The 72089-nt window shown below is 33.1% G+C and overlaps 3 protein-coding genes across 3 annotated transcripts; 2 read left to right on the top strand and 1 right to left on the bottom strand.

Moving 5' to 3' along the window:
• Positions 1–29634: 29634 nt before the first annotated feature.
• On the bottom strand, positions 29635–34029 carry LOC121229059 (uncharacterized). Its single transcript, XM_041112206.1, has 2 exons — positions 33057–34029; positions 29635–29755 (listed from the first exon to the last, which is right to left on the bottom strand). Exons 1-2 carry the CDS (start codon positions 34004–34006, stop codon positions 29650–29652), a joined length of 1056 nt encoding a protein of 351 aa, XP_040968140.1. The 5' UTR covers positions 34007–34029; the 3' UTR covers positions 29635–29649.
• Positions 34030–35953: 1924 nt separating this feature from the next.
• LOC107957505 (uncharacterized) lies at positions 35954–41017 on the top strand. Its single transcript, XM_041112205.1, has 3 exons — positions 35954–36291; positions 36373–37485; positions 38411–41017. Exons 2-3 carry the CDS (start codon positions 36384–36386, stop codon positions 40657–40659), a joined length of 3351 nt encoding a protein of 1116 aa, XP_040968139.1. The 5' UTR covers positions 35954–36291; positions 36373–36383; the 3' UTR covers positions 40660–41017.
• Positions 41018–53388: 12371 nt separating this feature from the next.
• On the top strand, positions 53389–54288 carry LOC107957506 (uncharacterized). Its single transcript, XM_016893028.2, has 2 exons — positions 53389–53777; positions 53972–54288. Exons 1-2 carry the CDS (start codon positions 53490–53492, stop codon positions 54062–54064), a joined length of 381 nt encoding a protein of 126 aa, XP_016748517.1. The 5' UTR covers positions 53389–53489; the 3' UTR covers positions 54065–54288.
• Positions 54289–72089: the final 17801 nt, after the last annotated feature.

Here is a 72089-nt window from a genome sequence, read left to right as displayed (position 1 = left end):
AGGTTTTGGTAGTTTCGGGATAGCGTATCCAGAAATCGAACCAGGTGTGTGCTCGATTACACGAAAAATGAAAATCGATAAAAGCTAAAAAATGAATCTGTAGACGTCACACGGGTGTGTGGTAGGCTGTGTGGTGGTACACGAGCATATGATCGACGAGCCAGGCTGTGCGCACAAGACATGAGCATATGACATAGCATTGTGATGGCTGATGAGGCCGTGTGCGAAGCATAGGCTCGACTAATTGGGTCGTGTGGGCCCAAACGGGCGTGTAAAATTCTGGGCCAGGTTGTGTGATCCACACGGCCAAGGCCAATTTGGGCCGTGTGGGCCACACGAGCAGGCGGCATGGGTGTGTGATCCCATTTTTCTGGAATATTTTGTAAGGTTGCACAGGTTGCCCAAGTCGACTATGGACTTACTGTGTAACACCCCCTAACCCCAAACCGTCGCCGGAACAGGGCTACGAGGCATTACCGGATATATCAGATAACTTATGGATATTTTACAATTATTATAATATTCATAGTATAATTGAAGAATTATGTCCCTATAATGGACTTTCGAAGCCCAACACAAGTATTAAAGTGGAATGGAACGGGACTTGTTCAAGTATTCAGAGATTTTTTTTTAATTTTATTTTTTTATTTTTTTATTTTTTATTTTTACAAAAATTTCGACAGCATTTCTTCTTAATTTTTACATAAAACCCCCTGCAAATTCAAACAAAAAACCAACTAATCCAAAACCAATGGCACAATCAAAAACAATTTAAACCTAAATATATCTAAATCACAACCAATTCATTAACATAGTCATTTAATAACTAAACATTCATAATATTAATCCAAATTAACTAATTTCATTCCAACTTATACCAAATTATATAATATAATATTTACCATTTTATCAAACGAATAACAAAATATGGTATACCATTCTTATAACCAACTTTACAAGTATATCTATATAACTTATACAACACCTAGTACATGCCACTTTCAATTAAGAAAGAAAACATCACCCAAAATTTGCTGGAGTCGGGATCGTTCAGATGCTGGACCGGGGTATCAGACTCCTATTAACCTGCGCACGGAAACAACCGCACGCTGAGTATTCCGTACTCAGTGGTATTACCATAATTCAAATTATAATAGCAATAAAGAATTTAATTACCAAACATGTAACTATCTAATTTCACAAATATCAATTCATTCTTAAACTTTCATTAATTAATAATAACGATACAATTTTTTTTATCTATTCTTCAGTTTCCATCACATATTACATGTAACAATTTCAATCACTACATGAACATTAAGTTCATGCCTTTCATTTTCAATCTCAATTTCAATCCACTATTCAACTTTTTCGTTTCTTTCAATATTCAATAATATAATCAATCAATTTATTCTAAATTTCTCATCTTAGATATTCACCCTATTAACAAATCCGGACTTTGACGGATACACGGATTCCAACCCAACACACCATTACGGCACATTGTGCCTAAAACGGTACATAGTAACTGATCAGTATACGATACATAAAGTGCCTAAAACGACACACGAGGTGCCTGATACGACACACGAGGTGCCTGAAATACGACACATAAAGTGCCTAATCAGTAAAGCCGACAAATCCCACACACTTCCATATCCTATGGCATGCCAATTACATCCGACTCAGCCCGACTAGTTAATAGGGTATTTCTATTCTCAATTCACTTTCATTTCCATTCCAAGATTACTTTTCAATTAAAACTTTCATATTCAAATCAATTTACAATTCAATTATACATACACATTCACCATTCAATTCAATTCTCATTCAACTCAAATATCAGTACTTACCTTATAATTCACTTATTAAATATAGAATTGATATAAAACATTTAATAAAAAGTAATTTGAATTATAGTAATACAAACCGTGAATTTCTCGTTTTAATCCTCGATAGCTTTCTCCTTTCCTTTGTGCGCCGATGTCTTGGGTTCTTTGTTAACTACGAAAATAATAATAATTTATAATCATCAATATAACACAATTCAATTTAATCTATGAGCCTAAACATGCAAATTTAACCATTTTTATACACATAATTCCACTCTGTACTTATATGTTCATTCAAAGCTGTCTACTTGAGTCATTGTTACTAAATCATTTATATCTTGAGCTAGGAAACTCCAAATTAAGATCCACTAATTTTCCCTGAAACTAGACTCACATATCTTCATACCATAAAATGTTTAGAATTTTTGGTTAAGCCAATAAGTACAGTTTATTCTTTAAAGTTGCCCCTGTTCTGCTGTCAAATAGTTCCGACCATTCTTCACTAAAAATTAATTATATCACAGTACAGAACTCGGATAATATTCCCATTGATTTCTCCTGAAAATAGACTCATTAAGGATTCTAAACATATAACTTTAAGCCTCTAATTATTTTTCTTCAATTTTTTGTGATTTTCCAAAGTCAGAACAGGGGAACCCGAATTTATTCTGACCTTGTCTCACAAAATTCATTATATCTCTTAATTTACAACTCAATTGCTTATATCGTTTCTTCTATAAGAAACTAGACTCAATAAGATTTAATTCTATATTTTATTCATCCTATAATTTAATTTCTACAATTTTTGGTGATTTTTCAAACTTAGACTACTGCTGCTGTCCAAAACAGTCTTAGTACAAAATGTTGATTTACTTTAATTTCAATTTAATCCTAACTAAATTCACTTACTTTTCTATCTTAATTCATACTTTATTTCTATTCAACTTTTGTCCAAACTCATACTTAACTATTAAATTTTCAGCATATTTTCATAATTTCGAATTTATTTCCATTTAATCCCTAAAACTCAAAACTTATAGCTTAGTTTACGATTCAATCCTTTATTCAATTCCAATCAAAATTTCTATCAAATAAACCCTCAATTCCATCATTTTGTTCATCATGAGCTTTGTTTAAAAACTTAAAAACTTCTAAACTTCTAACTTAATTCTATCAAAACCTTGTTTTAATACTTTTAGAACATCAAAATTAAGAGAAAAGGACATGATTGAACTTACCAATTAAACTCCAAGCTTCAAAAACCCTATTTCCCCTTTTCTCTCTTTTATTTTCTTCTTTCCTTCCCCTGCTCGAATGCTTTCTGTTCTCTTTTCTCTATTCTTTTTGTTTCTTTTCTTTATTCTGTTTCTTTTATTCACTTTAGTTACTAATAATATATAATAATAATTTATTTATTATTTATTTTTTTACCATCCACTTGTCAAAATTATACTATATAACCAAGCAAAAATCTTAGATTTTTACTCCTTTGCCGCCTCATCTTTCCAAATAGGCTTAATTCCCTATTTGGTCCTTATTATTTCCTACTAATTTATAATTAAACTTTTACTCCTTATTCAATTTAGTCATTTTTATTAATTACTCTAAATTAAGCTAAATTCACCTAATTTAAACCTAATTAAACACATCGCTAAACTCATAAATATTTCTAGTAATTATTTCGAACTCGATTTACTAAGACAGAGGCCTGTTAATGTACTTTTCTGATGCCCGTGAATTTTGGGTCATTACATACTGTAGGGTCGAAAAGAATTACTTTGACCCCTAACTACATGATCTAGTTGTGTGATAAATGTGTTTAGCGTGTTACACTTAGCATGTATACCGATTTGAATGTACGATCTGATAAATTGCAAATTAGCATGTCATTTTTGTATGTTGCATTGCATCAGGGTTGGGTTGGTATTATTTTTAGGAAGTATTCTGGAAGGCTCTTAAGCTTGATGTTTGGCAGCTCCGCTGCAATTATTTGATTAGGTGTCGCACTGCGGTACAGTATGGTGTGTAGGGATGGGTGGGTTGATTTTATCCCCCACATGATGTGTAGGGTTGGACGGAGTTGGTATGCAGAGGCTGGCAGGTAGGACTCTATTATTCAGTTCTGTTCTGTATGGTATATCTGAGATGGGCTAAAGCCCTACTTTGTATCTGAGTGGGCTAAGGCTCACACCGACTCTGTAATGGGCTCTGGCCCCAGACTGTAGTCTGATGTATGTTTGTATGCATGTTTTGTCTGTGGGGATTACACACTGAGTTTGCGAAAACTCACCCTTTTTTTGTTTTATTTGTTCAAGTAATCCCCAGCATTAGACAAATCGGAGCAGCGGAGGACTCAGCGGTGGCCACACAATTTTCCACTTGGACTATTTTTTGTTTACTTATGATTTAATATTTATTTAGGGAAAATTTGATGTAATTAAGGTCATTACGGATTTTTGATTAATTTGGGATTTTTGAATGTTTAACGGTTTTTACTACTAGTGGTAGAAAAAATCAGGTTTTCAAAAAGATCAAATTTTTTACTAAACTACCACGTATACGAAAATGGTTTTAAAGCTTTCGCAAAGTATGATGTTTTGGAAAACAGTTAATGGTTTGGAAATAAATGACACGATTTGGAAATTAACATAAGATATTAAAAAGTTGTTTAAATGGAGAAAGGGTTTATTCTTTTAGCTTCATTACGATTTCAAAAGCACTATCATGTGATATCGTCAGATTTGTCCATAACGTCTAGGCTGGGTTTGGGGTGTTACATTTAATGGTATCAGAGCCAAGTTACAAAACTCGGCTGTGGATTGGGTTTTAAATTTGGTTTTAAAGAAATTACTTTCAATGGGTTGAAATATTTTTTACTGAGAATGTGGTACACCGATTGAGTCTCTGGCACCGATCCTGTCAGTGTTCTGAAATTTTGTTTATATTTGTTTAAAAATACTACTAGCATGCTTGAAACAACCAATAGGTAGTATACTGTACTGAAAACACCCTAGGTAATGTAAACTGAAAACCGTAGTGAAACTGATACTCGTGATAACGAACTCTAAACTTCTGATACTGTTTTGCATAAAACATCTGTTAATAAAATATCAGAACTGTTAACTAATGCATAAAAATATTAATACAGATAAAACTCTGAATTTACGATAAGCACACGTAGTACTCGTAGACGGGGTACAAGAGGCCATGGTAGAGGCCGTAGAGGGGCTCGAGCTAAGTCTTCATCATCAGGCAACCTGCCTAATTTGGATACTAATGAGACACATGTTTCACCTATGACTGAGACTGGACCTGGGTTCTATGATCGTGCGACTGAGGATGACACACTGTCCCAAGTCATGTTATGGGCTCTGGAGAAGGTTGTTGAGCCCAATACTAGAGCTGGTCACCGAACGTTGATTACAGAATGACTCTGGTCCAATGGGGCTGAGTTATTCAAGGGTGTTACTAGGGTTGCCCCTAGCGTGACCGAATATTGAATGGAGGCTACGGAGAGGATCATGGATGATCTAGATTTTTCCTCTGAACAGAAACTGAAGGGGGTTGTTTCTCTGCTTCGCGACGAAACATATCAATGGTGGCTGACGGTTAAGGAGGGCACTCAGCCAGAGTAAGTATGTATGTGAGAGTAAGTATGTGACTATTTTAAGACTGTGTTCTAGAGTAAGTATGTGAGAGCCAGCTACATTGATGTTAGGAGATGTGAGTTCCTTAATCTCACCTAGGGAGACTATACAGTGGACGAGTATGAGGCTGAATTTTTTAGATTGAGCCGGTATGCTCGAGGCATGGTGGCAACTGAGTATGAACGTTTTGTATGTTTCGAGAAGGGTCTCAGGGACAGTTTGAGAGTTCTGCTAGCTCCACAGAGGGAGCATGATTTTTTAGCTGTAATTGAGAAGGCGAAGATCATTGTAGAGGTTAAGTGAGTTGAGCTCCAAAATTGAGAGAGGAAAGAATAAAAAGGAATCGAAACCCTCGAGTTCTGGGATGAGGCCTAAGAAAAAGGCCAGATCAATGGGCCAAAGAGAGTCGGGCCTCATATTACACCTACTGGGTGGCGCTTTGTAGGCACTGTGGTAGATGCCATCCGGGCGAGTGTTGGAGGACTATTGGGGCATGTTTAAGATGTAGGTTGACTGAGCACCAAGTTCAGGATTGTCCATTGAGAATCGATCAAATGCAAGCTTCGATTACTGGTACTGCACAGCCGTCGAGGGTAGTCCAGCAACCACCTAGAGGTCGAGGTCAGGCTAGGGGTGGTAACAGCATGGAAAGAGGGCAGAGAGTACCGAGCAAAGGTGTTGGACCGACTGAGGAGAGGCAGCTTGCACTGGATTATGTTCTTGTCACCGTAAGGACTGAGATGCTTTGGACGTCGTCACGGGTACGTTTTTAATATTTGATGTACCTTATCTTGCACTGATAGACATAGGCTCTACACACTCATATGTAGCTAGTACCGTGTCTGAAACTTTGGGGATTCTAGTTGAGAGTACTGATAGTAAGGTAACCGTGTTAAGTCTTTTGGAACAATCCATCCGAGTGAGTAAACTATATAGAAACGTTCTGCTAGAGATACAAAGGACGATATTCTTAGCTGATCTGATGGAGCTTCCATTTAGGGAGTTTGATTTGATTTTGTGCATGGACTGGCTGGTTAAACATCGAGTGAGTCTAGACTGCGCTACAAAAAAAATTATCTTGAGGACCGAGGAGGACAATGAAGTAGTGGTAATTGGGGAACGACATAACTATTTGACTAACGTGATCTCAGCTTTGGTGTTAGAAAAGTTAGTAAGAAAAGGATGTGAGGCATTCTTGGCCTACATTAGTATTTCTGACTCTGGGAACTCTTCGGTTAAGGACATCAGAACTGTAAAGGACTTTCCAGATATTTTTCTGAGGAACTACTAGGTTTGCCTCTGAGCCGAGAGGTGGAGTTTGGGATTGAGTTGATCCCTAGTACAGCTCTGGTATTTATCGCGCCCTATCGAATGGCACCGAAAGAGCTAACAGAGCTTAAGGTTCAAATTCAGGAGCTGTTAAATCGTAGGTTCATTCGTCTCAGTATATCATTGTAGGGAGCACCTGTTTTATTTGTGAAAAAAGAAAGAAGGGACAATGAGGATGTGTATCGACTACCGTCAGCTGAACAAGCTAACGATTAAGAATAAGTACCACTTCCTAGGATAGATGACTTATTCGACCAGTTCAGAGGGGCTTCTGTGTTCTCTAAGATCGATCTGCGTTCGGGATATCACCAGTTGAAAGTTAAGAAGGCTGATGTGTATAAGACGACATTTAGGACTTGTTATAGACATTACGAGTTCTTGGTTATGCCTTTTGGGTTGACCAATGCACCAGCGACATTTATGGATTTGATGAATAGTGTGTTCTAGCCTTATTTGGACCAATTTGTAATGGTATTTATTGATGAAATTTTGGTGTATTCTAAGACTGAGGACGAGCACAATGAGCATCTTAGAGTGGTACTATAGACTCTTTGTGAGAAACAACTGTATGCGAAGTTTAGTAAGTGTGAGTTCTGGCTCTGAGAAGTAACTTTTTTGGGATATGTGGTGTCTGTTGAGGGGATTCGTGTTGATTCTCGTAAGATTGAGGCTGTGTTAGATTGGAAATAGCCGAAGAATTTTTCTGAAATCTGTAGCTTTTTAGAGCTAGCAGGATACTATCGACGTTTCGTAGAAGGGTTCTTCTTGATCGCAGCTTCATTGACTAAGATTCTGCGTAAGAGAGTTCCTTTTGTTTGGACTAATGCACAACAGGAAAGCTTTGATAAGCTCACAATCATTTTAACTCAGGCTCCTATTCTGATATAGCCTGAGCCTAGTAAAGACTTTATGGTATACAGTGATGCATCACATGTGGTTTTGGGTTGTGTTCTGATACAAGACGGAAAGGTGGTTTCTTATGCGTCTCGTTAGCTTAAGACTCATTAGGCTAATTATCCGAAGCACGATTTGGAGTTGGCAGCGGTAGTCTTAGCTCTAAAAATCTAGAGGCACGATTTGTACAGTGAGAAGTGTACTATCTACACTAATCATAAAAGCTTCAAGTATCTCGTCACTCAGAATGAATTAAACCCTAGGCAGCGTAGATGGGTTGAACTGCTTAAGGACTATGACTGCACTATCAAGTACCACCCCGGCAAGGCCAATGTGGTGACTGATGTTTTAAGCAATGTTCGCTTGACTTAGTTTTTTTTACGATGGGAGTCTATTGGTTGAACTTCGGGTTAAACTGACATGGATTGATCAGATCAGGGAGCAACAGACAGGGAATAAGTCTCTTGAGTTGCGTTTCCGTCAGGTTGAGAGTGGGGTTACTATTGATTTTGGGATTAATAATGATGGGATATTGTGTTTCCGCAGTCAGATTTGGGTACCGAATGATGAGGATTTGAGACAATCGATTCTGAAGGAAGCGCATAGTAGCCCTTATGCTATGCATCTTGGCGGGAATAAAATGTACTGAGATCTTCGAGAGTTATACTAGTGGCCAGGGTTGAAGCGTGAGGTTACTGACTTCGTTGCTCGTTGTTTGACTTGTCAGCAGGTTAAAGCTGAGCATCCGTTACCTTCTTGTTTACTGCAGTCAGTTAAGATACCGATATAGAAATATGAGTGAGTAACAATGACTTCATTAGTAGGTTGCCTCTAACGCCCACTAAGAAAGATTCTGTCTGGGTCATCGTGGATGGATTAACCAAGTCTACCCACTTCATCCTGGTTAAGACAGACTTCTCTCTACAGAAATTGGCTAAACTCTACATCTCTGAAATAGTAAAACAACATGGGGCGTCTGTTTCTATCATCTCTAATAGGGATCCTCGTTTCATGTCTCGGTTCTGGAAGAAACTTCATGAGGCTTTGGGTTCAAGATTAGACTTCAATATTACTTTTCATTCTCAGATAGATGGTCAGTCAGAGAGGGTGATTCAGATACTGGAAGACATGTTGAGGAGTGTGTTATTGATTTTCGAGCCAGTTGGGAAGAGTACTTGCCATTTGCAGAGTTTGCCTACAATAATAGCTACCAGACTAGTATACAGATGGCACCTTTCGAGGCACTTTATGGTCGTAAGTGTCTCACTCCCTTATGCTGGACTGAGTTGGGTGAACAACGTATTTTGGGTTTGGAATTGGTTTTTGAGACTAAGGACAAGGTCCGTTTGATTTGAGATCGACTGAAAGCGGCTTCCGATAGGCAGAAATCTTATGCAGATCTGAAATGATGAGAGATAGAGTATTCTGTGAGAGACTTCATTTTTCTCAAAGTCTTGCCATAGAAGAAGGTATTGAGGTTCAGTCGTAAGGGAAAGCTAAGCCCTCGGTTATTGGGCCGTACCGAATTCTGAGGCGAGTTGGACCAGTTACATATAAGTTAGAACTACCTCCGAAGTTAGATTACATTCATGATGTTATCCACGTCTAGATGTTGAGACGCTACCGCTCTAATCCCACACACATTGTTCTTGTGGAGGGGATTGAGGTTAGGCCAGATCTAACATTTGAGGAGGAGACGACTCAGATTTTAGATCTCTATGTTAAGGTTCTACGAAGAAAGTCTATCCCTTTAGTGAAGGTGCTGTGGCGAAATCATAGCATTGAGTAGGCCACTTGGGAGCTAAAGGAATCGATGCGGCAGTAGTATCCTCACATTTTCTAATCAGGTAAAATTTTGAGGATGAAATTTTCTTTTAGAGGGTAGAATTGTATCGCCCCAAAATAACCTAATTCTGGCTTGTGTAAACTCGTAACACAAATTATCTGTATATGTGTTTCAGTAATTATTTGATAGAAATATCTGTCTGCTTCAGTGGTTAAGTGTTCTAGGTATGTGTATGAGGTCCTAAGTTCAAGCCACAACTTGGGTAAATTTTGGCATTTTTATGAATAAAGCCTAAACTGGGTTCAGTAGGCTTATATTTTATTGTTTGTAAAACATATTAGAATGGGCCTGTTGCTCTGGTGATCAAGTGGAGTGTTAGTATGCGAGAGGTCTTGTGTTTGAATCTCTGCTGTGATAGGGGTATTATTTTTGTTAAGAAATTTCGGCTAGAGTTTATGTTTGACCGAAAAACTGAGTAGTAGTGAGTTAGTGGGAGTGAAATTAGGGGATTTTTTAGGGAAAAATCAAAATTGGATTGTATTTTTGTTTTTTGTTTCCAAAATTTGGTTTCCTAAGACTCTATCAGAAAAGAACTGACGTAAATTCTTGGGTTTTTCCCTCTGCCAAAATTCTCTTTCCTCTTCTCTTCTCTTTCGACAATTTGCTCCCCTCCCTTGCCGAAATTTTCTAGAATATTTTTCTTTCCCATCGGTTTCATCTTTTAATTTGCTCAATTTTCTATCCGACGTTAGAATTGGACGCCTGTGGCAAGTTCCGTTTCACTAACTCGAAAATTGCTTTTATTAAGTGTTGAAATGGGGTTTTGGTTGCTGTTTAGGAGTCATTCGGGAGGCTGGTGTTAACGTTTTGTCAGGTTGAACCAGCGTTGTGCTCGTTTCGGTAGCGGTAAGATAGTTCTACGATTTTTGTATTGGTTTTTAAAATCTGTTTTTGGGTTATAAAAAGATGGAATACTCTGATTATAGGTTTTAGTAGTCTCGGGATAACGTATCCAGCGAAATCGAACCAGGTGTGTGCTCGAGTACACAAAAAATAAGAATCGACAAAAGCCTAAAAATGAATCTATTGACGCCACATAAGCGTGTGGTCGCTCGTGTAGTAGGCCGTATGGCGGTACACGGGCGTGTGATCGATGAGCCAGGCCGTGCGCACAAGACACGTATGCATGACACGGCCGTGTGATGGCTGATGAAGACGTGTGTGAGACACGAGCTCGACCAATTGGGCCGTATAGGCCACATGGGTGTGTGAGCCCATTTTTTTATAATATTCTATAAGGTTACATGGGTCGCCCAAGTCGACTGTGGACCTACTGTAGGGTCGGTAAGAATTACTTTGACCCCTAACTACGTGATCTAATTATGTGATAAATGTGTTTAGCATGTTACACTTAGCATGTATACCGATTTGAATGTACGATCTGATAAATGGCATATTAGCATGTCATATTTGTATGTTACATTGCATCGGGTTGGGTTGGTATTATTTGGAGGAAGTATTTTGAAAGGCTCTTAAGCTTGATGTGTGGCAACTCTGCTACAATTATCTGGTTACATGCCGTACTACGATACAGCATGGTGTATAAAGATGAGTGGGTTGATTTTATCCCCCACATGGTGTGTAGAGGCTGATGAGTAGGACTCTGTTATTTTGTTCTATTCTACATGGTATATCTGAGATGACCTAAGGCCCTACTTTGTATCTAATTTTGTATCTGTGTGGGCTAAGGCTCACATCGATTCTGTAATGGTCTCCGGCCCCAGACTATATTCTGATGTATGTTTGTATGCATGTTTTATCTGTGGGGATTACACACTGAATTTGCGAAAACTCACCATTTTCTGTTTTATTTGTTTAGGTAATCCCCAGCATTAGACGGATCGGAGCAGCGGAGGACTCAGCAGTGGCCACACGATTTTCCACTTGGATCGTTTTCTATTTACTTATGATTTAATTTTTATTTGGGGAAAATTTTATGTAATTAAGACCATTACGAATTTTTGATTAATTTTAGATTTTAGAATGTTTAACGGTTTTTACTGCTTGTGGTAGGAAAACTTGGGTTTTCCAAAGGATTGAATGTTTTACTAAACTACCACGTATACGAAAATGGTTTTAAAGCTTCCGCAAGGTATGATTTTTTGGAAAACGGTTAACAGTTTGGAAATAATTGACACGATTTGAAAATTAACATAAGATACTGAAAAGTTGTTTAAACAAAGAAAGGGTTTATTCTTTTAGCTTCATTACGATTTCAAAAGCACTATCACCTGACATCGTTAGATTCAGCCATAACGACTAGGTTGGGTTTGGGCTGTTACAATATGGATTATGACATTTTCTTATACCATCTTGTTTTAAAGGAATACGTTGAATTACCTACTCATTGTGTAATTCATTTTTCGTGAGCAGGATAGGTTCATAGCTACGTTTCAGGTTCCACTTCAGCATCCAGCCGAGACCCTAGACTCCTTAATGTTTGTGCCCCTTTTTTATTTATAATTTAGCATGTACCTAAGGTTGTCATTTTGAAATTTTGGATTGTCAATGTTGGTTTGAATTTGTTAATATGTACTCTAGTGAATAGTTAACATCTAGTTAAGTAAAATATGCATATATTGCAATCGATGTTGTTGTGAGACTTTGGGTTATGTTGAGCATATGTAAAATTGAGTTTGGTAGGAAGATTTGGATGAAATGGTGAATGCTTAATGTTAATAGTATGTTTGACATGGAATTGGTTGAATGCATATACCTTATGAAATGGCATTTGGAATGTTTTGTTTGTGAAGTGCTGCCAATTTGTGGCATATTGGTTAGATTGTTATTAGGATTTGATAAGTGAATGCTACAGTGTATGTTTTGACATGAAAGTTTGATGTATTAATTGATAAAATTTGCATGATTAATTTGGTATGATATGTACATGTATATGTGTTGTATTTGTGGAAATTATTAATTGTGGAATGGTTGAATTATGGCTTTTGGTATGTTTTGAATTGGTTGAATGTAGCTTGGAAGTGTTCCCAAAGAACCAGTGAGTTCTTTTTGGTATGAGCATGAAAAGGTACTAAAATGTTAAAATTTTTAGTCTTTTGGAAAAAATTATTGATACCACATGTAAAGGTATCAGTACTTTACCAAATTACCAAATTATAGAATGTCAATTTAGTATTGATACCATTATAAAGTATCGATACTAATTCCCAAGGATCGATCCTTTATAAAGGTATCGAGTAAAATTAACTTGTGTTCAGATTTTGAAAAATGCTAGAATGTCAAAATGATATCAATACTGAATTTTGTATCAATACTTCTTAACAGGGTTATCGATACCTTATTTCAAGTATCAATACTTGCATATTTTACCTTGATCTTTTTGGAACATCTAAGCTAAAAACGGTATCAGTACTTGCTCGGGTCATTGAAAAGTTTTCAGAATGGTCATTCTTCATGCTCGGGTCAACTTAAGAGATTTCGTAAACTCGATTGAGATTCGATTTTGATTTTCTATCACATTGTGCATGCTTTTATGATATAAATAGAGGTTGAGTAAATCAATTGTTATAAATTTCTTTGGATTGTTCCGGTAATAGTAGTAGCATTCTGTAACTCGGGTTGTGCAATTGGTATCAAGTCTATTACCTTAGAAGACTTGAGCTCTTTAATATTTTTATGATATATTTTGAAAAAAAAATTATATTTTTTGTTAGCACATGACTAAAACTATCAATTCTAAAACTATGAGCTCAAATAGTTTTTCTCAACCTCCTATTTTTGCCAGTGAAAATTGTCACATTTTGGTGGTAAAAATAAAGACATGTTTGCAATCATATGACTTTTGGGAAATAGTGGAAATGGGTAGTGATCCATCACTATTGAGGACTAACCTAACTATAGCTCAAATCAAGCAATATAGTGAGGAGTGTACTAAAAAATATAAGGCAATGTCATGACATCAAAAACTGCATTTTTTGGGAATGACATTGCTTTATATTTTTTAGCACACTCCTCACTATGTTGCTTGATTTGATCCATAGTTAGGTTAGCCCTCAATAGTGGTGGATAGATATAGTAGCATCTTAAAAATTGAGGGTTAGTAGAATCGAGTTTGTGAATTGAGAGAGAGTGGTCATGCCTTAATTTTTTAGATTATCTATGCGTTTTTAGGAATAAATGAGTATTGGTTTGTTGAATAAGTGTTAGTGAAACTTTGCTTGAAACCCAAATTCAAATCCCTTCTCTCTTACCAATTTTTATTATTTTTCTAATTTTGCCTCAAACCCTTGTATGTAACACGCCTTATTTTTAAAATAGATATTGAAAATTATTTCAAAAATAAGGAAATAGCCTAGTGGTTAGTTGATAAGTGCAAAAGCATGAAAATTAAATTAAGGTCCCAAGCTTGAATCTTTTCCCATGCAAAATAACCTTTTTTTATACAAAATCCCTTGTTTTTAATGTGTGTGCCATCCGTACCCTTGTAACCTAGGTATAAATGTTAATTTTACACAAAATAATCAGCCTTTGCTCTATTTTTACTCACCCTAGTCATTCCTCCCCTCTCCTTAACTCCTTGATCTTTTATTTGTTTTCTTTCTTCATCCATTGTTGCCGTCGCCTACACCTAGTTTTACCATCTTTTTCTTTTTCTTTTTGTCTCAAGATTTGTTAACATCTTCTGCCCCATCCTGTTGGTATTTTTTCCTCATTAAAATCAGCCCCAAATTTAAAATCTTTAACTCTAGGATCGATCCTGAACATTGCCAAGAAAGTGTCATTGTTGTTTTCTCTCAACTACCTTGTGTAGGATCTTTTCTTTCTTCAATTTGTTGATTAATCTTATCAATTAAAAACCTAAATTTCCAAATCTGAAATTTATGGGAATTTTAAATATTTTAAAGGTATTTTTTCATATTTTTTGTAACGCTCCAAAATTCTTATTCGGCTTTTATGAAAGTTTGACACAAATCTCTATCTGCTTCAGTCGTTAAGTGTTCTGGGTGTGTGTGAGAAGTCCTAAGTTCAAGCCTTGCATTTGGCAAATTTTGGTATTTTTCTGACTTAAGCCTTTATCTTGCTCAGTGGGCTTATATTAAATTATTTGTAACACCATATTAGAATGAGTTTGCTGGTTTGAGTGGTAAGGGAGTCTCTATGTTGTGTGGAGGTCCTGTGTTCGAATCCCTGCGTGAGCGTAGAACGTTATTTTTGCTCGTTTGACCAAAACTCTTCCGTCAAACAGGAATTCTGAGGAGGTTGGGTAGTGGGTTAGTGAAAGTAAATTGAGGGATTATGCTATCTGCTGGGATTTTATTTTGTTTCAAATTCTATTTTCTTTTTCCCCAAAATTCTGAGGTGAACTTTTCTTTTCCAATTCTCTGTCGTTTTTCCTATCCTCTCTTCTTGTCATCGATTTTGTTTCTTCTTCCTACATCCTATCAATTTGTCCTGCTTCATTATTTAGGTGTTTTGGTGTATTATTGGTAAGAATGGAGAGTACGGTTTGTGTTTTGGCTAATGAATCTTGGATTAATGGAGTTCATTTTGTATTAGGGGAATATTTAGGGGCTGAAAGAGTTCAATCGACGCTCTAATCTTTCGTAAGCACCGTTGTTCTATTGAAGGTAAGGTTTGGTTGCTCAATCTACTGAATAACTCATTTGGGATCAGTGTAGTTATCGTTTTAAGTAGTTAATTAGGAGGCTTTTTGGATTTTTTTAGGTCTTGAAGTACTCGTGGTTGTAGTAGCATCAAAACCTTACTAGGTGTGTACTCGAAAACTTAAAAAATAGGGTTTCTAAGAAAGTCGAAAACCGCATTGTCGACGCCACACGGATGTGTGGTCGCTTGTATGGTAGGTCGTGTGCCATAACACAGGCGTGTGATCGACGAGGCCAAGCTGTGCGCATAAGACACTGTCGTGTGACGGTCAGGTAGGTCGTGTACATCACACGGGCTAGATTGATTTGGTTCGTGTGGGCCACACGGGCGTGTGGGATTTTGGACCAAGGCTAATTTGGACCGTATGGTCACACTGACGTGTGGGCCCATACGGGCAAACCACATGGGCGTGTGAGCCCATTTATCTGAAATGATTCCTAGGGTTGCACGGTTCACCCAAGTCGACTGTGAACCTACTATAGGGTCGGTAAGCATTACCTAGACCCTTAAATGTATTATCTGAATGCATATGATGCATGATAGATTATGCATGACTACTGATAAATATATGTATACGTATGACTAATGGTTGCATAAAAGCATGACATATTGTATGTTTGCATTGCATTGGGTTAGGATGATGATATTTGGAGGAAGTGTACGAAAAGGCTTTAAGCCTATTCTCTAGTAGCTCAGCTGAAATATACTGAATATGTGTCGCATTCGCTACTACTTGGAGTGTAGAGATAGGTGGGTGTTTTAAACTCCACATGGAGTGTAGGGATGGACGGAGATGGTGTGTAGAAGCTAGTGGGTAGGACTCTGTTACTAATTACTATGTGCGTTGTTGATACTGTGATGGGCTAAAGCCCTAATGCATATCTAATACTTGACTGAAATGGGCGAAGGCCCAAACTACTATTGAAAATGTAATAGGCTTAGGCCCCAGACTGCATTTGATTATTTACTGCCAATTACATGTATGCATGTTTTCTATGGGGATTACGCACTGAGTTTACATAAACTCACCCCTTTCAGTTTTATCTGTACAGGAAATCCTAGACTTAACGGATCGGTATGGCGGAGGACTCTACGGTGACCACACGTTTATTGGACTGATTTAATTCTTATTATTTTGGGATTATTTTGTTGTAAATTAGACTTTTGGACTGTTTCTCTTTCATTTTGGTTTATTTTACTATTTTCTTGATCTTTTTAATTGCAACGAAAACTTGTTTTAATAAACACAATGTTTTCTTAAACGCGAAGGATTTTCACTAAATAACACGTTTTCAAAAGCTTCTTCGGAAGCATATGTTTTTAAATGAATTAAACTTAACAAGAAAATGCTTTTGAAATTGTCTATAGATAAATAGAAGCTAATAAACGGAAACGATTTTAATGGGATAAATTCATTTTCAAATTCCATTCCATGTGACATCACCAGATTTGGCCATAACGTCTAGGCCGAGTTTGGGGTGTTACATTTTTAATGGATCTTTAAATCATTTTTAAATTAGCCCCGAATTTGGCCACCACGGGTGGTGGTGCGTACGCCTATGTGCAAGAAAGGGGGTTGTTTTGTTTCTTGGTTCTTGCCCATCTTTTCCCAGCATTAATTTGAGTTCTTGAACCCTTCTAATCATCCTTTAATCAAATGTTAATTAGGGAAAGACGTTCTTGATCAATTAGTTATTCGAATCTCACAATTCGAGAAGTGTAAGTGCGATTAATTGTAAACTAGTTTGTTGTTTCGACAAAGTTGTTGGGAAAAGGTTATGTATTGATTAAATGAGGGATCTCAATCAATATTAGCTATCAATTTTCCTGTATGTAATTTTGTTAGGTGTTGACTGAAACGCCCCAAATCAACCGTAAAGTCGAAAGGCATTCGCACGCACGATTCGCAACAAAATAGTGTAAGAAATCTAACTAGTTTGGATTCGTAAAATAGTAGTAATTTTGACGATTGATTGGAACCCATAAGTGGGTGTTTAAGGGCTGGTTAAGAGATGAATTGATAGAATTTATATTTATTTTTTACTTAGGTTCGTTTTAAGGTTTATTAAAGAAAATTAGAAGATTTGCTAATATGCTATGAGAAAGCAAAAAATAAGGTATGGATCCTAAACTCAAAAACTTAACTAAAAATGATATTTTTTTATATATGTGATGATTTAGCTTGCTGATTGAATTGGCTTAATAGCCAAATAATTAATTTTGTAAATGGTCGAACCAAGTACATTTCAAGCCCTAAAAGATTGATATGTTAGCAAAGTTGCTAGTTTGATAATGTGACTGTGTGAATGGTGTTGTGATGCACGATTGTGTTATTTGGTATGAGATTGATTGTATATATAACATGATTTGCTGAGATATGAGTTTATGCATGATATAATTGCATGGATAGTTTGCTATGTTATATTGGAAAGGTTACTATACATGCACATTGGAAAATCGTAAAAGTAAGTGAAATTGTGTAATGTTGAATGATATCATCTTAATGGTAAGTTGAAAGTTTGGAACACTGTTTCCATTTACTGAAAGTATGTGATTATTGAGGGTTTGTTGAACATGTCAAATAAATGTAAACTGTATTGAGATATGAATATGTATGAGTTTGTGTGACATATTGTATTTGCATTGGGATGAGATATCTTATGGTTGACGAAGGAGTTTTGTGGAGTACCGACGGTATATTAAGTCTGCATTTATATGTAGTCAGTGCACTGCACCTGGAGTACCGAGGGGATTGGCAATTTTATTGCATATTATACGTTATTGGCGATTGTATCATACTATTTGATATCTGTCAAATTTTCTGCATTATTTATTATTCGATGTTTTACCACATTGAGCTATGCTCACATTTGTTGGAGTTTGGCAGATGGGTTCTGGGGAACTCGTGGTGTATAGTATATGGTATGGGTAGAAACCCTTTTGCATTGCATCATTCTCACGGCATATTCGAATGTTATTGATTTATGCTACGCATTATATTCTGTTGTATTGAATGGTATTGAAATTAATGATTGTTACTCGAACGAATGATGATCCATGCTTATACACCGTTTGACATCAATTTGATAATGACTGTGTAATGATATGAAATTCCAATGTTGGTTCCGTGTTCTTCTGTTAAAGCTAATATATTTCACTGTATTCGATATTTATGTTCGTTTAAATATTTGTTCCACTCACACTAAGCTTGCATAAGCTCACCCCCCAATAGTGTTTAACTTTTCAGGTAAACCTCAAAATTAGGACTGAACTCGGCATTCGGAGAATCACCTTGGATCTCAGACTATTCTTAATAAGTATTAAGAATTCTTTATTGTTTTGGCTTGTAATTTTTAATTATTTCTGGTTTGTGGCTTGGTAACTTTTCTTTTAGGGATTTTTGCATGCATGGATTACTCAAGCATAATAACTGAAAAATGCATGAATCAGGCTTAAGTAAAATTTGACATTGTTCCCTAATTTCCACTGTGTTGCAAATGAACCGTTTTTGAAAAACAAATCGATAAGGCAACTAAGTTTCCAAAATAACTTGAAAAATGGTTTTTCTATTGCATTAATTTAACATCGAGTTTTTACAAAGAAAAGTGACAAGCAAACAATTTTTTTTCTTAAACAACATGATAAATAATAAAATGAGTCTTAAGTATAGATTATCTAATAAATGAACTCTTTTAAACTAACTCAAAGTGTAAATACGAATTTTCTCTAAAATGAGTTTATTTAAAGTCTTCAAAAGTAACGTAAGTTAACTTAGCCATTTCAATGGCTAATGTAGCCTTCTCAATCTGCCATAATGTCTAGGCCGGATTAGGGATGTTACAGCTACCCATTTCCACTATTTTTATTTTTAAAGAGTTTTTATGCAATTTTTAATTTTTATGCTTTTTATTTAAAATATGAAAAAAAGTTTAATTATTCATGTACTTTTAACGGGTAATGACCAAATTTTAAAAAAAATTGTAAATATTGAGGACTAAAAAGGTAAATTTACCTCTGACATTATTAACTTTATCATCATAATTAAACAAAGAGATCAATATTTTACAGGGACTTAATATCTCAAAACTAAAGCAAAGAAACTAAATTTTAAATTTTGAAAGAGTATGGGGACTTTTAGCATATTTGAACTATTCCATTATAAGTTTATTCAACTATTTCATTATAACTTGTCAACGATCTCTTAACCAAGTGAGAAGAACAATATTATAGACATAAAAGTTTGAATTAGATTCCAAACAACCTTATTACCCTCCTCAAATAAAAAAATAAAAAACTATTTCATTGTAACTTTATTCTATTCCAACCAACAAAACCTATTATCAGTATTGCTCTACCCCTTTTGCCTTTTGTTGATGGTCGGTGTATAAGGTATATTTGGGTATTGGGCTGTTTGGTTATACAAACGTGGATGGTATGAAAGATATTTATGTTTGGTACTTGGGATTTAAGCCTTAATTTTTTTATAGTAAATATACAATAATTATTTAGTTTCTATATTAAAGACTTGATTGATTTGGTATGGACATCAATTTAATTAAAAGTTAAAAATAAAAATTAATTTAAAAATCATTAAACAAAGATATTTTTGTCTTTTAAATGTAAAACTAACAACTTTAACATTTTAATCAAAATTTTAATTAGTTGTTAGATAATTTTTTAATAAATATTCTTTTACATATTTGTGGCATAGTATATTATATAAACCATAAAATTTGGGTAGGGTTGAACATGGCGGGTGCTTGAAAACTTACTCAAATACAGGCTGGATTGAAGATGAGTTTTTTTTCTTTTAAAGTTAATTATTTTGGTTTAATTTTTATTTAATTTCTTTGTTGGATGAATAACGTGCTTTATGAACAAATTTACTAGATTAAACTTTAAATTTGATATTCAAACTAGTGTTAAGTGTTGGGAAAGTTGTTGCTTGTTCCATGTTTTATTATAATGAAATTGTTGTTGAATACGATGTCCTGAATATAGTATATTCATTTGAAAACTTATAATTTTCTTCAAATAGATTGATTAATAAAACAAATTCATTAATTACATTAATACACTTTGAATGATTATCCTCAAATTATTTTTGCACGGAAAGCAAAATGAAAGCAAATGTTGCTCATTGGTTGTTTAATGTTTAAACTAATACTGAACGGTATTACGTGATCGGATCGTGATACGGAAAGATATCTTGTATTTGTAGACAAACCTAAACATGTCCTTAGTATAATTGGAAATAAACAAACTGATTGAAAGACTAATATGTCGTCTATCAAGTCCAATTGGGGATATGCTTTATCTTGGGCACCGGAGCGGATAACTTTCAGAAGATAGAGACATAGATGTGACTGATTGGACTGATAGCACATTAGGATGGACCTAAGAAAAATAGATCATGAACTTATTTATGGATTTATTCACTTGTGATGTTCATGGTGTGACATACCTAAATCCTGAGTGGATGACAAACTATGTATGCGTGACTCGTCACTTTGATGTAAGTAAAAGCCTAAGTTTGAATAGATAATGAGCCGAAAGCTGATGTGTTGGGTGTATAACTTCTACAGTATGTAGCGTCATTCACAACAGTGGAATTCATAGTCCGAGATATGGGTAAATAGCTTACCAAATTTACGAATTCATCCTAAAACTCCTTCCCTAGACTTGTGTTTCAAAGCATGTACCGGGAATTTTCCAATAAGGTTCTGTTCATTCTTTCTACAACTCTATTCTATTGTGGAGTACTTACAACGGTGTAATGTCTTTCTATCCTTTCACATTTTTAGTAGTCATTAAACTCGGATGAACAAAACTCAAGTCCATTATCTATTCTCAACCACTTCACGAACTTCTCGGTCTATTTTTCTATCAACGTTTTCCACTCTTTGAAGATTTCAAAAACTTCATTTTCTGTTTTAGGAAGTAAACCTAAACTTTTCTAGAATGGTTATCAATAAAAGTTAAGAAATATTTATTACCTTTTTTTGAGATGTCAGGAGTCGAACCCCGACGTAGTCAAGAATCCTTTTTGCTCTGTGTAGTGTTGAAACAAAACTTACTCACATCTGCTTCCCGTAAGTGCAACATTCTTAGAAACTTAACTTATCAATTCCAATGTCTCTAAGAAGACCTTGTTTACGCAATGTTGTCATACCTTTCTCGCTTATATGACCGAGTTGCTTGTGCTAGAGTTTGGTTGAATCATAATCTATAGGGAAATAATCACATCAAATTGTCGCAATGTCGGGTTAGTTTTCATCACCATGATTTTGACTCTTCTTCGGTAACTACAGTCACACCAGTAACTGTTGACCTTTATAGAACGTATAGGCTGCCTCTTTTCTATCCTCTCATTACAACGAGAGCTCTATAAGAAACTTTTAAGTTGACTCAATGGCAATCCTACAACCACTAAAATCCAAAATTCCCAATAAGATAAGATTTCTCTTTAAGTCGGGTACATACTTGACATCTAACAGTGTTCAAATTATTAGGTCGTGCATCCTTATTTGTACTGTTCCTATACCAATTATCTTACATGAAAAATTATTCCCCATCAACACTACTCCACCTTCAACTGAATTGTATGTGGAGAACCAATCCTTTTTGGGACACATGTGATAGGAGTATCCTAAATCTAGAATCTATTCGGAAGTAAGCTTGAATTTTTCACTCGTCAACACTAACAAGAAATCATCACATCTATCTTCGGCTACATTAGCCTCAACAACTTTAACTTTCTGCTTATCTTTCTCTTTGTTTTTGGCATCCCTTTTAATCTTATTTGAAGTTTGTAACATTTCGATTTGATGTGACCCTTCTTCTTGCAATAGCCATATTCCTTGTCTCAATTTCTGGATTTAGATCTCGCCCTACACCTACTTCAATCTGGCTTTCTGGGTTGTTGTCTGCCCATTGCAGCTAAAATTGAGACTTGCCCATCTGTCCTGTTGTTTAGGCCTAAATCATTGTCGAGTTTATCCTTACTCAGTAGATTCCCCTTCACGTCCTCAAATGAGAGATTATCTCTCCTATAAATCAGAGTTTCTCTAAAAGTTTCATAAGAAGAAGACAAATAACATAATAATAACATAGCTTGATCCTCATCGCTAATCTCTACTTTGACATTCTTCAAGTCATTTAGAAGGGTAATAAACTCACTAATATGCTCTCTAATAGACTTACCTTCAATCATTCTGAGCGTGTAAAGACATTGTTTTAACATTAACCTGTTGGCCAATAATTTCGTCATATACAAGGCTTCTAGTTTTTTCCATAATGCATATGTTGTTTTCTGCTTCAAAACCTTTTGTAACACATTATTTGTTAGATTGTTTATCTAACCTATCTTATTTTGATTGGTCCATGTCTATGGGCTTCTTCTCTGTAACTATCCTCTCAAAATCGCTTTGAATCATTATTGTTGACAAACGAACTTGTCATAGATTGAAATTTGTGATACCGTCGAACTTATCAATATCAAACCTTGATGTTGCCATCTATGAATGGGTTTAATATGAAAACTGAACTAGCTTTGATACTAGTTTGTAAGGAATTAACCCGTGTATGCAACGAACAAGAAAAATAACTAAGAGATTGAAAAGATCAACAAACAAATTTAACATGGAATAATTTCTCAAAAGAGGATAAAAAAACATGGGAAAAATAAGATTTCACTATAATAATAGAATAGTACAAGAGAATAAGAGAATCAAAACAAAAATCGAAACCCCCCCAAAAAAGTGTAACACCCCAAACCTTCCTTAGACATTATGGCCAAATTCGATGATGTCACAAGGTAGGGTTTTTGAAAACGGAGTCATTTCGTCAAATCATTCCATTTTCAAAACTCATATTCATTTACGTCTATTTTCGAAAGCGTTTGTTTAATTTATTATTTGCCAAAACGTAGTACAGCGGAAGTCACAAAATGTTTAATTTGGTAATCCTGTTCGTGTTTTCAGAAAACCGTTGTTCTAGTAAAAACCATCCCAAATAAATAGTCAGGTCATAATTCAAATCCCAAAAATAAAGTCTAACAGTTTGGAGAGTCCATAAATTAAAAAACTCTAGAAATAACCCTTAAAATTAATATAAAATCTGATCATTAACCGTTTATAAACTCGTGGTCACCAAGAGGCTCCGTCGCACTTATCCGCCTAAATCTGTTAATAGAACAGACAAACAGATGTGAGTTTTCGTAAACTCAGTGTGTAACCCAACAGAATTAAGCATGCAAACATACAGAGATCTCATATACAATCAGATACAGATTTGAGCTTTTTCCATTTCAGATGCAGTCAATAGAATCAGATATATAGATTAGATATACAGAATCCTATCCCCACCTCTACACACCATCTCTGACCATCCCAACACACCATGTGGGGTTAAAAACACCCACCCATCCCTACACACCATGTTGTGCCATTACGACACATATCAGATAAAGTGCAGCCAAGCTGTTAGAATAGAGGCGAAGGTCACATTTCAAATCACTTCCTCCACATATACAAATCCCACCTCAATAATAGATGCAGAAGTTAGATACAGAAATAACATAGTAAACATGCTCAACATGCTTATATACAGATAACAGATATAACTAAAGCAGATCGTCAACCATGCATAACAGTATCATACTCAAAACAAAATTTTAGACTATCAGATCACATAGTTTTAGGGTTTGGTTAGCCCTTACCGACCCTACGGTAGGCTCATAGTCAATCAGAACGGCCTGTACGACCCTAGGGAAAATTTCAGAAATATAGGTCTACATGCTCGTATAGCCCATACGCCGAGATTGGCCTTGCCCGTGTGGCCCACATGGCCTGTCCCAGAACCCACACGCCCAACTTAGCCTATCCCGTATGGCCTACACGGTCACACACAGAGCACCACACGACCGTGTCTTGCGCATGGCTATGCCTTCGTCGACCACACAGTCATGTCTCACACACGGCCTGTAACACCCTCACCTGTATTCAACGTCGGAATAGGGTTACAGAGTATTACCGAACTTACGAAACAATTAAACAACCATTTAGCATACAAAATATCATTTCATACATTTAACATTCAAACTCAATCAATTTGTTCCTAATACGAGCCTACGAGGCCCTAAACATACATTAGAAGTAGTTTGGGACTAAACTGATAGCTCAATAAATTTTTACGAAACTTTGCAAATTTTCTTTCCTCAAAAAAGGAGATGCATGCCCGTGTGACCAGGCCTTGTGTCTCACACGGCCACCAGACACGCCCGTGTCACAGGCCGTGTGGACATTCGAAATGAGAGCACATGGCCGTGTCCTAGCCCGTGACTGACCCCGTGTAACTCTCTAACTTGGGTCACACGACCAACACACATGCTCGTGTGGCTAGCCCGTGTGCCCTAAAAATGGCCACACACGCCCGTGTGCTAGGCGGTGCCAAACTTGTAGAGTATATTGACTTATGTCACACGGCCAAGCCACATGCCCGTGTGTGATGCCGTGTGAAGCATACTGACTTAATTTCTAAAACCACACCAGGGGACGTACGACCGTGTAACGCAACTGTGTGTCACACATGGTGGAGACACACCCTGTGTCTCTGCCTGTGTGGACAAAAATAGGCTATTTACCAAGCCATTTAGCCACCCCAATTGTACACACCTTCACTTACACATATGGCACCAAAATAAAACATAAAAATGCAATCCAAAACAACCAAATCAAGCCTAAATCATACCATTTCAATACTAACCAATTCAAGCACATACATACCACAATATGCTATCTCAAATTCATACCAATTCTTATTTTCCCAAATCAACAAAATGACCATTTACAAATATGCATTATTTGGCCTACTTCCACTAGCATACCAACATCCATAGATCATCAATTTAACTTCTTTAATGCCTATCATTAACATGTATCACAATTTCATCCATCAATTCATAATATAAGTATTTGCACAATTATAAACACAACCAAAATATGCCAACTTCCTTGGCTAAATACAAACCAAATATAGATATTTTTAAGCCAACTCAAATAGCTACATCATTTACCCAAAATTGACTTAAAGTCTCTACAAATCATAGTAAAATAAACAATGTAAGCTATACAGCTTAGTAAGTTCATATGAAAAACGATAAGAAAATCTCATCAATTGTTTACCAATCAAATAATTGAAATTAATGAACAACAATTCAATTAAACCTCAAGGCTATCAATATATTATTCACATAATTTACCAAAGAATTCATCAACTCCATAATTTCGATATTCGAATAGTTTCTGTACATACCTGTACCACCTCATACTAATCTCTTACTCAGTCACATCTTTCATCCACTCGTTGAACAATTCGGAATAGGAATCGGATACCTAAGGGTCTCTTACAATAAGTACCTATACCATGGCCCAAAGCCAAATCAAGGTAACTCATCCCTGAAATACCTATACCATGGCTCGAAGCCAAATCAAGGTATAACTCGCACCTGAAGTGTCGATATCATGGCCCAAAGCCAACACAATACCCTAATGACATGTCACTAGTATCCTCAACTATTCCTAAGGTTCAACCATGATTTCTAAATGCCAAATCATAGTTGAATTCTTTTTCGAATTACTGTCGGATCATTGTCGAACATGTCTGCAATCTCAAATACACAATTTATGCAAAATCAATGCATTTAGATACAATTTTAAATAAGCTCATTGCATACAAACTTACCTCAGATGTTAAAACGACGAATCGAGTCGATTAGTCGATAACTTTAACTTTTCCCCGATCCAAATCCGTATTTCTCCTTTCTTGGTTTAAATATATTTAAAATTAACTTATTTAACCATATATTCATTCAATTTAGTCCAAAACACACTTTAAAACATATTTACAAATTTTCCTCACATATTTCACATTTATCACAATTTAGTCATTATTTCATAAAATCACAAATTAATGAATTCATAATAAACCCATACTATTAGAATTACCATAATGCCCCTAGAAGATCATATTTTTCATTTATTTCACATTTTAACCACTAACTTTACACATTTCTCAATTTAATCCCTATTTTGCATTTTCACTAAAAATCACTTAACAAAACTTGTTTAACTAACATCAAATATTCATAATCTATCATCAAACATCAAAAATCATACATATTCATCAATGGAATCTTTCAAAATCCTCAACAGTTTTGCAAAATAGTCCCTGGGCTAGCCAGTACTAGATGCAACGATCACAAAAATATAGAAATCATCAAAAATCAAGCAAAAACGGACTTACAATTAAAGATCAAAGTGACTGAAACTTTCAAGCCCTAAAATGGATTTTCTCCATGCTTCATTCAGCCAACAAAAATGAATGAAACAAAATATTTTGGTTTTTTTAATTAAATTAACTTAAATAACTAAATTACAATATTAACCTTTAATATAAACCATTAAAATTCATTTAATACATGTCCATATATGTCCATTCATGTTATTAATGGTCTAATTGCAACATAAGGACCATTACTTTAAGGTTCTATAGCTATTAGATACTTTTAGCTAATAGAACTCCACTTTTGCACTTTACACGATTTAGTCCTTTTTATCAAAGTAACTATTCAAACGATAAAATTTCTTCATGAAACTTTCACACATACATACTATCATGCTATAAATATTAAAATAATAATAAAATAAATATTTTGACTTTAGATTTGTGGTCCCAAAACCACTATTCTGATTTGACTAAAATCGGGCTGTTACACGACCAACCACACGAGCGACCACACGCCGTTGTGGCATCGGCAGAACAAATTTTTAGCTTTTACTGAAGTTTTATTTTCTGTGTTTCGAGTACAGACTTGGTTCGATTTTGATACTACTGCAAACACGAGCCCTCTAGAACCTAAAAATCAACATTCCAAAGTTCGAATTTAGTAACACTTAAGAAAACTCAATCGAGATTGTTTCACAATCGAAGTTTTACAACATCAATCAACATACGTGATTACTCAACGTTAACGAATAGAAACCCCAAACACTCAAATCACTGTAGAAGCCCAAGTCGATTCCTGTCCTTCGCCTAAACCAAGAGCAACAAAACAACCATCTCGTTAAACACTTAGCCAAAAAGCGTTAAGATTCTAACAATACAAAACCTATCGAATGATCGAAAGAAAACAGATCAGCAAGATGTTAGGCTTAGTCAGCAGTTCAACAGACTAAGAAAATGAACGAAATACAAAGAAGAAAAAAAAAGGAGAAGAACTGACATCAATTTTTTCTAGGAAGAGAGGGAAAATTTTGAACAAAAGAAAAATAAAAAGATATTACCAACATCCCTTATTTTTCTCCCACTAACACCTCAATTTCAACCACTTTAGAATTTTAGTTCAATCGAGACTCTACAAGTCAACTAAGCAAAAATTAATACCCACGCTCGCGTAGGGATTCAAACACAGGACCTCCAACATACTAACCCCTTTACTACTCGAAGCAATAGGCTCATTCTATTATGGATTAACAGACAATCTTATATAAGCCTACTCAACAAGGGTAAAGCTTGGATAAAAATAACAAAATTTACTAATATGAGACTTGAACCCAAGACCTCTCACACACGCCTAGAACATTTAACCACTGAAGCAAATACACATTTGTGTTAAATATATACAAAAACAGGAATAAGTTACTCAGGGCGTTACAGAAAGACCTTTCAAAACAAAGAACAAAATTCTCTCAATCTAAAAATTTATGTTGTGTAAAACCTAAAGTAACTAAGGCCTATTTATAGGGTAAAATTCGTAGCTCTTATGACTAGAATATCCCTAGATTAATCAAAGTTTAAGTGAGAAACTGAAACAGAGTTTAACTAATAGAAGAAAGTCGAGAAACTTGGGGAACACGACGTGGCGTTTACGCTTTGGGACGAAGAAGGATCATGTAGTCGGGACAAAAAGCTTTTTCTCGTTACGACATTACACACTATTTTGGTCGAAATGCGAGACATACTTTCACATATCCTAAAATTATAATTTGGAGTCAATTTGAGCTAGACAACTAAACATAAGTATGCTTTTTAGTTTTATTTCTTTATTCATAAGACTTAAACTTGAAATTTTGTTTAAAAAACATTAGACTTTTTATTATTTAACTCAAACATCGAAAATCGATTTTTTTAAAAGAATCAAGATATTGAAAATGAATTGCATAGGGTTACATTGGATCATCAATCATCTTGCTCTATACATCTGATGAGAAATTAATACCCAAAGTTGAAGGAAAAGAGAGTTAGAATAAAAAGACTCAATGGCTTCGCTTCTATTGATCCTATTGTAAACTAATGAGAAACAAACAAACAAGAACTACTTTGCAAGTTTCATTAGGAAAAATATTTAAAAAACATTTTTTAAATAAATATATATTTAATTTTATAACTTTTTTGATATTTTTAAAGCTTTTTACGTATTTTTAAAAAATATACAAGAAAAAAAAGTTGAAAAAAAATTAGTTGGAGCTGCCAATACATCAGGAACACCCCTTGATTAAATAAAAAAACTGTTGTTTTACGGATTAAATGTAGAGAAAAAAAGTTAAATGTAGGGAAAATGCATTAAATGTATGAATTTAATGCATGGAAAAGCCATTAAGTCATTAAATGCAGGGAAAAAACTACTATTGTGTTGGAACCACAAACCTAACTTTTTTAATTTTTACTTTTTCATTTTTATTTTGCTAATTTTTTTTTAAATTTGATGTGTGAAGTCTCATTAATTTTTTTTCACTTTTTCAATTTTTTTATTTTTTTGTGTTGCCAATATGTCAAGCGATAATTAAAGGTGTACATGTGTCACGGACTTAGAGTTTTCCCACGCGATCCGTGCGGCCTTAGGCAGTTTCTCTGCTCAAAACGCCTAAGTCAGCCTAACTTGTAACAAAAAAAGATTCAGCAGCAAAAACGCCCAAGTCAACTTCACTCGCAACAATAAAGGATTCAATAGAATTCCCTTAAGATTTTCACGAAGAACAACAGAAGAACGAAGTAAGAACGAGCCTTGAAAGATGAACAAAAGCAAGAACACTTGAGAGAAAAGTTTGAGTGAATACTCTCAAAATTCTTATTAATAACTCAATGAATATACAATGAGCAAAGAGGTCTCTATTTATAGTTGAGCCTCACAGTATATCAATAGCTATAATTAAAAGCTGAATACAATTAGAACTCTAAGCTTACATAACCAGCTATATACAAACAGAACTCTAAGATTCCATAATTATATCTTCTAGAACACTTCCCATTTCTATCAGGCTCTTGAGATGGGCTTTTAATCTCTCCAATCACCGGGCCAGTTTGGTTGGGCCAGTTTGGTTGGGCTAAATGACCTCCCTCGAACACGATGGATCGCACCAGTTTGTCATGGTTGTGAGCATCGATGCGCAACCCATGACATTCTCCCCCACTTGTTCTAGCGACGCCTTCGTCGCATCCTCCTTATGGAACTGGTCAATCTTCCCTTGGAACTGCCACAATGCCTCAGCAGGTTCCCAACTTGCTTCGCTATCAGGAAGTCCCTTCCATCGAACTAAGTACTCATGCTGTGGTCGGTGGTACTTTCGTCTAATTACCCGATCTGCCTCAATGTTTTCTACTTCACGATCATACGAGACTTTTACCCCCATTGGTGCTCGTTCGGACTTGCCTCGATTCGGATCTTCTTGATCCTCATGAAACGGCTTAAGCATGCTTACATGGAAGACTGGGTGTACTTTAAGTTTTGGTGGCAACTCCAGCTTGTAGGCCACATTGCCCACTCTCTTCACAACTTTAAACGGCCCTTCATACCTTCGCACAAGACCCTTGTGCAAACCAGTATATCGTAAAATCAAGTGTAGTTTAGCAAGGACTGAGTCACCCACTTGAAATTGTACATCCCTTCGGTTCTGATCGGCCCACTTCTTACTACGCTTACTTGCCTTGTGTAAACAAGCTCTAGCCAAGTCATTCTTCTCTTGCCAATCTTTTGCGAATCTATAGGCTGCCGGATTTGGTCCTGTGTAATGGGTCACAACAGCGTTGGGTGTGAGTGGCTGTTGACCCGTCACTATTTCAAATGGACTTTGATTCGTGGTCCCACTTTGCTGCAATTTATATGAAAATTGGGCCACATCCAGCAACTTTGGCCAATCCCTTTGTGTGGCACTCACATAGTGCCGAAGATACGTCTCCAACAGTGCATTTACTCGTTCAGTTTGCCCATCGGTTTATGGATGCATGCTCGTGGAGAAGTTCAAATCTGAGCCCATTGACTTGAACAACTTCGTCCAAAACCGGCCAGTAAATCGACCATCTCGATCGCTGATAATAGATAGTGGCACTCCCCAATATTTCACCACGTGTCTAAGGAATAACCGAGCTGCTTCCTCAGCAGGGCACTCTTTGGTCGCCGGAATAAAAGTCGCATACTTTGAAAACCTGTCCACCACAACAAGAATACTAGCAAACCCGTCAGACTTAGGCAAACCAATAATAAAATCCATGGATAAACTCTCCCATGGCCTTTCTGGGACTGGCAGGGGTTGAAGCAAGCCGGCTGAAGTCTTTAACTCAACCTTGTCTTGTTGGCACACTAGACAGGTTTTCACATAAGTTTCCACATTAGCACCCATGTGAGGCCAATAATAGCGATCCTCCAAAAGGGCCAGAGTGCGATGCATCCCTGGATGGCCTGCCCATTTCGAGTCATGACATTCCTTCATGACTTCCTTACGGAGTTTCCCATAATGGGGCACATAGAGGCGGTGTCCATGAGTGTATACTAGCTCCCCATCAAGCCAAAATCTTCTTGTTTTTCCCTCATTGGCAAGCTCAATCAAATTTTTGGCCGTAGGATCATGGGACAATCCCTCTCGAATGCGTTCCAACAAAGAGCCATCAGGTTGACTGATTGCTGCGAATTCCATCTTTCGACTAAGTGCATCAGCAACATTGTTAGCACTTCCTGGTTTATATTCCATTGTGAAATCAAACTCTGCTAGTAAAACCTGCCAACGAGCCTGCTTGGGAGACAACTTTTTCTGGGTTAGAAAGTAACTATTGGCAACATTGTCGGTAAGGACCACGAACCTGGAACCCAATAAATAATGTTTCCATGTGCGCAAGCAGTGTACTACCGCAGTCATCTCTTTCTCTTGGACCGTATATCTACGTTCCGTCTCGTTAAGCTTTCGACTCTCGAAAGCAATTGGGTGTCCATCTTGCATCAGTACTCCCCCAATAGCATAATCTGATGCATCTGTACGTACCTCGTAAGGCTTCGTAAAATCCGGCAAGACAAGTACGGGCTCCCTCGTCATTTCTTGCTTCAATTGGTTGAAGGCCTTCTCACATTCTGGATTCCAATCCCATACCTTCCCCTTCTTCAACATGTCCGTCAAGGGAGTGGTAATTTTGGAGTAGCCTTCGACAAAGCGGTGATAGTAATTTGCCAATCCAAGGAAAGATCTCAACTCTGTTACCTTGGTTGGAGGCTCCCACTCTGAAATGGCTCGAATCTTATTTTTATCCATTCGGATCTTACCGCCTCCCACAATGTGGCCTAAGAATGACACCTCTTGTTGGGCGAATGAGCATTTCTCCTCCTTGACGAACAGCTCATTTTCCCTCAAAGTCTAGAACACCTCCCTCAAGTGTCTTACGTGCTCTTCAAGCGACTTGCTATAGACCACAATATCGTCAAGGTAAACAACCACAAAACGATCAAGAAAGGGTTGAAGTACCTTATTCATTAGGGTGCAGAATGTAGCTGGAGCATTCGTGAGTCCAAAAGGCATCACAAGGAACTCATACGAACCGTACCGTGTCACACAAGCTGTCTTTGGTTCGTCCCCCTCGACTATCCGAACTTGATGATACCCCGATCTCAAATCTAACTTGGTAAACCATCTTGCACTACCAAGCTGGTCGAACAAATCTGCGATAAGAGGAATAGGATACCTATTCTTCACGGTGATCTTGTTTAGAGCTCGATAATCGATGCACATTCTTAAGGACCCATCGTGTTTCTTTTGGAACAACACTGTCGCACCATATGGGGATTTAGATGGTCTAATGAATCCCGCATCCAAAAGCTCCTTCAATTGTTTCCGCAACTCTTCTAATTCTGGCGGAGACATACGATAGGGGGCCCTTGTTGGCGGCACCACATTGGATACTAACTCGATTTTGTAGTCCACCTCCCTCTTGGGTGGCAAACTTTTTGGCAACTGAGCAGGCATTACATCTCGAAATGATTGTAGCAATTGTCCCACTTCTTTCGGGGTCTCACTAACAAACTCAGCGGTCTCTTCGATCTTCAAGGTGGCTAAATATGAGACTTCATTTCTCCGTACACCTTTAGCAAACTGAATTGCTGATAGTGTTTTTACCTCAAAGCTTCTCTTCCTTGTCACTTTCACCATGCATTGATGTTTCGCATCTGAAATCACCATGTAATTACTCGAAGGGGCAATAAGAGCTTTAACCTGATCAAGGAAGCTTAGTCCCACCACAAAATCATAGTCATCAAGTGGTATTACCTTAATGGATACCTTCCCTGACCAATTGCCGAGCTGAAGATCCACTCCCTTTGCAACCCCCTTGATTGGAATACTTTCCGAGTTCACTGTTTTGATCCGACCCCCTTCATTATCTATCTTGAGGACTAGTTTACAAGCAGCCTCCTCAGACATGAATAAATCAGAAGCGCCTGTGTCGACGAGCGCATTCAATTTTCTGCCGGCCACAATGATGTCTACAAACATCAAACCATGGCTCATTCGATCTTCGACACCCCCTAGTATCGATCCAAGGTTGTTATCCTCCACATCGGACTCCCCCTTTGCTTCCATAGCCTTGAGAGCGGCCTTCTTTGGACAGTCCTTGATCATATGTGGACCCTCACAGTGGAAGCACCTTATAGGCCCACTCTTTCTTTTGTCCCAAGGTTTCTTACCATCGCCGTTCCTAGTGGGCCTTTCTTTATCTCCCCCACTATTACCCTTTAATCTGGGTTTAGAAGAATTGGAATTGTCTTTCCTTCCACCAAATTCAGCAAGTGATTCTGCTACTGACATAGCCTTGGTGAGCTCTTGAACTCCTCGGCGCTGCAACTCTTGCTTCGCCCACGGTTTTAATCCGTCCATAAAAGAAAAGAATGCCTCTTTCTCCCCCATATCTGAGATTTGGAGCATAAGCTCGCTAAACTCCTGTACATACTCCCTCACAGTGCCTTGTTGCGCAAGCCGACGCAACCTTGCCCGAGCCTCATCCTCGGCATACTCTGGGTAAAACTGTGCTTTGAACTCACATCGAAACTCCTCCCATGTTTCTATTTCAGACCCACCACGTCTCACATCAGTGGACCTACGACGCCACCACAACAAAGCAACGTCAGATAAATACATCGCAGCAGTAGTTACCTTAGTGACATCCTCCGTGATGCCTTTGGCACAGAAGTATTGCTCGATTCCCCACAAAATGTTGTCCACATCTCTTGCGGACCTTGTTCCCTTAAACTCTTTAGGCTTGGGAACATCAATATTGGGCTTGGGTGCGGCAGCCGCTAACCCACCATTGCCCAAGGCAACCTTGTAGATTGTGAGTTCACCCTTGAGCTCCGCAATCTCTCCCTTCAAGGCCACCACCATAGCCTCAATGGCATCATCTCTACCAGTCAACTGTTTCATATTATCCGTCACATACTCTTTAAGCTGCTCCTGCATGGACTGCAGTCCATCATGGAGCCTATCATCAACATCTTCAACCCTCTCCTTGATATCCCCCATTGAACTCTCGAGAGTGACGACGCGATCCTTTAAAGCTGACAATATGTCCCTTGAGCGACTGGCTTTCCTAGCCCTTCCACGGGTCTCCATTCCCTCAACTTCTTTTGACATCTTTCAACGGTGGCTTCGAACCTTAGCTCGGATACCAACTGTCACGGACTTAGAGTTTTCCCACGCGATCCGTGCGGCCTTAGGCAGTTTCTCTGCTCAAAACGCCTAAGTCAGCCTAACTTGTAACAAAAAAAGATTCAGCAGCAAAAACGCCCAAGTCAACTTCACTCGCAACAATAAAGGATTCAATAGAATTCCCTTAAGATTTTCACGAAGAACAACAGAAGAACGAAGTAAGAACGAGCCTTAAAAGATGAACAAAAGCAAGAACACTTGAGAGAAAAGTTTGAGTGAATACTCTCAAAATCCTTATTAATAACTCAATGAATATACAATGAGCAAAGAGGTCTCTATTTATAGTTGAGCCTCACAGTATATCAATAGCTATAATTAAAAGCTGAATACAATTAGAACTCTAAGCTTACATAACCAGCTATATACAAACAGAACTCTAAGATTCCATAATTATATCTTCTAGAACACTTCCCATTTCTATCAGGCTCTTGAGATGGGCTTTTAATCTCTCCAATCACCGGGCCAGTTTGGTTGGGCCAGTTTGGTTGGGCTAAATGACCTCCCTCGAACACGATGGATCGCACCAGTTTGTCATGGTTGCGAGCACCGACGCGCAACCCATGACACATGGGTCGGGTTGAGCCGGGCTCAACTAAAAATTTAAGCTCGTTTACTAAGCCTGGGCCCAACTCGAAAAATGGGCCTAAAATTTTTGCCCAAGCCAGACCCGAATAAAAATGTTAAAACCCAAGCCTGACCCGACCCGACCCGTCTATATTAATTTTTATATAATTTTAAAATATATATAATACATCAAAAATATTAAAAACATCAAGATAAATATTTCCCAACAAATTGAAAATAAATTTTAAAAAATATGTATACTTAAATAACATTAAGATAGATGCAACTTAACAAGTAAATATCTCTAAAATAATAACAAAATTAACAAATATCTTTAAAATAATAACAAAATTAACAATAAAATAAGTTTTATACAAGATCTAAATAATAACAACAAAATAGTAGCAACATAATAGTAAATTGGTAGCAAAACAATAAGAAAATAATATTAAAACAAAAAAAATTATCTTTTGTGAATTCGGGCTGGGCTAGGCTCAGGCCAAAAATGCCTTATTTGAGGTTCGGCCCGTTTTTTAAATATACCTTATTTTTTTATTTAAGCTCATTTTTCGGGCCTATATTTTTGTCCAAATCCTCCCACATTTTAGGCGGGCCGACCCATGAATAGGTCTAGCGACACGCAAAGCTACTGTAACAAACATTCCATTTTTGTAATTAATTTGTTCTTCATTTCATTTTTTAATTAATTAATTTTTTAAATATTATTTTTATAAGAGGCCTACTTTTTATTTTATTTATTTAAAAAAATTAAAATCAAGATTAAATTGGTAGAATATATAAAGTTAAGGATTAAATTTATTTAGTTTTATAGAATTGGGATCAAATTAATAGAATTCATAAATATTTAAAGACTAAATTTACTATTATACTAATAACAAAATACCATGTTAGCATTTTGTTAATAATTTTACCGAAAATTTAAATAAAAAATAATTTTATAAGGAGAGCGACTAAAATATCAAATATCAAATGTAGATAACATTAATAATTAAATCAATTTTTTTAAACTAAATGAATAAAACAAAAACACATAATAATTAAATGACTACGTAAATAATTTACCCAACTTAACTAATCATATATCTTACTACTAATATAATCTCACAGTTACCCTTATAATATCAATATCGCCGTCTCGAAATATAATGGATCAGGCGGTTCTGAAAAACGAGGTACGGTCGATGATTGATGTGTACTGAGCCATTGGTACACCGCTGTTGTGCCCTATAAAATCCATATATACAATCAACCAGCCGTAATAATCTCCGAACTTTTTTAAAAGTAAAATAAAAGGAAAATATAACGAGGGCAGTAGAGAAAGGGAAAATCGCAAAATCCCCAGATTTTCTTTCCATCCAAACACACCTCTTTCTCTATGTCTTTGGTTTATTATCTTCACTGTTTCATTTGTATCTATTATAATTATTATCCTAAAAAAATCTCTCTTCCCTAATTTTCTCTCACTTTCCTGGAAAAAAATAAAGAACAACTTCTGTAATCGTTCTCTAACAAAGGTATGTTTATCAGTTACATGTATCTCATTTAAGCTCTAGAATTTTACAGGGCTTTGACTTTGCTTCTTTATTTTGCTTTAGCTATTAAAAGGATGATACCTGTTGTGAACGACGATGCTGAATTTGATAAACGATCGGATAAAATCGAAGAGAAAGCTAGGGTTTCTACCGATGAAGCTATTGGTAGCCGTAATGAAGACAATAGATTGAGCTTAGGAGTTTCTGATGAAGAAGCTAGGGTTTCTCCAATGGAGCTCGATTTGAAAGATTTTAGGGTTTCAGAGAATAATAGATCTGAGGAGGTTAGGGAGAGTAATGCCAATAGTGCAGATAGAAGAATAGGCGACGAATCTAGGGTTTTTGATGTAAATGATCGAGTGGAACAGAATGATATGATAAACGACGATGAGAATGATAGAATAGAGAATTCAGAGAAGCTGGAGAAGGATACGGGTTCAGACTATAAGTCCTTGTTATCTGAGTTCGATGATTATGTAGCCAATGATAGAATTGGTGGAGGGACTTCAAGGGCGTTGAGTTATGGGTTTGAAGTGGGTGATATGGTTTGGGGAAAGGTGAAATCTCATCCTTGGTGGCCTGGGCATATATTTAACGAAGCATTTGCATCTTCATCTGTACGGCGGACAAGGAGAGAGGGACATGTGTTAGTTGCGTTCTTTGGGGATAGTAGTTATGGATGGTTCGACCCAGCTGAGCTTGTCCCTTTTGATCGTCATTTTATGGAGAAATCGCAGCAGACAAACTCGAGGACTTTTGTCAAGGCTGTGGAAGAGGCAATGGATGAGGCAAGTCGGAGGCGTGGTCTTGGTTTGGCTTGTAAATGTAGGAACCCATATAATTTTCGGCCCACAAATGTCCAAGGGTACTTTGTAGTTGATGTGCCTGATTATGAACCAAATGGGGTTTATTCAGTGAATCAGATTAGGAATGCAAGAAATAGTTTTAAGCCTAGTGAGACCCTTTCATTTGTGAAACAATTGGCATCAGACACTGGAGCTTTTGACCAGCAAAGCATTGAGTTTCTTAAGAATAAGGCTACTGTTTGTTCTTTCCGGAAGGCTGTGTTTGAGGAGTATGATGAGACGTATGCACAGGCTTTTGGGGTGCGGCCATCACGCCCTTCTAATTCGGCTGTTGATGCTCCAACACGACCTTCTAAAGAGGCACCGCGAGGTACTTGTCTAATCTGCATTGCTGATTCTTGAAAACTGTTTCAGGTTTTGATTTCATGGATTTCTTTGCAATCTGTTCTGCCTTCTCTGTTACATTAAAATTCAAATGTTTTGTTGTTTTTGAATGCAGTATTGCCTGCACTCATGAGACTTTAGGCTGAAATAGTTACAAGTCTCACATGGCTAAAGCTGGTATTTTATTGCATTCATTTCATGGCTTCTAATTCTTTTTTTTTTAATTTCTACAGTATCTCTTTTGATATCACATTTTTTTTATTGAATGATGCATGGTTAAAGTCAGATGTGCGTTTCTAATGACTTTGTTGCGTTAGTAGTGATAGTCAATGCATGCAGGTTTGTGCCAGTATGATATCTGTCATACGTGTCTTAATACAATCATGAAATGAGTTTCTTTTATGATTTTGATCTCTCAAAAACTGTCTTTTAACTGTAGATTTTGGTTTTTATCAAAATATTTCTTCTTTCTCTTTTTCCATCATAAAAAATTTTCTTTTATGTTGACTATTTTGGAGAAGGTCTCTACCACTTCTCATTGGAGGGGTCAGAGCACTATAATGACTCTGGCTTCCATGTGAACGGTAAAATGTGACTTGATTTTGTGATATTGCGACTGCAACAACTTGTATTTGGATTTGTAGCCTTGTGATTGATCTTTAAGTCTCTCTTTTACACATTTCCTGTTAATGAACAACTGCCAAAAGTAACAGAAAAGTTGCTTATCAGGTTTGCAATATCATTGTTGAGTATCACACAGCACTGAAAGGATGGAAGCAATCTTTGTGCCCCTCTGCATCTTGCATCCTGCGATAATATTTGCATGCATTTTTCTTGGTTATTGATTTAATCGTGAACACTGTCATGTCTTGTTCTTATTAGATTATTGCCTTCTTTGTTTCCATTTCCAGCTCCTTTGAGTGGACCACTGGTGATCGCAGAAGCCTTAGGTGGTGGGAAGAGTTCTAAAAAACCTGTAAAAGCTAAGGACCATTCAAAGAAAGACAGATACCTATTCAAACGAAGAGACGAAGCAGCTAGTCCAACAATGCCATCAACTTTCAGAGAGGGATCACCAACATTTGTAGCTGGAGATTATGTGTTGCAGAAGAGGGCTCCAGTTTCTCAGATTCCAGTAAAACAAGAGCAGACTGTTGTTATGAGCAAGGATGGTGTAAGTTCAAGTGGAGATTTATCTGGAAATGCAGTTCCATCTGCAAACCAGACTTCAGCCCCCGCTGCTGCTATAGATGAAAAGCCGTCTTTGAATAAAAGTGATGGTGTGTCTGCAACTTTTCAGTCCGAAGGTGATGTTATATTTGACCCAAAATCTGAGGGTGGAAAATTGTCCAGATCATATGAAGTAGTTCAGAAACCTGATATGGATTCCACTGCAAAACTGGAAGGAGGCCAGGGATTAGATCAAGTTCGAGATGGTCTTACCAGTGGGCATCCTTACCCAGTTGATATAAAGCGCCCTGGTGGCATGACTGCTGAGGGTGGGGTGAAGAAAGTGAAAAAGCGCTCCTCAGCTGATATAGGTGTTGAGAACTCTGCTTCGGTGAAAAAGAAGAAGAAAAAGAAGAAAGAGACTGGTTCAGAAACAAACTCTGATAAACCAAAGAAGCCTTCTCTCCTTGGAAAAGATGGGGCCAAATCCGCACAGATTGGTTTGGGTCCTAGAGAAGAGTCTCAGGCGAATCAGCAGAAGAAAGATGTTGATCCTACCTATTCCTCATTCAATTCTGTTGGGGCTTCCACAACCATTGGTGTGGGAAATTCTGGATTTGAACTTGCACAACTACTGAGTGATTTGCATGCTCTGGCTCTTGATCCCTTTCATGGTGTGGAAAGGAATAGCCCAACAATCGTTAGGCAATGCTTTTTGCGATACCGGTCACTTGTTTATCAGAAAAGTTTGGTTGTGTTACCAACATCAGAGATGGATTCTACTGAGCTTCGTGCTGGTAAACCTCCTTTGGTTGGAGGCTCTGACAACACCAAGGAGAATGTTAGAGACTCGACTCCTTCAAATCCAGTGAGACCCCTTGCAAGACCTGATGATCCAACAAAAGCTGGACTGAAGCGTCTCCCATCTGATCGTCTAGAAGAAATTGCTGCAAAGAGGTTGAAAAAACTTAGTCAGTTGAAATCATTAGCTGCAGAGAAGAAGGGCAATCTGAGGGCTTCGGAAGCTCCAAAAGTTGAAGTTAAAGAACAGCCAACTACAGGGCTCCCAGCAAGACCACCTAAAAAACCAGATTCTGCAAGGAAAGTGGAGTCTCTACCTAGGGCTGTTGAGCCTACAATGCTGGTTATGAAGTTTCCTCCTCAGGTATCACTTCCATCAGTTGCAGAATTGAAGGCAAGATTTGGACGCTTCGGCTCATTAGATCAGTCAGCTATCCGTGTGTTTTGGAAGTCCTCAACATGCCGTGTTGTCTTCAGACACAAGATTGATGCTCAGGCTGCATATAGATATGCTAATGGAACCAACTCCCTATTTGGCAATGTGAACGTGAGATACCATCTTCGAAGTGTGGAAGCTCCTACAGCTGAAGCACTAGATTCTGACAAGGCACGAGGAGACGAGACTGGCAGTGAAACCATACGAGTTAAGGATCCTGTGGTTGAAAGACCAGCAGCACCGGTGGTTGCACACCAGCCACTTCCACAAACGACGGTCCAGCTGAAGTCCTGCTTGAAGAAACCAACAAGTGAAGAGGCAGGGCAGGCAAGTGGGGGTAATGGAGGTAGAGGTACAGCGCGTGTAAAATTCATGTTGGGTGGGGAAGAAACTAGTAGGGGAGATCAATTGATGGTTGGTAATAGAAACAACTTCAACAACAATCCCTGTTTTGGTGATACTGCTGCACCTTCTGTTGCAATGGAATTTAATACTAAGAACATTCAAAAGGTCATTCCTCAATCTTCGTCTTCGTTTCCTATTAATCCCCCTATTCCTCAATTTGGGAAAGCCCCCACCGAAGTGGCTCCCAGAAATGTTCACAATCTTAATACTCAAACCACCACCCTACCAGCTAGTAGTACAACAAGCATGGATATTTCACAGCAGATGCTAAGCCTCTTGACAAAGTGCAACGATGTCGTAACAAACATAACGAGCATGTTGGGCTATGTGCCTTATCATCCTCTTTGATTAAACAAAGGGCGACCCAAATTAATGTTGGATCAAAATCGAAGAGATGATACCGTTTCTCCCCAATGCTGCTGCGACGAAAGCATGATTCTGATTTTCGCAGCAAATGTACCACAAGTGCGACGGGGTTTAAAGAGAGTGCAATCGAGAAAATCCCATTTGTGGGTTTATAATTTTATGTACTCTTTGTTGGAAAATGTATTGCTGGGTGCTTCCAGTTTGTACCGGTTTTCAAAGTCCCCTGTGCTGTCTTTTTATAGCCTTTCTACTTCCCCCTCCCCCAATTGAACTGCTTGTCTGTTTTTCTTTTTTTTGTGACGAGTAATGAATTAGTAAACGTGTCTTCCTTGTGTTCTAATTTCGTAGGTGATTTCATTCAACTCGTACAACAGATAAATTACGAAAGTAAATGGACACAAATATCTATATGTACTGTCCAGTGGTTAAATTCGAAATCAAATGACAATTGGCCAACCCGATTTTCAATATTGATTCTTGCATTTATTCAAATTTTTTTATCAGCTTGCTTTTATTTTGAAATCTTCCTTACCAGAAAAAGCATTATCCAAACTAGAAATGGTGGGACTATATTTCTTATAGTTTGGTGCATTTTCTTAAAATCCAAAAACATAGATTTAGATAGGAAAAGACGAATCACCTCATGTCCCACCAAACAAGTGTAGACAATGATGTGAATCCATCTTATTCCATGCTTTCAGCATTGTTGATATGCTGGTTTGGGTTAGGTAGGCTGGGCTTTGCTGGACAATGCTCTTACAAGAAACTAGGATTCGGAATTGGGACGGATAATGGTAAGGCAAAAGCAAAGAGCACAGCTATTAAAGGTTAAAGGGGGGTGATGTAACGTACTTATAAGATCTTTATACCTGGTTCCAGGGCCAGTTTTTCACTTGGCAATCTCAGACTGCTTGGTAGCGTTATGTCAGAGGGCTTACTCTAATGATGACACTTGATCATACACTGGTTGCTTGGCCCTTTTAGAATTGGATTGTGGCCTGCTTATATTGTTCTAACACCTTTATCTGTTTAATTCTTTTTGGAATCAGTCCATAAGCTCAAGCCGTGGAGAATTCAATATTATTGGGCAATCAAAATAGGCACTGAGCAAAATTTTAAAAAGTTTTATTCCTTTCATTAAAACAAGGTTTACGCCCAGTGTTCTTGAACACTTACATCGTTATAAAAAGTAAACAAAAAATGAAATCTAAAAATTAGAGCACTAAAATTTAAGGTGTGTAGAACAGTAACGAGTATTCTTCAGTATCCAATAAGCTCTTCTATTTTAACAAAAAATAGTAACGAACTAACACTCACCAAGTAATGCACGAGGGAGGAGTTATTGTTCGGTACAGTTTTAAAATGTTGCCAGTGCATGATATACATAGCCCTCAAAGTAAGGTTAGTCAAAATGTTGCTGAGCCCAGTTCTCGTGCACGCGAACCCTCCTTTCCATAAGGTCGTACAAACCCAATAAATTATTATCATATAGACAAAAGGCAAAAAGGTTTATCTAATGGATGCGACATAAAGTTATTTTGAAATACCCTTAATTTTCAACAATTCTCCATATATTTCATAAAAAAAAATGGAAAGCCTATTGTAGAGTTCTTTGTTGATTATGGTGTCTTCAATGAATAAAAATTCTATCATCTAAGTTAAAATTCTCATTAATCATATTATATTCATAATTTTGTTCTTCAATACAGTTATGCACTAATAAACCATGTATGCACCTAGATTTTAATGATTACTTTAAAGACTTTTTTAAAAAATATCATAAAAGCGAGCTCACTTCACACCCATATAAATCAATTCATCAAATGTATATTGTAGATTAATGCGCCACCTATAAAAGATACGAATTTTAGTAAGAGTTTATTCATCCTCACTTTCTTTGCAATTTTAACACTATTTACACTATAGGAATAACATGATTTTGTAGTGCTCAAAGAATAAACTAATGACTTGTTAGTCATATGAACCTAATTCATAGGATCACAATCTCATAACCTAATTCATAGGATCACAATCTCATAGATTAGGTTACCAACATTGTTGCTTCCCTTAATGTTTCATTTATTAGTTTTTCTTCCTACATGTATAGTTAGAGGATGGTCCAAATTCACTTTTCACTTCACATAATCAAGGGATATGACTTCATTTTTTTGCAATTATTTTATCACATTATGTCTCATAGAAATATGTCTATTTTTACCATTGAAACTTTTATTCTTGCAATGATTACTGTCAATTAGCAATCACAATGTAATGACACAAAAGGTATTGGTTTTGTACCAAATGAAATATTTTTTAAGAATTTTTTAACCATTCAACCTCCTTACCCACCAACTCTAAAGTAGTAAATTATTATTTTATGATAGAATTAGTTGCCACTACTAAGGGTGAACAAATCACCACTAGTAGATTTTGCCTAATTTGAATTTAGATCTAATTAGCATCACTTTATCCTTCCAATATAGTAGGAAATCCACTAAACTAAATAACATAATTCATAGTACCTTTTAAATATCTCATTAGCTAGACTAATGCTCATGATTTGGACTATGTATGTATCTGTTCAATCTACGTACAATATATGTTATATTATGTCGAGTAAAATTTATTAAATGCATCTAACTTTTAATGATATGCTCATATTTAGATAGAGCAATAGGGTCACCTCTATTTTTTAATTGAGTATTAGCATCATAAGCATTCACTAGTTTGACATCAAAATGTCTAATTTTTCTAAAAGTTTCTCAACATAATATTTTTGTGATAACATTATATTATCACTTTTCCTTATGATTTTAGCACTCAATATAACATTTGTCTTACTCATATTGTTCATGTCAAATTTAGAAGCAAGAAAACACTTTATTTCAAATATTAACTCATAACTAGTACTGAAAACAAGCATAGCATACAAGCATATGATCACACAGTCACTACTAATAAATTTTGTATGAACATATTTATCTGCTTCAACGAAAAAGAAATGATGGCTTGCCAATACTTGATCTAATTTCTCATGCCAATATTTAGGTGTTTGTTTCAAGCCATACAAGGATTTGAGGAGTTTACAAACTTTAGTTTCTTGAATTGAAATAACAACCTTCAAGTTGTTCAATTGAAATTTCTTCTTTCAATCCGTTTAACCATGCTATTTTAACATCCACTTGATGTATAAAAAATTTGTGTATAAGCCAAAGCAATTAAAATACAAATAGAAGGAATTCTAATTATAGGAGCAATAGTGTTAAAATAGTTTATGTTTTGTTTTAGAGTAAAACCCTGTTGCAACTAGTCTAGCTTTATATTTATCAATAGAACCATCAAGATTAGATTTCCTTTTAAAAATATATTTACAACCATTAGTTTTTTTTTCTAAATGAGGTAAATCAACTAATTTCCTAAGTACCATTTTGTAAAATAAAATCAAGTTCTACTTTAATGACAGTTTTCAAATGAAGCATTAAGAGAAGAAATTATATATGAATAAGCTAATGGATTATTTTTCACCATTTAAGTGTAAGAGTAATAATGTGCCTACATACCTTATTAGTATGACCTCATAAGTTAAATCGTTTAACAAAAGAATTTGTAAGTTTACATTTAGGAAGCGTGAAGGCAACACCATGCATATCTAACATTGAGAAGATGTGCTCTTACCATCTTTTGAAATTGTCCTCATCGAACACTTCAATTCTTGAGATGTTAAGGAAAGGCTTAGTGTATGAAACAAGAAGTAGCATCGGCATCACAACATCATTAGTAGTAGTATTAACAACAGGATTGGTAGCATTGGTAGTAGTAGGAGGGATGAAAGCATCCACAGTAGCAACGAGATCTATAGTTATGATTGTTAAACTTAATACCATTGAAAAAATTAAACAAAAAATAGAATTCGAAAATTTGAGCACTAAAACTTGAGGTGTGTAGAACACTATCTTTAAGGATAATTCACCCATAGCATATCCTCCAATATTCAACCCGCTCTTTTGTTTCAATAAAGAACATGAACAAGAAGAACAAAACTAAAAATAACACTAAACAAGTAATGTACATGGAGGAGTTTCTTTCTGGTGTGTTTACAAAAGGCTGCCAATGCATAGCGTTGGAAAAAATGGTTTAGAAAATAGTGTTTTTAGGCACAACGAAAGTTTAAAACTTTTATTAAAACCAAGTCTTGCGATATTTATAGTATTTAACCCTTAATTGAATTATTGCATGTTCTTTGTATGAGGCCGTTAAGGTTATTTCTCGACTTTCTATCGAACAATCTTCCCGTTATTCTTGAACCTTGTATTTCTTTGAGTGTAGGCTCAATCAAAACGAACCAAGTGCACAAAATGAAAACTTTTATTAATACAGAATCAAAAACTTTAAGCTTTTTCGAAAAATAGAATTTATTCTAAAAATAAATTGCAACTATTTTTCAACTGAATACTCAAAACTTATGTAATTAGGTTAGCTCATAGTTTTACTAGGTAATTAAATAATAATGTTTTAATTAAAATATGGTATTTTACATTACAAGGGGCGGCGACAATCCAAAATAATACTAGGGTTTGCCCTCCCTCATTCTTTGAGATGGGATTTCAGGCCCAACTTACGTATTGGGTACAATATATGTGTTATTCGAGTTTTTATTTAACACTTATGATTTATCCAACCCAATAGCTATTTTCTATGTTTTTCAAAAATATTAATTAATTAATTAATTTAATTTTCTCAATTAAATTATTTTCTTAATACAATTCCAATTCCATCAAAGTCATTATAATTTTACCATTTTAGAATTTATAAGGAAATAGGTTTAATTGCCTCATTCAATAAATCTACAATGACTAATTAATTTAATTCTCACTGTAAACTTCAATTATTTAATTACAATCAATTAAATAATAAATAATAATTCGAAGAAATTATATTAATTTCTAAGTCATCTTTTGTACTTAGTGAGAAAATTCATTCATTGTGGATATTAATACATGTGATGAATTTCTCTTACTTATCATTTCCGTTCATTCCACAATTATCGCTTCTACATGCAATCCGTTTTGGGCTATTCCGAGCTAGCAGAGGAACCAATTGAACATATATAATTAGAGCTTAAATAATTTGCAATTAAGTTCCTACTATTCATCTATTAGTTGCAACATTATTTAATCATTGAGTCATTTCACTATAGTACCTTGATTGAACTCTCTCTTATTATATACCATTACAAAAGATACTTATCAAGTGCTCACCCAATGACCTTATCATAAGTGTGTTACCCTTAATCTCTTCGGGATAAAATTTTTTTTCTCAATATGATCCTATTTTATCTCATGGTTTTCATTACGTCTTCCGATATGAAAAAGTCAATTACTAACACATAGTAATTAAATCATTTGTCTTATGACAAATGACCTGTGGTCACGTTCCTTTTTATCAATCATGTAATGTCAATGAGATGATATCATTTACCTTATAAGGTTATGATTCTATTGTTGTGGGTTGATGCTACATCATAAAAAAGTCGTATACCCAACGTATCAGCTTATGGTTCCATATCTATTTGAGCTCAGGCTTTCAATACATCAAAGTATACGAGTCAAGTATATATAGTTCATCATCCATTCAAGATTAAGTTGAATAAATTTATAAACAGATCTAGGATAAATTCAACTTGAGTCATGTCCGATGTATTGTCAATTCAAACAATCACATCTCTGTCTCTATCTTCTGGGATTCATCCATTCCAATACCAAGACAAGGTATCTTCTCAATTGGACTTGATAGACGATATAATAGTCTTTTAATCGATTTTCTCAATTTCTATTAGACTACGGGTTGTTTAGATTATCTATTAATATAAGTTGTCTTCTCACATTATGATCCAACCACATAATGGAATTTAATATTAATTAAATATTAGATAATAAATGAGTCAATATTTGCTTACATTTTGCTTTGCGTGAAAAAATCATTGAAGACAAATACAAATGATATTAATAAGTAATAGAATTTTATTTAGGGCAAATACACTTAGGGCACTAAATCTCAACAATCTTCCACTTGTCCTAGTGAAGTAGATGAGTCATATTTCACATTCTCATACATTTTACATGTTTATCAAAACTCCTAACCATTAAAATCTTGGTAAACGGATCTACAAGGTAGTCCTCAAATCTGATTTTGACTACATCCACTATTTCGTCAACCATCGCTTCTCAAATAATATGACATTTTCAACCAATGTGTTTTGTGATTTCATGTTTCCTTACTATCAGCTATTGTCACACTATTATCACAATCCAGTATAATAGCTTTCACCATACTAGGAATGTCTTTGAGACCTATAAAAACTTTTGAAGCTAGATTTCTTTTGTTGCTTTAGTAGTAGCCACAGATTTGGCCTCCACAGTGGAGTCAGCAATATAACCTTGCTTGACACCTCTCCACACTATAGAGCCACTGCCTAGGATAAAGACACAGCTCAATATCGATTTCCTCGATTCTCAACACATTTGGAAGTTAAAATTTATAAATCTGAGAGAAGTTAAATCTCCTTCAAAATATCCAAGCATGTAATCATTCGTTCTTCGTAAATACTTGAGTACATGCTTAACTTCTTGTTAATGTCTTGGATTGAGATTCACATGATATCTACTTACTATCCCTATTGCATAATAAATATCTGGACATGTGCACAAGATAACATATATGAAACATTCTACTGTTGAGCCATAAGGAACCTTTCTCATATGCTCTCTTTCTTTTTCTATCTTAGGACAATCCTTTAAAGAAAGATGAAAGCCTGAAATAGAAGGTCGTGTCCCTTCTTTAAGTCGACCATCACAAAATGTTCTAATTTCTTATCTATGTATGAAGGTTGAGACAAAGTTATCACTTTGATCTTTCGATCATTAAGAATTTGAATTCCTAGAACATATTTAGCTTCACCCAAATCTTACATGCTAGACTGTTGGGTTAACCACAATTTAATCGATGACAATGTCCTTACATCATTCCGAATGAGTAGAATGTCATCAACATATAAAATTACATCATTCCCAATGAGTAGAATATCATCAACATATAAAATTACGAAGATCACCTTTCCATCCACAATACGTTTATAAGCACAAGGTTCATCAATGTTTTACTCAAATCCAGGACTTTTTATCACTTGATCAAATATTTGATTTCATGAGCGGGTTGCTTACTTAAGTCCATTTATGGACCTTGGCAACTTACAAACTTTATACTTGTTTCCATAAACTATATATCTCGTGAGTTGCATCATACAAACATTTTCTTCAAGATAGTCATTCAAAAACGGTATCTTGACATCCATTTACCAAAAAATCGAAAGTCACCCCAATGGACAAAAGAATGCGAATTGGCTTTAGCATGGCTACTAGAAAGAAGGTTTCCTCATAATTGATACATTTTTTCTGTGTCTAGCCTTTTGCTACGAGTCTGGCCTTGTAGGTTTCAACCTTCCTTCCACATTTCTTTTCCTCTTGTAGATTCACTTTACACCCTATGAGTTTTATCCTTTCTGGTAAGTCTATAAGTTCTCACACTGAATTGGATTTCATTAAATCCATTTTAACTTTCATAGTTACTTCCTAAAGCTTGGAATCGACACTCTATATAGCTTCATCATATGTGAGAGGATCATTATCTTCGAGTTCAATAGTTTCCCTATTAAAAACACTACTACCACTTACAAATAAATCATTCCTTTTGGGGACCCTCCCATTGCGACGAGGCTTCCTATTCTACAGACTGTTTGATGGTTTACTAGTCAGAACAGAATCTAGAATCATAGCTGACGGGTTTTCATTATTTCCTGAAAGTTCCTCAAGTAACAATCTACTACAAGGTTTAAAGTTGTTAACTTTCCTCAAGGAAAGTAGCACGAGTCGACACCTTAATTGTTTGATCTTTTGGGTTATAAAATACCCTTCATCATAGGCAATTGCGATGTGTGGATCTTTAGTTCCAATATATGTTTGTCATGGATGAGTTTTATATGGTTATTTATGGTTATAACATGAATGTAAAACAAATACTTAAGTGACTTGAAATCGTTTTTTAATTTGTATAACCAAGCTATCCTTAATGTTCATTTTACAATCTATAGAAACTAATATTTTTAGGATTTATGGCTACTTCTCTCAACAATATCGTCTTCAAAATTTAAATTTAAATTTAAATTCTCTTACTAAAATTACAATATATCTTATTACTGTAACCATTATTGATAAATCTATTTAATTTTTATATCAAACATATCAAAATGTATATTAATTTAAGATAACCCTTTTTATGAGTTGTATGTTTTATTTTATTCATGAGACTCTTCTTAGATTGGACCTGAAATCTCAGTATAGAAAGGACAAATTAAAAATCCAAAATGGAGGAATTTTCTATTTATTTGTCATTTGTTGATAATACCATATATTTAATTTAAGCCTTTAATATGTGGGTTAGGTGTGAAAGATAACTGCCATGAATTAATTACCTGTCATCTGACATCTGGAGTAGGTACCAAACTTGGCCACTGTCTTTAATATTATTAATTATCTCCCACAAACTTCTTTTTATTTGTTTTTTCAACCTCATTCTTAACTTGTCCCTTACATTTGAACTCTTAATATGCGTTTAAGAGTTTTTTCATTATAATTCTTAATAATCAGAGGATAGTATGCCTGATTTCACATTTCCATTTTTTTGGTGGATTTTTTTAAGAAATAATATATCTACATTGGAGCAAAATTATAAATATTAAAATTTGAGTTTTAAATTTATGGATAAACTGTATCCATATTATTAAATTATTATAAGTTAATATTTCAATCATTCAATTTTAAAAAGTTACAAAATTGTTATTGAATTTTTTAAAAGTTTCCATTTAAATCATCAGATTGAGAGTGTTAAAATTGATATTATATAACTTTTTTTGTTCGTACCATCTATATCAATAGAAATATATATATCTCATTATTGTCTCAACTTTGAATGTCACGAATATGTGAACTAAAATCTAAACAGTTTTCTTCTCCGATCTCCAACACTAATAATCAGATTGACTTGGATTTAGGATATCTTCTTCTACTCGTCGATGGGTATTCATCCACTGTATCAATTACCAAATAGTTAATTGGAGCTAGTTATCTAGACTTAAAAAAAAAACCTTAATAGTCCAATGACTTAAATAAAAATTTTTAAATAGTTTAGTGACTTAAATGAAAACTTTCGAATAGCTCAATTATCATTTTGTAACTTTTAAAGTTGAGTGACCAAAACGTAAATTTATTAATAATTTAGTGACCTTAAGTATAATTTACCCTATTTAATTAGTATTTGGATATTATATTTCCAAATAAATAGATTAAAAATAAATTTTTTTAAGAGAAAATATTTAATTTCAATTTTTAAACTTCAGAAGCGGTGATGACACATGGTAACTTTTTAAGTATGGTTGTAAAAAAAATGAGGTTTATGGTTCTTTCTTTTATGCTGCCGGTCGCTTGCCAGCCACCCTTTCTCTTCCTCTTTCAATGGGAAACCTTCCCTTTCCGATATATGTTTCTCTCCTCTATTTTTCTACCATGCATTTTCAAGGGTGTTGTTCGTACAAATTGTTCTCAAAAGTTCTTAATGGTTGAACATAATCAATATATATGATTTTATTTAACAATTTAAATCATAATTAAAATATTTGTATCATATTAAAAAATAAATATAATGTAGATCAAAATTTTTTAATAATATTAAAAATTTCAAATCATAGTTGGAGGATTTGTACTTAAAATATAATTTTACTTTATGTAATTAATATAAAATAATATTATTCAAAATAATTATTAATAAATATAATTAAATTATATTAATTATTTTGTTAATTTAGATATAGTGTTAATAACAAATCATTAATTTTTATTGTAAATTAAACTATAAAAGGGATTGTAAATTATTAAAGGGATTGTATAAACTATAAAAGTTTGATATATTTTAAATTAAACTCTTCACTATTTAATTTTTATTTTCCTTCTTTTTTCAATAATAAAAAAATTGACCATAATAATTCACAAATAATATATATTAAATTATATAGATATATTTTTATGTGAAATGTAAAGTTACTTATTATATAAATAATTAAATATCAATATTTAAAAGCAAAGTTTTATAATTTTTTCTTTTTTATTTATTATATAAATCCCTTTAGTAAGAGTCCTTTAATAGAATTGGAATTATTATATATAAATATGATAAATTTTCTTATGAAATAAATTTATTAAACCATATATTTTAGTAAAATTAAAATTATTCATAAATGAGATGAATTTTATAAAAATAAAAATATATATTTAAAATGAAAAATCCAATAGTATAATGAAAAACAAAAGTTATATTGGCAAGTCAAAAAATAAATATGATAAATCTTATAAATAATATATATATAATGACAATATAATGAACACCCAAATTAATATTAATCAATTCAAAAGTTTCTCTAAACTTATGTTTTTATATTTTTTTTCTGAAATGAAATATAATAATTTAAACATACAGTAAGTCAATATAAAATTTAACTTTATTTATTATTATATATATTCATTCAATAAAAGTATTTCAATACAGTCAAAATCCATATTTATAAAATGATAATTTTTTTATCAAGTAAATTTAGTTAACTAAATATTTTAATAAAATTAAAAATCTTATTTACAATTATGATAAATATTATTTCCTTCATCCAACTAAACTGTCATATTTTGAATTTTAATGGGCAAAATGTTTCAACTTTAACCTCTTATTTTTTAAATTATTGCGGATAAATATTTAAATATATATTATAAAAATTTAATGAAATAGTTTTTAAATAGATTTTATAAAATTTAATTAAATAAAAACAGTTAAAATAATTGAGGTCAAAGTCTAAAAAATTTGGTACCAAAAGATCTACTGTGACAGGAAGTATAAATAATAAAAATGATTATTTAAAATGAAAAATTCAATAATATAATAAATAACACTTGCTATATTGGTATAAATGTAATAAATCTTATAAATAAAGGTATAAATGTAATAAATTTTATAAATAAAAGTCTTGACTTATATGAAGTAGTGGTTAAAGCTCTTGTCAGATACTTATTTGATATAAGTTCAAATTGAGTTACCCCAAGTTTCAATCATATTATTTTGTCAAAAATAAAATAATTAAAAGAATATTTAAAATAACAAATTCAATAATATAATGAATAATAAAGTCTATATCAATCAGGTCAAAGTTTCTTCAAATTCATACTTAGTGTCATGCGCTTCAAATCTATAAAAGGTACAAAGATAAAAATAATATAACTTATTTTGTACATAAGAAGGTATTTTAGTAATTTCTCAATTGAATTAGTACCTAATTGATTCATGAGACCAACTCAATTAAGAGTTTAATATAAGTATAGTAAACAATAAATTTGATTCTCTAAATTTGATATCAATTTAAATATTTACTTCTTATTTAATTTTATTATGGCTTAATATACATTATGCACCTAAATTTAACACTTTTTTTCTTAATTTGATACCTAAATTTTTTTTTACTCAATTTGGCTTCTGGACTTGACACTTTTTTTCTAAGTTCGTACCTAAGCTTTTTTTTTGTCCAATTTGGTATCTAAACTTGGCAACTTTTTTTTATAATTTGATCCTATGCTTTTTTAACGTTAAATTTGGGGTCTAAACTTGTCAAATGTTATACAAATTACCTCCCAAACACTAATGATGTTAGTTTTTTTAGAAATAGCTAATGTATGACCAATATGCGATACATGACAAGAATCTAATGGCAGGAATTATTTCATTCATTTGGAGTTTCCTATGTTTCACTAAACATTATGCTTGGAATTTACTTTTTATTAGGGTTGAGCTTATTTTTACCATAATAGCAAGAATGATATAAGAGGGGTTGGATACTTAAAATATAGTTCGGTCTTCATAAAGCCCTTAATTCCACATAAATATCACTATTGGAGAAAATTTGTGTTAAAAAATTATACATTAAATTATGCTTAATTAATATTGAATAAGAAAATAAGAGTTTTAAAAAACTCAAAATAAAATAAAATAATTATTATAAATTAAGAAAATAAAATAAATAAATAAAATTGAACATTTAAAATAAAAAAAATGAAATTTCATGTGATCTGCAACATATTGATCATAATTAATTATTTTTACTAATGCATAAAAAATAACATTTTTAAGTACTAAATTAAGAATAATTGTCAAGTTTAAATACAAAATTAAGAAAAAAACTTAAGTTCAAATATCAAATTGAACAAAAAATTCTAAATACCAAATTAGCAAAAAAAAGCCGAAGTTCAGATATTGAATATTACTGAAGCCTTTTATTATTTATATTTAAAAAAAAATTCATCATATACTTAACGATATTGTCAACTAAACCACATATATAATGAGAGAATGATTTAATATTATAATCATCGAAAAATATTGATATTCTTTAAATAAAATGCAAAAAGTAAAAAAAAGAAAAAATCAAATCTCGAATAAAGTTTGTTTTATACAAAATGTTGAATAAGGTTAAACAGATTGCAATTGTTAAAGGAATTTATAGTCCCATTAGTTTGCATCACTGAATAAATAAAAAGACAAAGGGAGGGGATAATTTTGTACTTTCGTCAATAGTATTGCTGGTCCACCGAACCAGGCATTTATGAAGACTAATAAAAACCAGCAGCAGTACAAGGAAGAAGCTATCTCTCTCGTCTCAAAAAGCAATGGAAGATACTTCATCAGCAAAGGAAGTAACGTTGCAAGGAACTCCAGCTAATTACTTCCCCAGGTCCTTCCATGAAGTTGTAGGTGCCATTCTCAGGTGTTTGGGACTTGAAACTGGATTCCAACAAAACCCTAATCCATGTCCAAAGAAAGAAGATGACAGTAAAGCCAATCATAATCAATCTGTTTCTCAGAAGGAAAGTCCAGATCCACCTTCATCAACAGACAATTCAGATCCATCAACCACTGTGATCGACCCACCAGCTGATCCTCCTCCTTCCACCACTGTAAGATATGTTGCTTTGCTTGCTAGCTAATTTCTTTGATATCTTTGAAACTGTCCCAGCAGTGGGTCACATTCGGTCTCCACTATTTCGGAATCAAGTCCTTGACTTAAGATGCATGTTTCAGTTGTGCATGTAATTTTAAGATGCAAGTTTTCAATTATGTGGGCGTTGTTTTCGTTGTATCTTTAATGCAGGGAGACACGAACGATGGCGAACTTCCCATGGTTTCTCTCTTTACTCCTAAAAGGCCAGGCACAAGCGCCGGCAGTGGACCTCAGATTAATTAACTTGAGTTGTCAAGATCGACACTTTGTGGGCAAAAACAAGCTTTGGCAACTGCAGCGATATTCAAGAGAGGTTTATATGGGGTCCTTGACTGTTGTTTTCATCTTGTTCTTGGATGTTTTTTTTTAGGAGAATGGAAAATCGAGTGAGTTGTGAATAATTTGTATAAAATATCATAAACCCATGTATTTTAAGAGTATATTAATTTCAATAACGTTGCAGAAAATGTGCTTATGAATTAGTGTTTGAGTTTATAGTTTAGATTTCAATTCCACAGGGTGCTTTAGAGTTTAGGACTGTACTATTCATTTATGGCCGGGTCACTGCTTCAGTCAACGACATGAAATTTCGAGGAAAAAAAAATCATAGATGAATTTCTAACAATGGCAAAAAATAGATAAATAAAAAAGAAGGTGATTTCCAGAGAATTTCAAACAATTTCATCTCATGCCTTTCATCTTCATTTTATTTATTTCTTTTAAACAAATTCTCCATTTCTATTAAATCCATTGTTTAATTTAAAAGGATTTTTTTTATTTGAGTTTGATTTTTATTTAATTTTGGTATATAATTTTTTTTGTATAATGTGATATTTGTATTTAACAATAATTATAATAGTGTTTACCTTTTAATATTTAATTTGAGTTCAAATTGACTTGATGAAACTTAAATACTAATATTATTAGGTTTGAATTTTGACTATCTTAATGACAAAGTTGAGACTTTAGAAATTTTGAAATCTCAAGTTCTAATATCAAGCTGTCTAAATATTACTTGTAACTTCAAAAAAAGAAAAAAGAAAAAAGAAAGTACCGCCCCTAAAATAGAAATATTTTCATTTAAACTCTTTTATAATTTATAAAATTTTAAATTAATAATGGTAAAATTGAGCATGAGTTCCCTAAAAATGATAAAAATTTGATTTAATCCTTTAAAATTATAAAGATATAAGTTATTAAAATGATGAAATTACATTTTTACTTTCATATATATAATTTAATTTGGATCCCAAAAAAATTTTCTAACTTCACCTCTAAAGAAAAGAAATCAAATAACATGATATATATTATATTGAGGTTACTAAACACTTACCCATATTCAAATAACATAGAGCCATAGGGGTTAAATTTTTTATTTACACCTTAAATATTAAGGTTTAAACCCTGCCATATCATTTTCTTTCCCCTATGCATCAAAAAGATTTTGATATACATTGTAAAACTACTAAGAGTGTAACATTAAATATATTTGCAATCTATACTCGAAATTCCAGATTTAAAAAATAAAAGAAGAGGTAGTTGTGGAGCCAAATCACTGTAAAAAATTTCAAAAGCAATTTAAAAATGTGGGGTAAAATTTACAAATTTATACATCACCTTTGTTGCGAATTGGACATTGAGTTAAGCTTATTTATAATTCCAAGAAAATCATATGACGGTGCAAATACAGACACTCCGTCGTCCATAGTTGTTGACCTTTTCTACTTACCGCTTTCACTGCGTGCTCTTCTACTTGTTCCCATATAGCTAAGAATCATCTGTGAAATATGAGAAGATATTTAATATAAAGTTCAAAATCAATTATAAATACTTAAAAATATTTATTAAAAGTTAATGAAAAATAAAATTTAATTTTGGTTGAAATAATAAAGTTAAGGTAAATTTTTGTATTGGTCATTTCATTAAAAATGTTACAATTTAATTATTAATATTTTTTAATTAATATTAACAATTTTAATTCTCAATTTTTATACTTTCTCTTCATTTTACCTTAATTCTATATAAAAAATATTTAAAGAACCCAAATTTTTTTTTTAAATTCAAATAAAATCTATGTAAAAAATCAAGTTATTGCTAGATTATTGTAACAAAAAATCTTCATCATTGCCATAAAATCATGAAGGCAAATAAAAAACTAGATCAATGTCAATCTCTTAATAAATTATTAATCTGGTATAAATCTTAAATATAATTAAAAACTAATGTTCATACAAGAAAACTCAATATTATATTGTAGTAAAGCTCAAAATTGATTAATATTGAGGTAGAAGAACAAAAATGGTTATTCACTAAAATCTAATAACAAATTAAAAATAAATCAGAACCAAATTAGTAATATTTTCAAGTTAAGTTCCATGTTATTGAAGAACTTTCAGAACTGATATTATAAAGACTTGTGAAAATGACTCTAATGCCATTTTTAACAAAAATAAAAACAAAAAACAAAATATATTACAACATTTTCTTTTTCAAACTCAATTAAAAATTTCAAATCATTTAAATTATTTTTCAAAACTCAAATTGTAAAAATAAGTTATATTCCGAATATTTTCTATTTTCTTTTCTTGAACAACAATTTCCCCTCATTTTCTCACTCTTATCTCTTTTTGAAATTTTTATCTATTTTGATTTAATTTTTGAATTTTCTAAGTTTTTTAGAAAGTTTTAAATTTTAAAAAGAATTTCAAATTTTTATATAGAATCAAGGGTGAAGAGAGGAATTTTTTTTATGGGGCCAAAATTAAATTGTAATTTTTACGATAGTAAAAATATAACTTCACCATTTTAATAGCCTCTATTTTTATAATTTTTAAAGGATTAAATCAAATTTTTATTATTTTTAGGGGGCCAAAATACACTTTTACCTTTAATAATTTAAAATTTTAAAAATTTCAAAGGGCCTAAATGGAAATTTTTTCATTTTAGGGTGGTCGAGGCCCCTGCCAACCCCCTAGTTTCATCCCTGTATAGAATCAAGGTCAAATTGACAGAAAGTATAAAAGCTGAGGACTATAATTATTATTATACCAATTAAAAAAGTGCCACTGCTAGCCACTTAATGTTGGGTGACCAAAAAACAATTTCGAAAAATGTTAATGATCAAATTGTATTTTTTTTAGTTAAGTGACCCAAAGAAAAAATTACTCATAATTGAGTGACTAATAATATAATTTACCCTAAAAGCTATGATGACTTGGGTTCAAATCCTATTTTCTTTTATTATGTGTATCTATTTTTTTAGATTTATCAAAATAAAAAAAAAATATAAATACTCTCAAAATAACATTTCTTAGTTTATAGAAAAAAAAACTTTTAGTAATTTCTTAACTAAGTTAAAATATAGTTGATGGGTTGATAACAACTCAGCTAACACATCAATAATATGTTCAAAATTAAATTTATAACCATATACAAGCCTTCATAATATGTTCAAAATTAAATTTATAACCATATACAAGCATTTCATTGTAAATACAAATAATTTTATCACCTTGACTATCATAGAATTTGAATGCTTAGAAAACTTTAAATAAATCACAAACATCATGAAAGTGAAACTATTGAAGATTTGTGTATTTAAAAGATGATTGAGCATTTTCATAAACTTAGCATGCTCCCTAATTGCCATGTAACGCCCCTAACCTGAATCCATCACCGGAATAGAGTTATGGAGCATTACCGGAGTTATCGATTTATTTATCAGATATTTTTTTCATCTAACGTTCATATTTGGAACCAATTAAAATCAAACATATTGTCCCTTAAACGTACGTATTTTTTTCTCGACATGTTTTACTTGAATTTATTACTCGTCTCAATATATTTAATTTCGTTATATCAACGTATTAAAGATAATCACATATTTACATGTCATGATAAATATCATTCTCTTGCCATTTCTTCATAAACATAAATCAGATAATTCATTATATCGATATTTCATGCATTTAAAAATACAATTCAAGTTACACTAACTTACCTCGTTGCTTGTTCATGTTTATAATTTCATTAATCCGATATCTTTTCTTTTCCACGTTCAAGTCTCGTATTCGAGTCATACAGATCTTTATAAATAAATTTGATCATCATTTTCATTTATTTCATATTCTAATACATTCAATTAATGCTCTAAACAAAATTATCATTTTACACATTTTACTCCTAAACTTTTAATTAATGATGATTTTATCCTTAGACTCAAAAAAAATAAAATTCTTGCAATTTAATCCTTATTTCCAGCCGTTATTCTCATACAAATTGATAACAACCCATGAATTCTATAAAATATCAAAATTTTCCATAATTTCAACACTTTTCAATTTAATCCTTAAAACATGTTTTTCCCCGATCTTGAACTAAATTAATAATTTCATTCAATTTTGCAATTTAAAATAATAAAATAATCAATTTCTTTCAAATTGGTCATTTCTAACATTTTTACAAAATTTTCCATAAAATTTTACTTTTATTCAATTTAGTCCCTGAGCCTAAAATATGCAAATTAGTCATACTAGCTGAATATTCGTACATATTTTCCTCCTCATCCTCTCTACTCCACATCCTTTATTTATATAACATGCTATAAGTAACATTATCAATAATTTCACTATTTACTTATATGTATATTCAAAACTGTCCATTTGCGTCATAGTCACTAAATTATTTATATCTTGAGCTGAAGAACTCGAAATTAAGATCTTCTAATTTTCCATGAAACTAGACTTAAGTATCTTCTTACCATAAAATTTTCAAAATTTTTGGTATAGCCAATAAGTACAGTTTATTCTTTAAAATTACCTTTTTTCTGCTTTCTAACAGTTCCGACCCTTTTTTACTAAAAATTAATTATCTCATTGTACAAGATTCGGATGATGTTCTCGTTTGTTTATATTGAAAATAGACTCATTTGGTATTTTAAACATATAATTTTAAGAACCTAATTATTTTTCTCCAATGTTTTATGATTTTCGAAATTCAGAACAGAGGATCCCGAAATCATTCTGACCTTGTCTCATAAAATTTATTATATCTCACAATTTAAAATTTCATTGCTTACACTGTTTCTTCTGTGAAAAACTAGACTCAATAGACTTTAATTTAATATTTTATTAAACTTATAATTCAATTTCCAAAATTTTTGGTGATTTTTCAAAGTTAGACCACTGCTACTGTCTAGAACTGTTTTAGTGCAAGATATAAATTACCATGTTTATAACACCCTTATCATCTTTCTCTACACTATTTCTCTTCACTTTCTCTTATTTTCTCTTCACTAACATATCAAGAACATAGGAACATATGTAAGGAAACTCTACATTAACATCAATCCCATGCTTTTTCAATAATATCAAACTTAAAAATATATTGAAATCATGATATTCTTACCTTGTTATATTGATTTCAATCTTCATCTTGATTTTCTCTCTCCTTCAGCTTCTATTTCTTAAATCCAACTTGATATTCTAACTTCCCATAGTCTCCTTAACATTTTTCTCTCTTGGTAGCTATGGAAATTCTTTTGATTTTTGGGTGAAAATGGTAAATTTTTGGTAAAAGGACCAAATTGTAAAGAAATGAAAACTTCTTTTCTTCTTCTTCTTCTTCTCACGTTGGTTTTGCATGGGAAAGACGGATGCTCTGTGTGTGTGTTTTTTTTTCCCACACACACACACACACACATATATATATATATATAGACTAAATAAATAATAAAATATCTTATTAAAATATTAAATAAATAATAATTATTTAATTAAATAATTATAAAATATCACCAACATCATAATTACTTTCTAGATTTCTCTCTCTTTCAATTGGCCATTTTGCCCTTTGTGATCTTTTAAAATTCCATTCTTGAGTCATCACTTAATTTAGTAAAATTACAATTTAGTCCCTCATAATTCTTCACCTATTCAATTTGGTTCTAATTCATCAATTTTCCTTGGTTTCTAGATCATTCCACCCTTAAAGTATTTGCACTATTAGTCTTTAAACTTTTTTATATTTACACTTTCTCCTTCAAATTTTGAGTATTTTTTTGGGCCACAAAACTTTTCTCACTTTTACAATTTAGTCCTTTCTTGAATCAATATGTCATAATATACTTCCTAGTGACATAACTCAATTTTCCTCTTCTTGTCACTTCATAACTCAATTTTCCTCTTCTTGTCACTTTATTTCCTTTTTTTACTATATCAAGGATAATATATTACTGTAGAAATTTTCAGGGTGTTATATTTCTCTCCTCGTTAAAAGAATTTTCGTCCTCAAAATTTCCTTATTTTCTTTTGATCATGAACTTCATTATTTCCATAATTCTATAGCTCCTTTGTGTAAATATTTATCTATTTTATCATTTATATCCATTCCTTATCCTTTCATTTCACAATTTATTTTTAATTCAATATTGCGAATATACCTTATAACGAAAATTGCTTCCCTTTTTATCCTTTCATTTCACAATTTATTTTTAATTCAATATTGCGAACATACCTTATAACGAAAATTTCCCTTTTTATAAGAGGCCCAATAGACTAAATAGAACACTTAGGATATACGGAACAGATATAGAAGTGTATTATTATGCACTATTAATCAGAGAGCACTTGGTGAGTACCAATGTGCACGCATATCACTTTTACACTTTTTGCATAATGCTTTTACATACTTTACAATTTAAACATTGTGCTAATAACTTGTATGTTTATATCTTCTCTTTCTTTAATATATGTAATATATTTCAAAATTCACTAATAATCTTTATCATGTACTTCATATATCACTTTCTAATTCCAATTTCACTTTTAATTCATTCACAACTCAATTTAATTTCCATTCAATTCAACAATAACACTACCTCATACTTCTCTTACCATCTACATAATTTAAATTTAACTTTTAATAATAATAAATAATTTGAATTATATTAATACAACCGTACGCTGAGTATTTCTATACTTAGTGGTATTACCATAATTCAAATTATAAAAACTATAATAAATAATAGACATCAAACATGTAACAATATGAGTCATATGTGTTAATTTATGCTTTAATTTCATATCTCAACAATAGTCTTTCATCATATGGCATCATATATCATCTATATTATCTTTAATCAATTCATGAACCTTTGGTTCAAGCTTTTAATCTTATATCTCAATTTCAATTCACATTTCAATTCTTAATTCCACTATTTCTTCTTCTTCTTCTTTTTTTTTTCATACTTTCAATAGTTCAATCGATCAAATTCATTCGATGTTCTCATTTCATTTATTCAACTGATTTCAATATTAATAATCCGATATTTTAGCAAATTCATGAACCTTAAGTTCAAGCTCCAAATCTCACATTTCAATTCAATTGAGAATTCAACTCATAATTTCTTTATCATATATTTTTTTAATAGTACGATCAATCAAATTTATTTAATTTTCTCATTTTAGTTATTCACCCTATTAACAATCTAGACTTTGACGGATACACAGATTCCAACCCAAACACACCAGTACGACACATTGTGCCTACAACGGTACATAGTACCAGAACAGTAATCAATAACAGTAGCAGTAATAGTAACAGTAACAGTATTGAACACACAAAGTGCTGAATCTGAAACAGTAACGGTAACAGTATTCGGCACACAAAGTGTCGAATCGGTAACAGTAACAGTAACAATATTTTACACAGAAAGTGCCGAATCGGTAACAGTAGCAGTAGCGATAACAGTAACAATATTCGACACACAAAATGCCGAATCAGTAACAGTAACAATAGCGGTAACAGTAACAATATTCGACACACAAAGTGCCGAATCGGTAACAGTAACAGTAGCAGTAGCAATAACAGTAACAATATTTAACACACAAAGTGCCGAATCTATAACAGTAGCAGTAGCAGTAACAGTAACAATATTCGACACACAAAGTGCCGAATCGGTCATAGTAGCAGTAGCGGTAATAGTAACCAGCATATAAGTGCCTAAAATACAGCACATAAAGTGTCTGATCGGTAAAGCCAATAAATCCCGTACTCTTCCAATCCTATAACATGCTAATTATATCTGACTAGCCCGACAAGTTAATAGGGAATTTAATTCTCATTTCAATTTTACTTAATATTCATATTTACCCCTATTAACAAGACTCGGACTTTGGCAAATATACGGATTCCAACCAAACACACTAGTATGGTACGCAGTACCTGAACACTTCCAAATCCTATGACATGCCAACTATATCCGACTCATTCCGACTCATTCCGACTAGTTAATAGGGTATTCAAATCATTTTTCTATTTCAAATTCACTTTCAATTTAATCACAATTTCTCATATTTCAATATCCAACCAATACACATTTCAATTGATCATAATTCCATTCCATTCCATTCAATTCAATTCAATTCAATTCATGTTCACTTTTCCACTTTCTAATCAGTATACAATTCAATACCAATACATATTTCAGATATTCACATATAATCATACTTCGATTCAATTCCAACCACTTTTTAATCAATACACAATTCACATATTTACATATATTCATAATTTAATTTATTTTTATTCAATTCATATTTTTAATTTATTGTCCAATCAAATTTAAAATCACTAATTACTTTTCAATCAATATACATTTCAAATATTCACATATTTTCTTTATTTAATTCAATTTGGTTCAATTCAAATCACTTTTAGTTTCCAATCAATATACCTTCAAATATTCACATAATTCATAACTCAATTACGTAATTTAAATAACTTTTAATTTCCAATTTGTTCAATTCAATTTCAATAGCCATAAACATTTTTGAATCAATTTCATTCAAATCAATACCATCATTTCAATTGCTTACCTAATTTTACTTACTATGCATTTTAATTAAAATATAACAATTAATAAAATTGAATTTTAGTAATACAAATCTCATCAGAGTCTGAAGACATCACACTATCACAGGTTATGTAATGTATTTCTAGACTTCACATGTGCTACATTCGGTCCGAAAATCGACTAAACCTTAGCTCTGATACCACTAAATGTAACGCCCCTAACCTGAATCCGTCACCGGAATAGAGTTACGGAGCATTACTAGAGTTACCGATTTATTTATCAGATATTTTATTTCATCTAACATTCATATTTGGAACTAATTAAAATCAAACATATTGTCCCTTAAACGTACTTATTTTTTTCTCAACATGTTTTACTTAAATTTATTACTCGTCTCAATATATTTAATTTCCTTGTATCAACGTATCAAAGATAATCACATATTTACATGTCATGATAAATATCATTCTCTTGCCATTTCTTCATAATCATAAATCAGGTAATTCATTATATCGATATTTCATGTATTTAAAAATACAATTCAAGTTACACTAACTTACCTCGTTGCTTGTTCATGTTTATAATTTCATTAATCCGATATCTTTTCTTTTCCACCTTCAAGTCTCGTATTCGAGTCATCCGGATCTTTATAAATAAATTTGATTGTCGTTTTCATTTATTTCATGTTCTAATACATTCAATTAATGCTCTAACATTTTACACATTTTACTCCTAAACTTTTAATTAATGATAATTTTATCCTTAGACTCAAAAAAATAAAATTCTTACAATTTAATCCTTATTTCCAGCCGTTATTCTCATAAAAATTTATAACAACCCATGAATTCTATAAAATATCAAAATTTTCCATAATTTCATCACTTTTCAATTTAATTCTTAAAACATATTTTTCCCCGATCTTGAACTAAATTAATAATTTCATTCAATTTTACAATTTCAAATAATAAAATAATTCATTTCTTTCAAATTGGTCATTTCTAACATTTTTACAAAATTATCCATAAAATTTTACTTTTATTCAATTTAGTCCCTGAGCCTAAAATATGCAAATTAGCCATACTAGCTGAATATTCATACATATTTTCCTCCTCTCCTCTCCATTCCACATCCTTTATTTATATAACATGCTATAAGCAACATTATCAATAATTTTACTATTTACTTATATGTATATTTAAAACTATCCATTTGCGTCATAGTCACTAAATTACTTATATCTTGAGATGAAGAACTCAAAATTAAGATACGCTAATTTTCCATGAAACTAGACTTACGTATCTTCTTACCATAAAATTTTTAGAATTTTTGGTATAGCCAATAAGTACAATTTATTCTTTAAAATAACCCTTGTTCTGCTGTCTGATAGTTCCGACCCTTCTTTACTAAAAATTAATTATCTCATTGTACAGGATTTAGATGATGTTCTTGTTTGTTTATATTGAAAATAGTATCATTTGGGATTTTAAACATATAACTTTAAGAACCTAATTATTTTTCTCCAAATTTTTATAATTTTCCAAATTCAGAACAGGGGAACCCGAAATCATTCTGACCTTGTCTCATAAAATTTATTATATCTCACAATTTAAAATTTCATTGCTTACACCATTTCTTCTATGAAAAACTAGACTCAATAGAATTTAATTTCATATTTTATTCAACTTATAATTCAATTTCGACAATTTTTGGTGATTTTTTAAAATTAGACCACTACTACTGTCCAGAACTGTTTTAGTGCAAGATATTAATTACCATGTTTATAACACCTTTATTATCTTTCTCTACACTATTTCTCATCATTTTCTCTTATTGTCTCTTCACTAACATATCAAGAACATAGGAACATATGTAAGGAAACTCTACATTAACATCAATTCCATGCTTTTTTAATAATACCAAACTTAAAAATATATTGAAATCATGATGTTCTTACCTTGTTCTATTGATTTCAATCTTCATCTTAATTTTCTCTCTCTTTCAGCTTCCATTTCTTGAATCCAAATTGATATTATAACTTCCCGTAGTCTCCTTAACATTTTTCTCCCTTGGTAGCTATGGAAATTCTTTTGATTTTTGGGTGAAAATGGTAATTTTTGGTAAAAGGACCAAATTGTAAAGAAATGAAAACTTCTTTTCTTCTTCTTCTTCTCACGTTGGTTTTGCATGGGAAAGATGGATGGTGTGTGTGTGTGTGTGTTTTTTTCCACACACACACACACACACACACACACACACACATATATATATATAGACTAAATAAAATAATAAAATAATAAAATATCTTATTAAAATATTAAATAAATAATAATTATTTAATTAAATAATTATAAAATATCACCAACATCATAATTACTTTCTAGATTCCTCTCTCTTTCAATTGACCATTTTTCCCTTTGTGATCTTTTAAAATTCCATTCTTGAGTCATCACTTAATTTGGTAAAATTACAATTTAGACCCTCAAAATTCTTCACCTATTCAATTTGGTCCTAATTCATCAATTTTCCTTGGTTTCTAGATCATTCCACCCTTAAAATATTTTCACTATTAGTCCTTCAACTTTTTTCATATTTACACTTTACCCCTTCAAATTTTGAGTATTTATTCTTGGGTCACAAAACTTTTCTCACTTTTACAATTTAGTCCTTTCTTGAATCAATATGTCATAATATACTTCTTAGTGACATGACTCAATTTTCCTCTTCTTGTCACTTTATTTCCTTATTTTACTATATTAAGGATAATATCTTACTATAGAAATTTTCAGGGTGTTACATGCTAAGTATTTATGTAGCACCCCTAACCCGTATTCATAGTCAGAATAGGGTTACAAGGCATTACTGATCAATCACAACACAAATCATACATTTTCACATAAACATCAATCAAATATAATCCCAATGTCCTTTATAAGGCTCTATAAGACATTAAAACATGCTTAGAAGTGGTTCAGGACTAAACCAATTACATTTGCAAACTTTGGGAAACTTATAAAATTTTCAAGTATTCAGGGGTCACACGCCCGTGTGCCTCACATGGCCACCAGACACGCCTATGTCACAGACCGTGTGAAAACAAGGCATACATACTGACTTGCACCACACGACCGAGGACACACCCGTGTGCCATGATTGTGGGAAATCTAGAGAGTTTATTGACTTAGGTCATACGGCCAACCACACGCCCATGTGCCAGCTCGTGTACCACACACGGCAAGTAGACACGCCCATGTGTCTAGGTCGTGCCAATTCTGTAGGGTATACTGACTTAAATTCGAAGGACTACCCCAAGGGACACACAACCGTGTACCAAGGCCGTGTGTCACACACGGTTGAGCCATACATCCGTGTGCTCAGTCGTGTGGAGTGAAAATAGGCTTGGTTTAAGCCACATTTCTGACCTTCCTCATGCATACCTAAAACACAACATTTTGCACCATTTCAATACATTAATAGATAGCCAAAACATGTTATTTTATGCACCAAACATGTTATAACAATTCCCTCCATTTTATCGACTCAAATCATAACCACTTCCTGTACAAAACACATATCACATTCATCAATACAACCTATTTCAAATATGCATTTTATCATCATCAATCACACAATAATCTTGACTCATAAATCATCTACTAACCATTCACTGATCAAGTTTAAAACCGTGCATTATATAAGCAAATATTCATCACTTATCAAATAATCAAATAAAAAACTTGAACCATCACCAAGTATACTAAAATTATGCCATAACATAATGCATCCTTTACACATCAAAATAACAACATTTTCAAGCCACATCTCATGGCTAATTGCATCAAACACATAGGCATTAGTTACTAAATTGATTGTACTCATCAAATAACCATAAAGGCTATACATGCCATATAACCAAGTCACAAGTGTATAAATACCGAAATAAAAAAATGGATAGTGTGATGCGATCTCCGCCGACTTCCAACCCGAGCGAAACGTCGGAATCACTATAAAACATAGAAAAATAACACAAAGTAAGCTATAAAGCTTAGTAAGCTCGTATGGTAATAAACTCATATTATTAAATAGTTGCATTAAAAACCAGTATTCAAAACATGATATAATTTATATGATTGCACAATTCTATCTCGAATTCATGCACGTAGTTAATCAAGATTTTCATGAGTTCATTCATTCAAAACACATATGGTTTGAATACTTCTTATCAATTCATTCACATCTTCATATGCATAAGTAATTATATATAAACTTTATACAATTTAATTTCCATCACCTTTTCTTTAGCCAAGCGAATTATGTGAAATATCATCAAATAACGGTATTTCGCACACTATATGCCATATGTATATTTAGTTAAAACAACTATAACTTATATCTCACATATCATTCAATTCTTACCTCATTATAGCCAAATAAACACATTTTGGCATGAAACATACTTATACATAATTCTTTTTCATTTCATATACATGATACACTAAGAACTTACCAAATTACCTTCATTTGATTCTCATATAGGTTCTGTACGTACCTGTATCACTTAATTCGATTGTACTTTCATTTTTATCTTAACTTTTCCCGTTGAACCATTCGGAATCGTTAAGGACACTCGAAAATCACAATAGCTCGTACAATGCCATATCCCGGATATGGTCTTACATGTTATCACGCATCGATGCCACTGTCCCAGACAGGGTCTTATACGAAATCATATATTGATTCCAATGTCCCAGACATGGTCTTACATGTAATCACCTCTCGATAATCCTAATGTCATGACATTTGTATCCTATACTATTCCTAGGTTCGTACGGGACTTTCAGATGTCATAACTTTGTTGATTCTTGCTCGTAATCATGATCATTCATCATTCAATTCAATAATAAATAAGCATTTATAACACAATTTAAGTACGTTTATTAGCATACGAACTTACCTCGTTCGCTGTAACGACGAATTAGGTCGACTAATTTGATACTTTGTTTTCCCCCGTTCTAGATCCGAATCTCATTTTTCTCAATCTATATAATGACAAAATTTATTTATTTAATCATTAATTCATTCAATTTAACACAATTTACACATTTTGGCTAAACTACACTTTTGCCCCTATTATTTCACATTTTTGCAATTTAGTCCTTATCACATAAAATCACAATTTCATGAAATTAAACACAAACCCAAGCTAGCAAAATTTTCCATATATTACTATCAATCCATATTTTTCATTTTTTCACACTTTTAACCACCACATTTCACATTGTCTCAATTTAGCCCCTTTTTGCCATTTTCTCTAAAAATCACTTTATAAAACTTGTGTATCTAACAACAAGATTTCATATTTCATCATCAAACATCAAAGAATACATATTTTCATCAATTGAAACTTGCAAAATCTTTAACAGTTTTGAAATCGAAGATACGGGCTAGCTAGATTAAGCTGTAACGTGTAATGACCCAAAATTCATGGGCACCGAAAAAGTGAGTTATAGGGCCTCCGTCTTAGTAAACTGAGTTATAAATAATTCTTAAAATTAATTATGAGTTTAGTTGAGTGCTTAATTAGGATTTAATTAGGTGAATTTAGTCTAATTAAGTTAGGAAAAAGAACTAAATAGAATAAGGTGTAAAAGTTGAATTATAAATTAAAAGAAATTATAAAGGATCAAATGGGAAATTAAGCCACATTTAGCATATGAGGCGGAAAACATTAAGACAAAAAAAATCTAAAAACTCTTTTAAGTTATAAATTATAAATATATTATTTTAGTTATAAATTGTATTAAATTAATTTAAAATAATTATATTATAAGATTTTTATATGATCAATAAGTTATGATTTTGACAAATGGATGGTGATAAAATAATACATGTGTAATTAAAATATGTATATAATTGTAGTTTATAGATTTAATTTGCTTATTAATTAAGCATAAGATATTTATTATTTATTATCTATTATTATTAAATTAAAAAATATTTAATAATTATGATTTTTCCAAGTGTATGGTAAAGATAAAATACAAGTGTATGAATTTAAGTATGTACATTTGTAATATTTTTATTTAATTAGTAAATAGATATTTATTATTTATTATTAAGTTAAAAGATAATTATTAATTAAATCATTATATTATAATATTTTTATTAATAATAAATTAAATGGTGACAATTGTAATTTAAATATTTGTTATTAAATAGATATTTATTATAATTATTAATTAAATTAATAATAATATTAAGTAAATGAAATAAAATAAACAAAAAGTATAAAACAAAAGAAACAAAGCTAAAAAGAAACAGAGAGCATTCGAACAGTGGAAGGGAAGAAAGAAGAAAAGAAAGAAAAAGAAAAAAATTAGGGTTTGGAAGCTTTAAGCTTTAATTGGTAAGTCAATTAAGTTATTTCTCTTAATTTTGATGTTTTAAAAGTTTTAGAACAAAGTTTTGTTGAAATTTAGTTGAGGTTTTGGAAGTTTTTAGGTTTTTTAACATAGTTCATGTTGAACAAAATAATGAATTAGGGATTTAATTAAATGAATTTTAAGTTAGAATTGATTAAAGGATTAAATTAGGCTATAAGTTTTATGTTGTAGGGATTAAATTCAAAGAAGTTTTAAATGAGGGTTTTATTATGAACATTAGATAGTTAAGTAGAATATGGAAGGAAATTGAATAGAAATAAAGTATGAATTGAGTTAGAAAAGTAAATGAGTTAATTAGGATTAAATTGGAATTAAGGTATAAATTGGATAGAAATTCAGTTATTATTATTAATTAGTGCTGTAATTAATAGTGTAAATTATTATTATTTTCGTAGATAGCAAAGAACCCGAGGCATTGGCACAAAAAGGAAAGAAGAAAGCTATCAGGAGTAATCGCGAAATCCGGGTTTGTATTACTACAATTCAAGTTATTCATTATTTAATGTTTATTTTGATATTTATATTTAATAAGTGAATATGAGGTAAGTGTTAATATTGAGATGACTGAAAGTTGATATTGAATTGTATATTAATGAAAAGTGATATTGAATTGAGAAAGTGAACTGAATACCCTATTAACTAGTCGGGCTGAGTCGGATATAGTTGGCATGCCATAGGATTGGAAGAGTTCAGGGATTCTTCGACCTCGAGTTGATAAGACACTGGGTGTCACTATTTTACTTCGGATAGATTTGATGAGGTATTGGGTACCAACTTTACTTCGACTAGACCGATGAAACACTAGGTGTCAAATATTACTTCGAACTATCCGATGAGGCACTGAGTGCCAATTTGGTGTGTTTGGTTGGATCTGTGTATCCGTCAAATTCCAAGTCTGTTAATAGGGGTAATTAAATGAAAAGTTAAATTGAATGAAATGAATCAGTTGAGCCGTTGAAAAGAAATGTGAATGTGGAATATGATTTGAAAATGTTAATAGAAAGCATGAACTAAAAGTTCATGAGATAAATAATGGCTCAATGTGATAGTATATGATGCTAACAAATGAAAAACCAAATTGAATTGTAAATATTGAGAAATGGAAGTTATATATGAATTAGTTTGGTAAAATTTAAAGTTAAATGATTTAATTTACTTGGTTATTATATTATAATTTGAATTATAGTAATACCACTGAGTATAAAATACTCAACGTATGGTTGTTTCCGTGTGCAGGTTAATAGGTATTCAGAGTCTCGGTTCAGAATCCAAGCGATCCCGACTCCAGCACAAAACTCGGTGATGTATTTTTCTTTTGGCAAAAGTGGCATGTACATAGGTGTTAATTTGGTCACTTTAAAATGCTATATAATTTTTGTTCTAAAGAATGGTATTTGGTATTTTGGTGTTTAAACTAATGAAATGGTATGAAAATTTACATGATATGCATGGTATAATTGGTGCTAAATTTAGAATGGATGAATGAAATTCTAATTTAATTTTTAATCGTAACATAAATGTTCATAGAGTAAATTCTCAAATTATTGTTATAGGTATGATTTTAATACGATTAAACATGAAATTGCATTGGTTGAAATATTGATTTTGGATTGGTCCCGGTTTGAAATTGTAGGGAAGGTTATATATTTATAAAAGGGTTATATTGAGTTTTAAAAAAAAGAGTCAATTAGCAAAAGTTTTATATGAATTTATGATTATATTATAATATGTTCGATAATTATTTGAATATTAATCGTAAATTGTCCAATTATCCGGTAATACCTCGTAACCCTATTTCGACGACGATTTAGGATTAGGGGGTGTTACATAACGATCTCAAAAATGTAAAAATTATTAAAAACGGGACAAAAACGAGCCTTCAATTGAGCATCAACATGGTCGAAACCTAGCAAGCTTTCTTCCATAGTTTTTCATTTCCATATTCGCTTGATGATGAATTAATGAAGATGATAATTTGGCTTTATTTTAATTATTTTATCATTTTAGCCATTTTACCATTTTAACCTTTAATAACATTTAAAATTTCCATTATACCAAGCCATAGAATTCCACTATCAACATTTATAGGATAATTACCACTTAAGGACTTGCACTATTTAATTTCATAGCCATTTAATACATTTAACTTATAGAATTGAAATTTTACGCTTTACGCGATTTAGTCCTTTTTACCTAATTAACCACTCAAACGGTAAAATTTCTTTACAAAATTTTCACACAAACATTCTATCATACTGTAAATCTTATTAAAATAATAAAATAAATATTTTGACTTCGAATTGTGGTCCCGAAACTACTGTTCCGATTAACCCTAAAAGCGGACTGTTACAATTTAGTGTCGATGTATCTACTTTAACTTACATCTTTTTTATTTATTTATTAGCAAATGACACAACTATTATATTGTCACCATATATTATCAGCTTAGAAATACAAACAATAACTCAAGCCCCCACAATGAAACTTATCAATCAAATACCTTGTGAATTACTTTTAAAATAGGAAACAAACTCAGCTTCCATAGTAGAACTTTTAACCAACGTTTGTATGACATTTTTTTAAGATATTGATATCCTAACAAACACAAAACATTTTCGATCATTGATTTTTAAGAATCAACATAGCTAATGAAGTCAGTTTGAATACCTGACCAATTTTCAATTATCAGATCATATATATGCTGTAACACCCCTAACCTGTATCTGTCGCTGGAATAGGGTTATAAAGCATTACCGAACTTATAACACAATCGAACATACACTTGACATACATTTTTTTCCATTTCAAATATAAAACATTCACAATCATTCATAACGTCCCTAATATGAGCCTACGATGCCCAAAACATGCTTTAGGAGTGGTTCGGGACTAAACCGGTAACTCAAGAAATTTGTAACACCCCAAACCCGGCCTAGACGTTATGACCGGATCTGGTGCGCCACATCGATGCGTT

This window comes from Gossypium hirsutum, chromosome A05, assembly GCF_007990345.1.
Source record: "Gossypium hirsutum isolate 1008001.06 chromosome A05, Gossypium_hirsutum_v2.1, whole genome shotgun sequence".
Classification (NCBI taxonomy): Eukaryota; Viridiplantae; Streptophyta; class Magnoliopsida; order Malvales; family Malvaceae; genus Gossypium; species Gossypium hirsutum.
The sequence above is the reverse complement of the archived record's forward strand: the minus strand, read 5'-3'. Positions and strand labels throughout refer to the sequence as shown.

Bases quoted from the DNA above. Each gene is read 5' to 3' on its own strand.
- LOC121229059 (XM_041112206.1), bottom strand. From the start codon at position 34,006: ATGGGGGATATCAAGGAGAGGGTTGAAGATGTTGATGATAGGCTCCAT. The intron at 29,756-33,056 runs GGAGTCCGATGT...GTTCGATGGAAG, and splicing joins AAGGCTATGGAAGCAAAGGG to GGACTTCCTGATAGCGAAGC.
- LOC107957505 (XM_041112205.1), top strand. From the start codon at position 36,384: ATGATACCTGTTGTGAACGACGATGCTGAATTTGATAAACGATCGGAT. The intron at 37,486-38,410 runs GTACTTGTCTAA...TTCCATTTCCAG, and splicing joins TTCTAAAGAGGCACCGCGAG to CTCCTTTGAGTGGACCACTG.
- LOC107957506 (XM_016893028.2), top strand. From the start codon at position 53,490: ATGGAAGATACTTCATCAGCAAAGGAAGTAACGTTGCAAGGAACTCCA. The intron at 53,778-53,971 runs GTAAGATATGTT...TCTTTAATGCAG, and splicing joins ATCCTCCTCCTTCCACCACT to GGAGACACGAACGATGGCGA.